The sequence below is a fragment of the Arvicola amphibius genome, chromosome 2, assembly GCF_903992535.2.
Source record: "Arvicola amphibius chromosome 2, mArvAmp1.2, whole genome shotgun sequence".
Lineage (NCBI taxonomy): Eukaryota > Metazoa > Chordata > Mammalia > Rodentia > Cricetidae > Arvicola > Arvicola amphibius.
This window is the reverse complement of record NC_052048.2, coordinates 26,704,880-26,775,720: the sequence shown is the minus strand read 5'-3', so window position 1 is coordinate 26,775,720 and position 70,841 is coordinate 26,704,880. Positions and strand designations below refer to the sequence as shown.

General features: G+C 47.0%; 2 protein-coding genes across 3 annotated transcripts; both read left to right on the top strand.

Annotated features, from left to right (window-relative positions):
- Positions 1-13,397: 13,397 nt before the first annotated feature.
- Positions 13,398-27,394, top strand: Pex26 (peroxisomal biogenesis factor 26). 2 transcript variants are annotated; one of them, XR_005284347.1, is made up of 6 exons: positions 13,398-14,165; positions 15,238-15,378; positions 17,897-18,192; positions 20,804-20,950; positions 24,694-24,930; positions 25,959-27,394. XR_005284347.1 is itself a non-coding variant. In XM_038319878.1 (5 exons), exons 1-5 carry the CDS (start codon positions 13,948-13,950, stop codon positions 24,795-24,797), a joined length of 906 nt encoding a protein of 301 aa, XP_038175806.1. In that variant the 5' UTR covers positions 13,398-13,947; the 3' UTR covers positions 24,798-27,394. The 2 variants fall into 2 exon arrangements, 1 of the variants encoding a protein (XP_038175806.1); XM_038319878.1 differs by having other exon boundaries at positions 24,694-27,394.
- Positions 27,395-38,296: 10,902 nt separating this feature from the next.
- On the top strand, positions 38,297-54,704 carry Tuba8 (tubulin alpha 8). The gene is made up of 5 exons (XM_038318547.2): positions 38,297-38,440; positions 48,477-48,699; positions 49,958-50,106; positions 51,697-52,377; positions 54,392-54,704. The coding sequence occupies exons 1-5, from the start codon at positions 38,438-38,440 to the stop codon at positions 54,683-54,685; spliced, it is 1,350 nt and encodes a 449-aa protein (XP_038174475.1). The 5' UTR covers positions 38,297-38,437; the 3' UTR covers positions 54,686-54,704.
- The last annotated feature ends 16,137 nt before the right edge of the window (positions 54,705-70,841 follow it).

Sequence of the window (70,841 nt, the reverse complement as noted above, 5' to 3'; positions counted from 1 at the left end):
AGCAGTGAACAGTTTCTGTGTGGTTATTTTGGTTCTGGGAAGCCAAGATGAACAAGCGGCTCTCCTGCAACAGACTAAGCTACAGGGTATGACACGGGGGCTGGGAGAAGGCAGGTGGGCAGAGGTGCTCAGCTCTCATGTGACACAGACATTGAACCCTCAGAAAGACCAGAAGGACCAGAAGACCAAGGACTCTGTGTTTTTCAGGTTAAGAAGATGTTCACTGGTTATTTAAAAATAGCTATCTGCAGGATGGGGTAGGGCTTGTCTGCACACCAGTTGTATCCAGTGCATGAAGTGAGGGCAGCCCATTCTAAATGCAGTGCCTGCTCAGGCAGTAGACATGGTGATATTGGAATCTGAGTACTCACTGTTAAACATCATGACTCTCTTTGGAATCTTCTGGGTCTACCGTGTTGGAGGGAATAGGGAACCTACATGGGATCCAGTTTGGTCATGAATGTGTAAATGCCAGCTCTCTACCTGCCTTTTCGTAGGGAGACATGCCATCTGTGCAGCATTCTGCTGCTCCCTGTTTGTGAATGCTCGCTTTTCAGCACGCCGAGGGCTGAGAGACCGGAAGGCAGAGAGAGCACTGTCATTTACCTTGGATGTAGTCCACTTTGGCCTGTTGGAGCGCACCGCACCGCTGTTTCCCAGAATTCAGATAAAAGGAGAAACAGTTCCAATGAAAGCACTGGGCAAAGCGCTTACTGTGCACTTCAGCTTATCCCTACCGCCAGGGCCTGGGTGGCCCTCCATAACTGTCCTTCTCTGGTTCAGGGTCATCATCTAACTCCAAAGCTCGCCATCGCCCTCTCGCTAGTCTCTCACTCCATCGTGGGCCTGATTCCACTTTGACGGCCCGTTGACTGGGCGTTAATCTGGGGATGAAGAAGAGGCTACTGAAAACCAGTGTGCTTTAAAAAATAAAGATTTACTCTTTGTATGGATATGCGCCTGCAGGAGTTTGTGCGTGCCACATGCATACAGGTGCCCAGGGAGGTCAGAGCGTGGGTGGTTGCCTGGCACTGGAGGTGTAGGTGGTTGTAAGATACCAGGTATGGGTGCTGGTACCCAACCCGGGTCCTCTGCAAGAGCAGTAAGTGTTCTTAATCATGAGCCATCTCTTCACACCTCCTTTGACAGGAGCGATGCTTTGTCCCACGCAGAGGTGTCACTCGCCTTGTGGAGACAGCATGCACAGGAACTGCCTTTCCTACGCGAAGCAAATGGTGTTCCTGGGAGCTGTGTAATGCAGACACCTTGGTTTTGCTCTGAGACTCTAAAATAAAGCAACAAATCTGCTGGGGTCAATGTTGACTCAGGCTAGATATTTAAATTTATGAAACAAATGCCCCTGACCTTTCAAATCTTATTGTTGGCCTGAGACCCAGGGTCTTTTAATATAAAGGCTTCAGAAATGTTTCATATCTTCTCTCCTTCAAGCTCAACACCGCCTACTCCACACCATGAGCACTCTTCTGGGCAGACAATGATCTGGAAATGCCTTACCCCATCTGACTCCGCCCCTTTTTTCAGATGTTCCTCCCAATTGGAATGCTTTTGTCTGGAGCAGTGGTTCTCAACCTATGGGGCCGTGACCCTTTGGGGTTGAATGATCCTTTCACAGGGGTTTCCTAAGACCATTGGAAATATCAGATATTTACATTACGATTCATAGCAGTAGCAAAATTACAGTTATGAAGTAGCAATGAAAATAACTTTGTGGTTGGGGGTCACCACACATGAGGGATTGTAATAAAGGCCTCTGTGTTAGGAAGGTTGAGTATGGGATTTCCCTCTGTATGCTGTGAATATCATTGGTTAATAAAGGAACTGCTTTGGGCCTATAGCAGAGCTATAGGGGAACAGAGCTAGGTGAGGGGGGGACTAAACTGAATGCTGAGAGAGAGGAGGATGAGTCAGAGAGAAACCATGGAGCCCCCTCCCCCACGCCGGAACTATAGCTGGTAAGCCACAGCCACGTGGTAATACACAGATTAATAGAAATGGGTTAAATTAATATTTAAGAGTTAGCCAAAAAGAAGCTAGAACTAATGGGCCAAGCAGTGATTTAATTAATACAGTTTCTGTGTTGAGCAGCCAGCCGGGAACCGACAAGCGGCCTCCTCCAGCAGTGAGAACCAGTGTTCTAAAGCACACAGTCCGTGGAGCCCAGAGCTGCAGCCCAGCTCTGAGACTCCACATCCATTCTCTGAACTCCTTCAAAAGTCTCCTTCACTCAGCCAGCACAGGTGACAGCACATCAATGAATTCAGTGGGGGCCAGCACACAGTGCATGTCTGTAGTCACAGGGATGGTGAGGTGGAGGCGGGAGGATTGCAAATTTGAGGCCAACCTAGGCTGGATACTGAGAAGCTGTCTGAAACACTCAAATCAAAAGTTGGCAATGAAGCTTGGTGATAGAGTGTTTGCCTGGCAAGGTCAGATACCACAAAACCAAAACCAAACCAAACCAAAACAACTACAGCCCTCAGAGGAAAGGTTCCTGGCATTTTGAGGCCATGTGCCATTTGATCCCAAACTCCCTTTCAGCAGCATCAGGTTCTCCGTGTTCATCTTCACCCCAGGTTCTGTAGTTCCTTCTACTACAGAGCTCTCCCAGACATCAGGATTACCAGGAGAAATCTAGAGAGATGGGAGCCTTTTCTTTTAATATATATATATATATATATATATATATATATATATATATATATGTGTGTGTGTGTGTGTGTGTGTGTGTGTGTGTGTGTGTGTGTTTCTGTTAGTATAATATATCATATATATAATACAATACTAATATATAATATATATAATACTATGTTCCAAGTGGCTTAGAATAATGAATAATGCCTGGCTCATGGTAGGTGCTTGGTTGACACACAGTGGCTGAAGGCACACATGCCCATTGCTGTGCACTGTCTTTTCCTTCCCTCCACCCCATTCATCCTTTTGTTTCAGTTTCTACTAAGCCTCCTGAAGGCAGAGCTCTGATTTGTGTTTGCCACCTGCTGGTAGGCTCCAGCGCTGCCCACCCAGGTGAGTGTGTTCATTAGTGTTTGCTGACAGCGTGAATGCAGGAGTGGTAGAAATAGGGCCTTCACGCCTTTCCCACCAGGCAGGCGCCACAGTCTCCAAGGCAGTAAATGAGTAACCCTTGCCCTCCCGGGATCTGTCTTTGCATTAGACAGGGTACCAGTCGGCCCAGTGGCTCTGGAATTCTCCTGGGCAGCAGGCAGGTCTTCCTCTGCTTTCCTCCTGCCACTGCCATCACTTTCTGAGCTGCTCACATTGGGCATCTGATGTTCTGCAAGGGCCCCTTTCCTCACTCATCCTCCCTGAGAAGACTGTGCCACTGAACGGACTGCTTGACTCAAGAGAGATCTTCCCAAAAGATTTACAGCGTCGTGACTTCAGGCTGCTGCGTTCCAAACACTGGACAGACACTGAAGAGTTAAATATTCCAAACTTACCTCATCCTCCTCCCTCTCTTAAGGGTAATTGTGCTGCTCCTCATTCAAAGCCCAGTCCTTCTCCATATTTGGGAATCTGAAATGGGCACTAGGGGCACAGCCCTGTATCCTCTCGGTGTCTGCTGGGAGCTGTAGTTCTTCTGGTCAATGAGTGGGCTGTCCTTTCTCAAGGCTGTTTACCAACAGGAACCCCGTGTCCACAGGGGAGATGGGAGGGTACCTGTAGAAGCCGGTTTGCTCTTTCAGCTCTGGTTTTGAGCACTCTTTCATAGCTCAGTCTGCTAACCTGTAAAATGGGAATAATTACCCCTTTCCTTTCCTACTTTTTAAATTGTTCTTTGGGAAGGGCAATTAACTAGCATCCATGAAGCCCTTTGAGCTCATTCCAGCAAGGAGTACCTTATAAAGGAAAATTGTTATCTCTATAGGGGAAAATATTAATTTTGATTGCCTAATGGCCTCCACAAACCAGCCCTGCCTACACACCAGGAAGACGTGGTTTAATCCCTCCTATGTCTTCTGCCCACCCTGTATTTAAATGGTTTTCTTGCATCTCATTCTATCTTCTTTCATCATCTCCAGTTTCGTGTCCTCAAGAATAAGCTCTCCTTCCTCTCTGTAAAAGAGAGAAGAACAAGTCTGCCCTGTGAGAAAAGCACAGGAAAGCCACGATGCAGAAGGACTGGCATCTGCTTCGGGAACCGCGGGCTTCTGCTTCCTTCTTCCTACTAAGGATGGCATGCTCAGCAGTTGTGGGAGAAGACACTTCCACAGTCCGAGGGGTTTCTGATGATCTGAGGAGAACTCGCCTATCTGGGGAACCTGAGAGTTTTGGTTCCTGGCTCTGTAGAGGCTGGAGGCTGCCATGGTGCGGTGGGACTGCAGTAGACAGCAGCAGAACGCTTAGAATCCTGGCTTCAAGATATCAGGTCAACCATTTAACCCCTCTGGCTGCTATTTCTGTTCCTGTAAGAGTTGAGGTCACTATATATAGTAAAATGTTCTGGAAGATGTGGCCCGAAGTATACGAGGTGGTATGGTTGGTAAGGTGCAGTGGTTAACAGAAGGGGCTTTAAAACAAGTTAGTTCTCATGTAGCCCAGGCTAGCCTCAAACTCTATGGAGCTGAGGATGACCTTGAACTCCTGGTCCTCCTGTGCCTCTACTTCCTCAGAGCTGGGGTTGCTGACCTGTATCACCATGCTTGGTTTATGCTATGCTGGATTTCAAGCCCAGGGTTCATGCATGCCAGGCAAACAATACAAACTAAGCAACATCTTCCCCACCAATAGCAGGTGCTTTATACACTGGATTGAAATCCCCATCTCCCCCTCCAATAGCAGGTGCTTTATACACTGGATTGAAATTCCCTTTGGTTTATCCACGAAATTTAGTCGACTTAAGCCTAACTTATATTATCGGAAAGCTGTAACTGAGACCAAGTGTGTAATGAACCTAGCACAGACTTTAGTGCACACTCATGCTACGCTAACACAGCCATGATCCTGACTGTCATTGCAATGTTGATTATATGCTTCACCTTTGGTCAGCTTGCTTGGTAACAGTCAAGTGAAATAAGGTAAGGGGCTGGAGAGATGACTCAGTGGTTAAGAGCACTGGCTGCTCTTCCAGAGGTCCTGAGTTCAGTTCCCAGCAACCACAACCATCTGTAATAGGATCTGATGCCTTCTTCTGGCCTGCAGGCATACGTGCAGAATGCTCATATACATAAAATATAAATTTTAAAAATTAAAAATATTTTCTTGTTAAAAATGTGAAAGTGTTTCTTAATTTGGAAAGCACTGCACAAATGAGTGGGGCCATCAGCATTCAATAGAAGAGGAGAAGAAGAGTTCTGGAATTTTCCTTTTAGCTTCATGGCCACAAGACTCAAGAGTCTCTGGCTATTACTTAGCTACAGAGAACTACAAACACATACACCACAGTGTTAGCAGCAGCATTCTGGATTCCTTGTTTTAGATCATGGGTCCTACTAGCATCCAAAGGAGTGCTAACAAAGACTCCCATGACACACTGCGGGTGGGTAGATCAGGGTGGGGACATAGGATAATTATACAGAATTTCACAGATAAACGTGTGTCCATTAAATGCGAAAGGTCACTTTGAATGGTGGGATCTCATGTTATTATTCTCTTTGCACCTGAGAGATCTTGAGTTACTTTTACTTTGGGTACATTTCAAGAAAAATGACGAAAGAATAAAGGACTGCGATTTCTGGACAGCTGAGTCTCAGGTGGGAAGGATGGAGGGAAGGGTCCCGTGTGCTCCTTCAGGTCTACTGAACACTTCTCTAGGAAAGGAAAATGGTGTCTCTGGGATCAGGGAGGAGCTGTAGAAGATTATAATGACGGAAAGTCAGAGAGAGAGATGGGGGCCCTTCTAGACATCCCTGGAGCAGGGGTGGGGTGGCGTATGCACCTTTCCCCCTCCCTCCTGTTTGCTTCATGGGCTGTGATAACACGGGTGGTTTCAGTCAAAGCCTGTGTACACATGCATTTCCTTGTTTGCTATGGTAACATGGGAGTCCTGTTTTTCTACCTCTATTCTTTGTGGTCCCTTGGATCCTGGCTGTCAGAGAAGAGGACGCTGAACTCGCCCACACGTTCACATGGCCCCCATAATCAACCTTTGTCCCGAGGGATTAGGGGAAGGGTGTGGCGAGTCTACCTGTAATATGCCACCAGTGCCTGCAATGTTGGAGCCAGAAAGCCCAGGAGCAAACACGCTCCTCAGCAGGATACAAAATGGAAGGGATGACAGCAATGTGCCTACTGTGCATGACACCGTACTCCCCAGAGAACTTTCCATAGGCAAGTCCGTGTGTGCCTGGAGACAGCTTGCCTGTGGGGATCCCATCCCCCACTGAGAACAAGAGACAGGGGCTGGGAAGGCTCTTTGTTGTACACACACACACACACACACACACACACACACACACACACACCACCCCTTCGGGAAGAGCCTAGTACAGTAGCACTTTAGCACCAAAAGCCCTTGTGGCTGTGCTCCCCCCATTCCCATGGTCAAGCTGCACAACTCCAGTTGCCTTGACATGATGGCGCCCCCTAGAGGTGTGCCGAGAGGATCCTAGGTTTCTGATTTTCCTGTGCCTTGGCTGTACAGAAATAAAACCAACAAGACTGGAGTTTAGTTGAGTAACCTGTAACTTTGAATTGAGCAGAACTGTTATTGGAGATCTGTCTGTCTGTCTGTCTGTCTGTCTGTCTGTCTGTCTGTCTGTTTATCTTTCAAATATATATGGTCTCCAGACACCTGTGGTCTTCATCCTGTTAATCTCTAGTATTCCATCTTGTATCACCTTACTGAGCTCCATAAGCAGCTGTCCCAAGCCTCAGTTTCCCTTACTGTAGTGCACAGCTCCTTCCAACCCCAAAGCGCTCCGGGTCAGAGCTACAGGCTTTATTAGGTATTTCCTAGAAAACAAGAAAAAAATTACTCCAGAAAGGACACTGAAAAATCACTCGTAGGCAAGAAGCCAGGCTGGGGTAGCAACATTTGGGAACTATTAAAAAGTCCCTTCCTTGGGAATTGGAGATAGCTCAGTGGTTAAGAGCACTGATCTCTCTACCAGAGGGCCTGGGTTCAATTCCCAGCACCCACATGGCAGCTCACAACTGTCTGTAACTCCAGTTCCAGGGGACCCAACACCCTCACCCAGACATACATGCAGGCAAAACACCAATGTATATAAAAATTAAAAAACTCCCTGCCTGTCTTGCTACAGTCAGATTGACTTGGGCGCCTGATGCTCCTGCCTCAGCCTCCTGAGGGTTGGGGTAAAGCTGGGCTGGGTGGGATCCGATGCTTTTTCATTGCTATCCAGCCAGGGTGCTCCGACATGAGGATGCAGTAGAGAGAACCATTTGGAGAGGTCCCTCCAGATCACTGCACGCCTACTGTTTGGTACCATGTTGAGGAGCATGGGGATCCAGACGTGAGTGAGATCCGATCTCTGTCTTTAGGAAGGACACAAATATGGGAATGATAGAATTGGAACACGGAAATTGAGCAAGATGTACAGGAGAGGCATGAAAAAGCCGAGCGCAGTGGGAGTTTATGGGAGGTAAGGATGAACTTGGTGGAGAGGAGAGCATTTTCCCCCTTTGGCTGCATGGTCAGGCTGAACACCTGTCCCAAAGCATCTATTCCATATTCCAAACAGCTGTCTTTCTGTCTGTCTGTCTGTCTGTCTGTCTGTCTGTCTGTCTGTCTGTCATGAGATCAGGTCACTTTTTCTGAATAGATTTTCTTGACTTATAGGTTAGCAAAGAAAGGCCTCCTGAGAAGGGTTCCCTGGTGAGTACCTCAGTATCTTCAAGGTGGATGAAGAGAATTATAAATAGCGTGTGTGTGTGTGTGTGTGTGTGTGTGTGTGTGTGTATGTGTGTGTGTGTGTGTGTGTGTGTGTGTGTGTGTGTGTGTGTGAGAGAGAGAGAGAGAGAGAGAGAGAGAGAGAGAGAGAGAGATTGATTCTCATACATAACCCTGGCTGACCCAGAGTTTACTATGTAGACCCAACTGGCCTCAAATTCAGAGATCCACCTGTCTCTGCCTCCTGAGTCCTTGGATTAATGGTGTGAGCCACAGTACCTAGCTTATTAATGTCTCTTTGTATGTTTGTTTGTTTTTGTTGGTATTGGATATAGAATAGCCAAGGAAATGCTGGGAAACCTGTTAAGTTGGAGTTTTGCCATCAAAGACCAGGATTTGGAGCTGAGGCAGTGTCTAAGCTTTAGCAGAAACAATAAGCAGGAACAACAACAATAGCAGCATTTTAAAATCAAAATATAATGGCATCTTTTCCCTCCATTCAGTAACAATGTGATTTGCCTTACATGGTTGCTGCCAAGCACAAATAATACAAGCATCTGGGTTTTAAAGAGCCAGCGTTACATCCTCGGTAAGAAGGAAACTCTGGGGCCCGAATGCCTGGCTTCGGTCCTTCTCTGCTGTGTATTCATTCTAGGACCTTAGCAAGTTACTCAGCATTCTGTATCTCACTGTCTTTATCTACAAAATAAGGATGATACAGAACCCACGTCATAATGCTGATTAAGATAAGTCAATTTAACTATCAGATATGCCATCAGTACTCTAAATAGCACCCAGTATGGAGTCAATGACATGGCCCATAGACTGAGACATCATTATATTGATGTTCTCTGCAGGAGGATCATACAACTATGGTGATCACTTTCTAAGCACAGAGTTGAATTCCCACTGCCTCTAGAAGGGGAGGGGAAAATGGGAGCATCGAGTTCTCTGAACCTGGAGTCTCAGTTTTATCAAAAAGTCATAAAAATACCTGGAAGGTCTAGAGCCAGGAGGCATGCCCTTGAAGCCTTGGCAAAGCCTTCTCTCCTCCCTGCCCTTTCTTACCTCTTCGGCTTTCTCCAGGCCAAAAGTTCATGCTTAGTGGGATCTGTTGCCTGTGGAGCCTTGGCACAGATAACCTAGCTAAGGCCCAGTGGTTGACTGGCACTGGCTTGAGAGAGCAGCGGTGGAGAGTTGACTGGCTTGGAATGATGGGCCAGGCTGACCAGAGAGGTGAACGTTTCTGACCACACGGAAGCCTCTAGCTAGAGCTGGACTCCAGGCTGTAAATGTGTCTCGGCTCATAGACAGCTCTCCCAGTGTGCAAAGAGCCCTGAGTGCAATCTCTACTACCATATAAACTGGGTGTGGGGATGTAGTAATCCTAACACTCAGGAGAAGTTCAACATCATCCTTTGCTACGCAGTGAGTTCAAGGACAGTTTGTTCCTAAAAGTGTGGTCACAAAGATTCCAGAGCCTGGAGGTGAGGAACAGTCGGTTCCATACTTGAGCCTGAATATATGACACCGGTCATTAGCCTGAAGGATGCCACAGATTTGGAGGTTCAGTTGGCTATCCCAATCTCCTGATGCTCATAGTTGCTGTATGTGGAATGTGCTAGCGTCCGCGTCCTCAGAGAAGTCTGAGGCACAGGGAAGTTGGATGGCTACATGGAGATCAGTCAGCTTTGTCACAGACAGAAGCAGGAATGTAACCACTGCCTAACTTTTCCTCTGTTCCAGCAGGGGACCATTCTGAAGATACCTGCACATGAAGAGGTGCCCCAAGTTGAGTCCTGAAGGTGTCACATAGAAGGAAGAACATCACATCCCAGGCAGGCACTGGGAGCTGGAATGTGATGGGGGAGACCCGTGTCTCATTCACTCTGCTTGTTTTTCTGCGGTGAGATAATCCCACCAATACAGACACTAACCTGGGCCAGGCCTTGCGGACTGGGAGAACTATACTTTCTTCTTCTCCTAGCTTTATTTCAAGGATGAGTCAATGAAAGGAAGACAGGTACTTTCCAAACGTCCTGTGTCAAGGGCCCTGAGTTAGGAAGAAATCTGGCTGGCCAGGTGTAGCCTGTCAGACATATCCACGCTCATATACATAGAACAGACTGCCTTCTGTTTAGGATTGATATATCTGCACTTGAGAAACTGGGTATACTCAGAAAAAGGGGACCGTGGGTCATGACAGCGGTGTGTTGAGGACTCAATTGGCGGACATAATTGCCAAAGGTTAGCTGTCAACACAGAGGCCACTAAGAGGAAGTGAAACAAATAAATGTAGAACAAGCTTATCTTTATGAACATTTATTATGTGTATTATTAAATGTACAAAATAATGGGTTTCATTGTGATGTTTTAACACGTGCATTTAGCACACATTGACACAATTTTATTTTTATGTGAGTTTTAGCACATCCCACTCCGGCTTTAAATATCTTGACCTCATTGTGGTTACTGTACCACTAAGTAGAGAAATTTCTGATAAGGAAGATTTTCTTAAAGGCTCTTCTGCCATCTGCTGGACAAACCTCAAATAGTTAGAAATTTTTTAAGGAATTAAGAAAGACTTTTCCTGGCCTCAATCACTTTGCCTACGTGTTCTTTCTTTCTTTCTTTCTTTCTTTCTTTCTTTCTTTCTTTCTTTCTTTCTTTCTTAAATTAAGATTTTTTGTGTGTTCTTTCTTTTGTTGCTCTTTCAGTTTGATTGTTTTGGTCTGTGAGTGTGTTCACACAGGCCAGGGGTTGACATTGGGTGTCTTTCTCTATTGCTCTTTCATGTATCTTTTGAGATTGGGTCTCTTGCTGAAGCTGGAGCTCATTGGTTTGGCTATCTTGGGTAGCCAGTAAGTCCCAGAGATTTTCCTGTTTCCACTAGCAATGCCCAGATTATAGGCGTGTGCCACTGTATCTGTTTGGTTTTTGTTTGTTCATTTGTTTATTATTATTATTATTATTATTATTATTATTATTATTATCATTATTATTATTATTTAATGTGGGTGTTGAGATCAGGTCCTCATACTTGCAACTGATGATCAGCTGAGTCACCAACTGAACCCTCTCCCAGTTCCTGCTCTTCTGAGTTTTCAGGACACACTTTTAAACTCAGTTTGAGGGTTTGAGAGGCCAGAGAGATGGCTGAGGTTAAGGGCACTTGCTGCTCTTATAGAAGATCCAGGCTTGAGTTTCAGCACCCACATGGTAGATTTCAAACATCTGAAATTCCATATATTGGGGATCCAAAATAGCCCCCTCTTCTGGCCTCTGCCGGCACCAGGCATGCATGTGATACACAGACATGCATGGAACAAAACTCCCATCCACATTAAAAAAAAATTTTTAGGGGCTGGAGAGATGGCTCAGAGGTTAAGAGCACTGACTGCTCTTCCAGAGGTCCTGAGTTCAATTCCCAGCAACCACATGGTGGCTCACAGCCATCTATAATGAGATCTGGTGCCCTCTTCTAGCAAGCATACAAGGAAGGAATGTTGTATACATAATAAATAAATAAATCTTTAAAAATTCATTTAAAAACAACAACTCAGTTTGAGAAACAGATGAGCTGTTATGTTTCGCAGCCCCGCAATTATGTTATTACTAATGATCTTTATCCTTTAATGCTCAATTGGAGCAGAGCTGACGGGACATTTTGACAGCCTCGGTTTTTGCAACTCACACGCCAAGCATCTCTGCTTAGTTTTAGTGTTGGCTGCAGGGGAGTAAACGCTGTCTGTTGAGGAAGAAGTCCTCCTCACAACGATACAGAGGATATGCTGATCCCAGATGTGATGTTCCAAGCACTGACCCCCAATAACAAGGGCCAGTGAAGAGCAAGGCCACATTGTCTGTGTGGTCTGTCCCTGTCTCTGGACTTGCTGTTAGAAAACAAAGGCAAAGGCATCTGCGGTGCTAGTCTCTCCACGGTGGCCCCCAACTCCCCATCTCTTTCCTTTAGTCTTTTACCATCTGACAGCACTATCGACTGCATTTTGTTTGCTTAAATGTATGCATGGATGTGTGTATGTATATATTTAGAAACAGGGATCTTGCTGTGTTACCCAGGCTGGTCTCCAATTCCTGGCTTCAAAATAATCTCTGCATCAGCCTTAGGAGTTGCTGGGCCCACAGACATGTACGCTCGTTTATTAGTAAGATTTGCCTATTTTTGTTATTTGTTTGTTTCCATTATGATATAAGCTCCCCAAGGCTCTGTCCTTGATTTCTATGGGACCCCCAGTGTCTAGAACAATGCCTGCCACCAGCTAGTATCAAAAAGTATTTGTGGAGCCAGTGAGAAGGCTCAGTGGGTAGAGGAGCTTACCACCAAGCCTGGTGACCTGAGGTTGGTCTCGAAGACACAAATGGGGGCAGGAGAGAAGTGACTCCTGCAGGGTGGCCTCTGACCTCCACATGTGTGCTGTGGCATCTATTTCTACATGCAAATGTAGAAAATTAAAATATGTACATTTTAGATCCATTTATCTTATTTTATGTGAGTGTTCTGCTTACATGTATGCGTGTGCGCCATGTGCAAGCCTGCTGCCCCAGGAAGTCAGAAGAGGGCATTGGATCCCCTGGAAATTAGAGTTACAGATGATGGTGAGCGCCTATGTATGTGGGTGCTGGGAATTGAACCCAGGTCTTCTGCAAGAATAAGTGCTCTTAACTGCTGAGCTATCTCTCCAGTCCCTACGGGAAAAACAAATTAAACAGTTCTTTGAAAGAATGACATCGTGGTCTTTTTACCTTACACGGTCATAGTACCAGGGTCTGAAGAACTTGACATTTCTGTCTCAGCTGTCTGAGGACTTTCTGCACAGACTTAAAGGCTGCTGTGTCTGTGTTAGCAATAAGAGAAAGGCATGTATGGGGTGAGCAGGTCCTGGCCTGGTCCTAGCTGTCTTACCCAGTCACTAAGGGAGCAAAAGATTCTAGGAAACCATGGGAGAGAAGAGTTCAGAAGCTAGATAACTGGATGAAAGGAAAATAAAAAGGATGAGTGTAAACGCAGAAGAGTTAGGAAACCCTGCCTGAAGCACACAATGAGGGATTTATGTGTCTGTGTAAAATTCTATAATAGCAATATATAATATAATATAATATATTATAACTTATAATATAATATAAGTTGGCATATAGCAAGTGATAGCAGTCTAATCCCTGAGTTCAAGGCCAGCGTGGTCTACAAAGCGAGTTCCAGGAAACCCAGGGCTACACAGAGAAACCCTGTTTCAAAAAACAAACAAACAAACAAACCAACCAACCAACCATATATAATAGCTGCAACTTAGCATTTCTTACTTTGGTCCCAGTACTGTATTACTGAAAAACTGCATTACATATGCATGCCTTTGTTTTTATGATATGTTTGTTTTACACAAACAATGCAGGCTCAGTTCCACCTCCGCCCTGATCTTCAACGTACCCCTTCGGAGGTTCAGAATAAAGGTGAAGGTAGCTCCACCTCCTTACTGGAATTTCTTCCGTCCGGCCTCTTCCGGTTAGTTTGGGAAGGATCACTTTTCACAGGACATAGGAGATTTCACTAGTGGTTCAGCTGAGCTGCCCAACTTTTCCAATCCAAAGCTGGTGAACTGGTGCGTTCTCTCTGGAGGATGACACCTCTGGGTGCCAAAGGTTTGAGGTTGTAGTCGGAACGCTCCCTCAAGTTTCTCAGCGCAGAGGCCAGGACTACAACTCCCAGAGTTCCGCGCTTCAGGGCGCGCGAGTGCACCGTAGTGGCTGAGGCGGAGGTGTCCACCTCTGTGCGTTCTCAGAGTAGGGCTCTGTTGGCGGCGCGCTTGCGGCTCAGGGAGCTCTGGTCCTTCCAACACTTGTCGAGGGGAGGCAGGAGCAAGTGTTTGACGTTCGGCAGCACGTCGACTTCTGTGCAGGCCTCTCCTCCAAGAGTTAGGCTGTCGGCGAGCGCAGGCTGTGCCTTGGGTCCCCGTCTTCACGGTCCTTTCCTAGGAACTGACCTGGAGAGGTGTGGAGGAGGATAGCACAAGGCCTGCCGGTCATCTACCGGGCCCGCTCTGGATTTCCAGGAGGCTCCGGAGAAGCTATCCTCCTGACGGGTGACGAGCCCAAGGCTGGCTATGAAGAACGACTCCTCGACTTCTGCAGCCCCCTTGAAAGGGCTTGGGGGCCCTTTGCGGAGCAGCGAGCCTGCGCGTGCCCTTCCGGCTGTATCACCCGCGGTGCACCTGCTGGAGGAGGCGTCCGACCTGCTGGTGGTGCATCTGGACTTCCATGCCGCACTAGAGACTTGCGAACGGGCTTGGGAGAGCCTGGCCGAGGAGCCCGCAAATGGCACGTACGTTCTGGGCTGCGTTCCTTTCTGATCCTTGTGGGGAGGAACTCGGTCTGCTTTTCTGGCATGGCCAGATTGTACCAGCCTTACACCTTGCTTTCACTAGGAGGTCCTCTCTGAGAGAGGCTGGTTGCTTATTCTGCACCCGTGCTACTGAGGAAGAAAGGGTCACTGTACGATGAAGAAGTCAAATCATGCAACAGTTTGGGGAAAACCACAGCCAGTTCGTTGCTCACTCTTTCAGTGCAGGAGGACAGCGTGACTGTCTATTAAGTGTTCTAAGGGGATCAGTAAGCAGGTAGCAGGAGGTCTCCTTTGGGAACCCGTCCCCCATTCACTCCTGGCCTTGCCGGATCGTGGAAAATGGGGGTCAAGGCAGAAGTGCGGTCTGGTCCTGTTGAAGGATTGGATGAATTACTTTTAGGAAACCCTTGCCCCGGATTGCTCTTTCTGATGCATAGGCCTCCTCTAGCAGCTGGGGGCACCATTTCTCTGTGGAGTGCAAACCTTCCTCAGAGCTAGCAGTGTGAGCATACCAGGGAGTGAGTAGGCAGAATGAATAGCCAAAGTTGATGTCAGAGAAGCAAAAACTGGGGAGATGGACTGTGGTTTTTAGGGGGTGGATGATGCACAGCCAATGCTGGCCACCTGGACACAGATGATTCTAATGGCCAGTTGATTTCCTATATGAACACCCAGCCAGACCCCTCCCTCCAAGCCCACTTGGCACTAAGCAAACTGTTGATGCCCTCTCCCCTTCAAGGCACACCTCTTGGCCTATGCTTGCCATGTGCCGTTCCCAGAGGATTGATTACCTGGCTCATTCAGTTCTGATTCCACCCGAGTGCCAAGATGTATGTTGGGCAATAGCTTAACTCGGAGAAGTTTCCAGAACCTAACTCCAGGGGGATGGGCAGCCCAAGAGACCATAGTGAGGCCTGGTCCAGTCAATAACAGAAGAGGCAAGGGTGGTAACCTCCGAGTTGGAAGCCAGAGAGCAGTCCAGTCAGAGTGGAAGAGGGAATGGAGAGAGGGGGTGCCATGCTCAGCCTGACTCTTGACTTTCTGTTGACAGTGTTCTGGAGGTGAAATGCTCCCTGTGTGTTGTGGGGATCCAGGCTCTGGCAGAAATGGATCGGTGGAGAGAAGTCCTGTCCTGGGTCCTCCAGTATTACCAGGATCCTGAAAAGCTTCCTCCCAAAGTCCTGGAGCTGTGGTAGGTTCTGGTTGCTGACACCGGGTCAGTTTAGGAACCCAAGTCCTGTCTTGAGCTAGGGTCTCATGGCTCGTTTGTCCTCCTTCTGTATTAGTTCCCTTCAAATTCAGGTCTCCCCACTTTGTTCAGACCTCAGACCACAGCAGCTAAAGATGGGGAAGGCGGCATTTGGGAGTAGAGAGAAGAAAAGAGAGCTTACACAGGACAGTAGTGAACCAGGCTAATGAGTGGACAGGGCCAGTCAAGCTTCCTGCTCCCTCCTGGGGATTTCTAATTCTTAACAAAAGTTTTTGGCATGTGTTTTCTGTGTGTAGGTATGTGTATAAGTGATGTGCGTGTGGTGTATGTGCATGTGTGTGTGTGGGTGCACATGCATGTGCTCATGGAGATGAGAGAAGGGAGGGGCTGGAGAGATGGCTCAGTGGTTAAGAGCACTGACTGCTCTTCCAGAGGACCTGGGTTCAATTCCCAGCATCCACATGGCAGCTCACAACTGTCTGAAAATGTAGTTCCAGGAGATCTGACACCTTCACACCAATGTACATAAAATAAAGTTAAATAAATCATTAAATATATATATATATATAAAGAAAACCCAAAATAAATAAATAAATGAGTATGCAAATAAATAAATAAGCACAATCAAGTGCCACCACTGAGATGAGAGAAGGATACTTGTAGTCATCTACCATTTGGTGATGGATGCTTAAAAGAAATCCCATATTAGCTGAGAATTGAATATAATAAAGGGTTATTTATTTAGTGGTAGACATATAGATTACAGTCCTCTACACAAATGGGGAACAGGAACCAAATTACACGGCCGGAAGAGAGAGCGAATGCACGCTTCACATTGGCATATATAGTCTAAGAGGCCATGCCCAAGTGGGTGGGTAATGTCAAGGCCACTGCTGTAGGAATTCCTACAACAGTCATTCTCTGCTGGATTCCTCTGAGGCAGGGTCTCTCCCCGAACCTGAAGCTCACATTCTTTCTTGGCTAGGCTCTTAGCCAGCAAGCCCCAGTAGGTCCTCTTGTCTCTTCCCTCTCCATGCTAGGATTATAGATGTGGGTGGAGCCACATCCTGCTTATTATGTGTGTGCTAGGCCCCCAACTCTGATCCTCAGTATGGCACAGCTAATACTCTTTTTAAAAAACATTTTACAGCTGGGTGGTGGTGGCGCACACCTTTAATCCCAGCACTCGGGAGGCAGAGGCAGGCGGATCTCTGTGAGTTCGAGGCCAGTCTGGTCTACAAGAGCTAGTTCCAGGACAGGCTTGATAGCTACAGCAAAACCCTGTCTTGAAAAACCAAAATAAAATTACTTTTTGTTTTATTTTATTACATGTATGGGTGTTGTGCCTGAATATATTGCATGCATCGCACTGCATGTATTGTACAGCTGCACTACATGAGTGTCCGATGCCCGCAGATGCCAGAAGAGGGTGCTGCATCCCCTGGAACTGCAGTTACAGACAGTTAAGAGCCTCCGTGTAGATCCTGAAACTTGAACCTGGGTCCTCTGGAGGAACAGCCAGTGCTCTTAACTTCTGAGCATCTCTCAAACCCTCAATCTTTCATTTTTTTCCTCAAGACAGAGTTTCTCTGTGTTGATGCGGGTAAAGAAATTCCACACTAGCTCTGAATAGGGTATATTAAAGTTTTCCTTATTAAAAGGGAACTCACAGATCACAGTGAGGAAATTGGAATGGGTCCAACATCCAGGTGTGGCGTGGGGGATAATGGGGTAGAAAGTGGAGTGAGTGGGTGGGAACGCGGCTTTTTGGTACCCCAAAGCCATGCCTCAACTTGGTCCAGCCTCTCAAAAGCCATTGGCTGAAGGAGGTTCCCCAGCACTGTGTAATAAATAGCCTATGCTGTCCTAGAACTCACTTGTGGGCCAGGATGACCTTGAACTCACAGAGATCTGCTGGCCTCTGCCCCACAAATGCTGGGATTAAAGGCACAAGCCACTGTATTTTTTTTTTTTTTTGAGACAGGGTTTCTCTGTAGCTTTGGAGCCTGTCCTGGAACTAGCTCTGTAGACCAGGATGGTCTTGAACTCACAGAGATCTATCCACCTGCCTCTGCCTCCTGAGTGCTGGGATTAAAGGTGTGCGCCACCACCGCCTGGCTGCAATCTCTAATTCTTAAAAATTTATTATTATTTTTAAAAAATTGTGTGTGTGTGTGTGTGTGTGTGTGTGTGTGTGTGTGTGTGCATGCATGTGAGTGCCAGTACTCTTGGAGGCCAGGAGATGGTATCAGATATTCCAGAACTAGAGTTAGAGGTGGTTGTGAGCTCTCCAGTATGGGCACCATGAATCAAACTCCAGTCCTCTGCAAGAGCGGTGCATACTTAATCACTATCCCTCCTGTCTTCCAATTTTTAATTCTTAACAGTGTTCTTGTCCCAAAGGGAAGGGCTGGAGGACCTGGGTGGGTAGGGTTGCAGAAGTATGTGGTTCTGGGTGAGTCTCCTGTAGAACACTGATTCTTCTCCTCTGGGGATGCAGCATCCTTCTGTACAGCAAAATGCAAGAGCCTGGAGCTGTGTTGGCTGCGGTTGATGCCTGGCTCCAAGACCCAGACAACCAGGGCCTTCCTGAGTACGGATCCCTGGCAGAACTCCACGTACTCCGGGTGCTTCTACCCTTGGGTCGTTTGTCAGAGGCCGAGGGACTGGCACTGGGCTCTGCAGGTTTCGGCGAGGAGCAGCGGGAAGAAGTGCTCCAGGCCATTCGCACAGCCAGGCTACAGTCCACACAGGAGCCCTTGAGTTCTCAGGAGCAACCGAAGCCGAGCCAGGAAGGTAGGACATCAGGGCTCCCTGGCCCCTGCAGAGGGGTTCCGTGGCACCCCTAAGCTTAGGAACTTAAGAGTTTAAGTCACAGGACGGAAATCCGCTGCATTGCATTACAAACCAGGCTACAGTCTCTGCATCTGGGGACGTCGTGCTGGGTCCCCTGACCCTGATTTGTCTCCCAAGTACAGGACTAAAGACTGGTTGTGGTAGTGTTCACCTTTAATCCCAGCACATGGGAGGTAGAGACAGGCAGATCTCTGTGAGTTCAAGGCCAGCCTGGTCTATGGAGTGAGTTCTAGGACAGCCAGGGCTATACAGAAAAACCCTGTCTTGGAAAAACAAAACAAATCAAAAACAGAAAAGAAAGAAAGAAAAGTCGCTTTCCTTTGGTGTCTGATTAGTCATTTCCTTGGCAACCTCTCACTAGGTTTTATTCCTTCCGTCGTGCTGGCCTGGGAGCTGTTACTCCTTCAGATGCTAGCATGAATACACACAGCTTAACTTGGTAACTTATGACTTAAAAATGACCTCCTTCAGCTTCGGGTCTTTGTGCGCAGCCTCCTGTCTGCCATCACTTAACTAGAGCTTTCGGGTGTTTTGTTTTTTCAGCTAAGGTATGCCTTGTTCATTAGCATGTGGTTGTGCTACCTGGTGGCTTCTGGTAGCATCCTTCCAAGGCAGTGGAGAGGAGCCGGGAGTCAGGTTGTTCTGTTACAGGAACTTAGAGGCACTTGGCCCCAAACCATCTTTGCTCCTTAGTCTTTCCAGTTGCCTTTCCTTCCTTCTGTGTGTGAACACGTCCAAGGTTAGAACATTGCCTGTCTCCTGGACCAGTGCCTTCTGTCTTTAATTTTTAAAGACTTATTTTTATTATTTTTTCAAATAATAATTTATTATGTTCATGTGAGCGTCTGTGTGTGGATATGTGAATGTGAATGCAGTTGCCCATGGAGGCTGGAGACATCAGAGCCCCCTAGAGCTGGAGTTACAGGCAGTTGTGAGCTCCACAGTGTGGGTGCCAGGAACTGAGCATACAATATGTGTGTGTGTGAACTTTATTATAGGAAAGGTTTATCCCTTTTATTTGGTATGATATCACTTTATTGTGCGGTGGAATAAATAAACTAAATATTTTAGATGTGACAAAGAATGATTGTAAATTAAACAAAACAAAACAAAAACCAAAACACCGAAATTAACCAAACAAAAAAACTATATATATATATATATATACACAGTTCAGTGAACTTGTATACAATTTGAATAGCCATTCAGAACAGAAGCTGTGGAGTTTCATATTCAATCTTATACTTCCACATTGAATATATTTTTATGTACTTTGCCACCATCAGAAACAAAATATCCATTTCAGAGTAGAACTAGAAAAACAGTTAGCTTTATATCTTCTTTCAACATCTTCTGTTTTTTACAGCTTAGAGATTGTTAAAATTTCTCCTTTTTAATGAAAGCCTGTCATTTAATCAGGAAATTATAATCCTTTCTCCAAAGTACTTTTCCCCGTGGACCTGCTGGGATCGTAGCCCTTTTCTGATAGCAGATTGCTGGCTTCAGGAGTGGCCTGTGGCTGCCAGGCCTCCCACCTTTGCCCTAGGTAGGTTTCTGTTGCTGTGGTCCAACACTATGGACTGAGCAGTCTGAGGAGGAAAGGGTTCATTTCATCTCGCCCTTCCCTGCCTGTCTTCACAGTCTGTCATTAAAGGAAGCCAGGGCAGGAGCTGAGGACAGGAACCTGGAGGCAGGAGCTGACATGGAAGTCATAGAGGGACCGCTGCTTACTGGCTGGCTCCTCATGACGTCTTCAGCCTTCTTATAGGACCCAAGACCGCTAGCCCAGGGACGGACCTCTGTGGCTCTGTGGCTCTGTGGCTCTGTGGCTCTGTGGCTCTGTGGCTCTGTGGCTCTGTGGAAGAGGCTCAGCCACACCAAGGCCAGTCTGGTGGGGGCATTGTCTCAGTAGAGGTTCTCTCTTCCCGAGTGAGTCCTTGTCTGTGTCAAGGTGACATGAAAATTGACAGCACAGCCGCCACCCCCGTGGCCAGTCCGGGGCCCTCTGTGGAACTGCACCACTTGTCTCTGGCTACCAGTAGTCATGATTTTATCCACAATCCCCATCTGGATTCTCTACTGCGTATGTTCGAGCCTTCTCTTCTCTGTGTTGACATGTCACTGGTACGGCTCTGAGTTATTATTTATGTGTCAATTCGTAACACGAAGAATGCTGTGAAATAGGGGGGCCCGGTGTCTTCAGACACACCTAGACAGCTGAGTAGGTTGGTCCTGTGTGCATGGATTGTGTCTTCAGACAGCCTGTCCTGAAACCATCTCTGCACAGCTGAGGGTGTAGCTCAGCGGTAGAATACTTGCCAAGCACCCGCAAGGTCATGGATCCGTCCCCAGCACTGCAAAACCGAAACGGAACCTCTAAACAAACAATGCCATTTTTAGAGCTCTCAGCGTTTTCTTTTGAACTGTTTCTTGAGCTGTGCAAGGAAATCATTCTCGTTCTGTTCTGATTGACTCTTCAGATCTAGCTCAAGGCTCAGCCGGGGAAGCTGATTCGCCCGGCTTACCCTGCAATGCTCTGTCTCCTGCTCAGGTTCCTTCTCCCGTAAGCTGATGTCACTGCTGAGGTTGCTTCACCGGCTCTGGGGCTCTGTGGCGAGCCACCTCCTCTCTCAACCCTTCAAAAAGAGCCTCCTGGCCGCCTTGATCCTCTGTCTCTTGGTTCTGCGGTTTGACCCAGGTGAGTCAAGGGCGCCTACAGCAGGGCCTGTGAGAGCAGGAGCTGCTGGGAGGGAGCCACCCCCTGTGACGTTGTTCTCTGAGCCTCTTCTGTAATAAATGAGAGTCAACCTCACCTGAAGGAGAGACCAGGCCTAGAACCGAGGAGAACAGCTGGAGAACATTTTCCACCCTGCTGATGCAGTTACCTAGGCCTCTACTCCATCCGGGGACAACCGCTAGTCAGAACGCAAGCTAAGGGAGCCCTCTTCATTGTAGCACCTGAAAGAGTCTGCTGATCCAAGTGTCTCCTGGCTAGTGTGACCTTGAAATTGTAGATGAAATTCTGATGCACTCTAGACGAGGTGGGAAAATAGCTGGAAACAGCTTCTTCTGGTTACAGAACGTTCCCTGCTGATGTGTGCAGTGCCTCAGGTGGTTCGTCTCTTCGGCTTTACTGTGACATAGATGTGAGCTTTCCAAGTGAGATTTGGGAACACACCTGGGGGTTTCCTGAGGAGTACTCACCCAGTGTGCAGACACTGGGCCACAGTTAGGGGACCACTTTTCGAGAAACACCCTCCTCCACCTTTAAAAGACAAACAACAAAAAAGACAAGGTCTTGCTGCCTAGTACAAAATGTCCTCAACTTCTTTGTTTCAGCCTCCCAAGCCCTGGGACTGTGGGTGTGCATCCCAAGCTGGGTTTTCTGCCTTCTCCTTGCTCTCCTTGATTACAACCTAATCTTTGCTTTTCTCAAGAATTTAGATGTAGGGTAGGATTATATAGCTTTCAGAATCAAGGGGAAATGAAAATCCTCTGTTTTGATCCATTCATTTTCTTTTTTAAAAGATTTATTTATTTATTTATTATGTATACAGTATTCTGCCTCCATGTATGCCCACATGCCCAGAAAAGGGTGCCATATCTCATTACAGATGGTTGTGAGCCACCATGTGGTTGCTGGAAATTGAACTCAGGACCTCTGGAAGAGCAGCCAGTACTCTTAACCACTGAGCCATCTCTCCAGCCTGATCCGTTCATTTTCTTTCATTTTTGGTTGAGAAATCTAATAACCAGAGAGGCACAGTTACTAGTCTAGAGTCACACTGTCTGCCTGTTTTTAAAGCTGCCGTCTTTTGACTTTAGGTCCCTGTCTTCATTACTTCCCCCTTTACCTTAGTCAGTTAGAGTTTGTTTGACCCCTTTGCTGGACTCTGAGCAGGAATGTCCCCTCTGGACAGTTATACATGAAACTCACCTGCAGCTATGAAAAAGATGGGCGAGCAGCCACACCTGACGTGGGAAGCACATTCTCATGCTGGAAAAATACGTGTAAAACGGACAAGTATAGTCTGTGATTTCCATCTGTCCCTGACTGCCTACTTTGTAGATGTGATAAGAATTTAGAAATGCCTTAAGACTTCCCTAAACTCTTCTTTGTCATAAACGCTGATCTTCTAAATGGTGGTGCAGAAGCCATTTGAACTTGGGTGTGTCCCAAGCTGCTCAGCTTCCTCAGATTGTCCTGGCCCTCAGGAGAGGAGGACCTGGGTGTAGGATACAAATAGAATTGGGAAGAAATAGGTCAGTTGCTTTAAAGAAAAAAAGCATGTATGGAGGGTTACAGGTAGTTCTTCCCCCTTTTGGTTTTTCGAGACAGGGTTTCTCTGTGTAGCTTTGGAACCTGTCCTGGAACTCGCTCTGTAGACGAGGCTGGCCTCGAACTCACAGAGATCCACTTGCCTCTACCTCCCAAGTGCTGGGATTAAAGGCATATGCTACCGCTGCCTGGTTTAGGGGTAGTTTTTGGTGGTAGATGGCAGATATAGCACTGGGCTTCATCCCCAGCCTTAGAGGAGTAAATACTCCCCTCCTCGCCCATCATGTGTGCATTTGTGTATGCATATGTGCACACAAGCATGGACATTCGAGGTTGACATTGGTGCTTTCTTCTCTTACACTCCACATTATTATTATTGCTATGATGATGATGATGACGGCTTGGGTTAAGTCTAGGGCCTCATACTATCATACTATCACTGAGCTACAGCCCTAGCCCTTCTGCTTTAGGTTTTGAGAGTGTGTCTTCGCTGAACCTGGAGCCTGCTTTGGGATTACAGGCTTGTGCTGCCACCGTGCCTGACTTTCACATGGGTGTTCAGGATTCAAACCCAGGTCTTCATAATTGTTCTACAAGTGCTTTACCCACCGAGCCCTCTCCTTAGCCCTAAACACTGCTGTTCCCCATTTTGAGGGGCAGGTCTGTGTGTTCTCATTGTGTTGCCCAGCCTGGTCTCAACCTCTAGTCCCAGCTGAGGCTCCTGCCTCAGCCATCTAAGGACCTGGGGTGGTTTTTTCTGTTTAAGAAAGAAGTATGTATTCCTTATTTGGAGGTCAGTGATGGGCTGAGATACCATGCTTGCCTGGTATGTCCTGAGGCCTGGTCTCTGTCCCCAGCACCAGTGAGACCTGGTGTGGTGGCATTTAGGAGACAAAGGAAGAAAGATCAGAGGGCCAGTTATCCTTGCCTGTACAAGTCCCAGGCCATCTTGGGCTGCATAAGACCTGTCTCAAATAAAACAACCTTCCCAAATCAAACCAAAACAAAGGTAGAAATAGTTATTGTTTGCTTTTTAAATCTGTGATCCAAACAAGGAAAATAAACAAGTGGTGGATTGTAGTGATGAGACGAGCAGGCCTGCTTTTCATCCCGCCCGGCTCCCGCACGGCTAGCTTCACACCCGAAATAATTACGCACAAATTGTATTCATTTAAACACTGCCTGGCCCATTAGTTTCAGCCTCCTATTAGCTAATTCTCTCACATCTTGATTAACCCATATTTAGTAATCTGTGTAGCACCATGAGGGGTGGCTTACGGGGAAGATTCTAGCCTGCATCCATCTCAGAGAGGAGAGTCATGGCGACTGCTTGAGGCATCTGCCTCACTCCCAGCATCCTGTTCTGTTTACTCCACCTACCTAATTTTCTGCCTATCAAAGGGCCAAGGCAGTTTCTTTATTAACCAATGAAAGTAACACATAGACACTCCTCCATCAGTGGATTTTTAAAATTTATTTTCAGTGTGGTCAGTTTGTGGTGTAATAGGCAATACTGTCATAAGGCTCCAAACTGAAAAGGCATATAAAGGTACAAAATGCAGTGAAAGTCTCCCCAAATGATCCTCCCCAGTGGCAGCCATTGCTATCAGGGTGTTTATTTTTTCATGAAGTAGGGTTGGGACTTAATAAGCATTTTTTAACACTTTAAAAAATATGTATGAGTCTGCATGTATGTATGTGCTCTTAGAGGCAAAGGAAGTGCTGGGTCCCCGGACCTGTGTTACAGATGGTTGGGAGCCTCCAGGTGGGTGCTGGGAATGGAGCCCAGGCCTTCGTGAGAACAGCAAGTGCTCTTAACCATTGAGCTATCTCTCCAACCCCAATAAAAATATTTTAATATAGGCTTAAGCATGGGAGTGAAGAGAGGCACTCAGAAGGAAGTGAGACACACTTGGAAGCACGGGTGGGAGCTTCTCTGAGAGCCACCAGCATCTGTGCATATATCAGAAAGACGCAATAAATCTGTATTATTTTCTTAGAATATTCAAGCTTATTGTAATTCTAGTGGAGAAAACCTATCTCAGAGAAAGAGAAAGTCCTTGTTGGGGAGGCTTCGAATAGCAGGAAGCCCAGGTGTGTCTCTTAGCCACCATGGAGGGCTGAGGGTTGAGCACTCACGACAGCCTTTCCCTTCCCCACAGCAAGTCCTTCTTCACTGCCCTTCATCTACCAGCTGGCCCAGCTCTTCCGCCGGATCCAGAAGGCCACACTCTCTCGGCTCTACCCACTTGCCCTCCGTGACTGAGTGGTCCTACCTGGCTGCCTTGTCTCTTACTGTCCACATCTACAGAAGCAGAAGAGTCAAGTCCAGTGACCGAGCCCCACTGTGGGCACTGTGGGAGTGGGCCCACCTCTTTCTAGAAAGAGTGAGGAGGCAGGTGAGCTGTGACTTGCTGCCTCTGAGCCCTCCCTTTGGCATCCCACCGTGGCTGGCCTCAAAGGGAGTGTGGAAATAGTGACGCCTGAGGCCCAGCTACAGAGCAGAGGTCTCGCTGCCCAGAACAGTTCTCTTACTTCTTCCTGCAACAGCTCCTCAGAGAGGAGGGGTCCCGGAGCACGGAACATTCTGTCTTATAGACAGAGGCAGAGGACGACTTTCCAGGTTAGGGTGCTAAGGGAGTTCGGAGTTCACAGGCATCTGGTGGAGAAGCCTTCTGCTTCTGAAAAACTTAGTTCTGAGAATTGCTCCCCAGGGCAGTGAAACCAGAGACTATCTTCTCCCATGCTCCTCCCACAGATGCCATCCCCACCTCCCACCCCCGCCTCCCCCACTGGTCCTGCAGTCGGGTGAGAGGCTTCTGCTTGAGGCTTTTTGCCTCTCAGGCAGAATGTGGCTTTTGACCCATCTGCGTGACCGCTGGGAGCAAAGTGAGCCTGCCCGACCTTATCTCCGGGGAATGTGATCTTTCTCGGTGCCTCATCGTCTTAGCTCAGTTTTCCAGTGTGCCAGGGCCCAAGCCTAGCTCTCTCGGACCCACTGTCTTCCCACTGTACCCCATCACCTTCGGCCTGTCCAGCTTACTAGTCTCATCACTGTTTCCCCTTAGGACACACAGCACAGGTCCCCTCTCTGTGCCCTGTTGTCCTAGCTGTGGTCAGTAGTTTGTGTCATGCCCAAGTTTCTTTGCTCGTGTAGCATGAAAAGTAGGCCAGTCTCAGAGCTGAGCGCTGAAAATGGAACTGGGTAATCAGGTGAGCTGGAAGAGCTATGGGGGCCGGGCCAGGGGGGCTGGTGGGGGCCGAAGGGACAAACCTCGGGGAGGAGGCATTTCTTTGATGACCACGGAGGTCTCGTGTGTTTCTGTGTAGGTACATGCAGCCACCCACACCGGATCTCTGTCGAGTGGATGACGAGAATGCAGGGAGGGTTGCTAGCTCATTGCTGGTTGATTTTTTTTTTTTGTAGGAGCATGAGTCAACAGCTTTTCCTTAGAAGAAGAAACTTCACAGTTACTTATAATTCATCTGCATCCTGAAGTCTTGGGAATCATGATAGCCCTTCCCTATCATTTTGTGGATGACTCTTAAGTAGACCCTAGATCGGTAGGGAGAGAAAAGGATTCAGAAGAGTTGACAATGATTCCTCTCTTACTGCTTTTGAGATGTGAATTTCACTATTATTGCCCAACTTGGCCCAGAACCCCAGGGCTTGAGCGGTGGACTCCACCCACCATCTTCTTGAATATCTGTGACTCATGCACCTTATGAGAATGATTTTGAAATGAGAATCTGGACATTCGCTGCCCTAGAAAAACCTCCTTAATGGCTTCCATGGCCCACAGGATACAAATCCACATTCTTCCTAATGGAAACTTAGGCTCCATGTTAGCGGATTTGGCGTCAGCTCCTTTGCTGTGTTACTCTGATTCCCAGGTATGCTGCATCCTAGCTGCCAGGCCCTTCTCAGGCCTCGCCACTGTGGTTTTGCTGGTACTGCTGGAGGGTCTTGTAGCAGCTCTGCCGCAGGAGACCCTTGGCTTTTCAGGCCTCTTCAGTTCCCAGCCCGGCTCATGCCCACCCCCTGCCGTGGTGACTTTGACTGTGGTGGGGCTGTTCACCTCTACCAGTGCTGTGAGCTCTTGGAAGCTGCAGAGCAAGGCTCGCATTCCTGCCCCGCTGCATGGGTGACTGCTAGGCAGAGGTCAGCCGTCTCATCTCACAGGGACTCACACATGACTCAATAGGCATGTCAGAAGCTTTTGGCACTTCTTCTGCCCCGAGGAAGAGTTCTTGTGAGTGGTGGCTGAGCTGAGACCCAGCTGGGCTTGCACAGGTGCTCAGGGGAGTGAATGAGCGGGCATCCGAAGAGGGCATGTGCACATGGCACGTGTGCTGTCCTATGCTATGAAACCCTGAGCACATAGGCTTGATTGTGCCCCGCTTGTCCGTCTGCTCTCTCCTGGTGTTCCTCACTGTTCTGCTGGGGGCCTGTGGGACTCTGGCTGTTGTCCTGATTGCTACAGGGCTGTCTGTATCCAGCCCTAACCAGCTGCCTGTCAGGTGAGGAACTTGCAACCCAAACCACTGCTGTTACTTTGGCCTTTCCAAGGGTGTAGGCTGGTCCTCGGCTCTGGGCTTAACGAGGTCAAAGTGAAGGGCGAGCTTTTTTGGTAGAACAGTACAGTAGCCATCAGCCAAAAGTGGCTTTTGAGCATGAAATGTGGCTCATCTATGTAGACACATCCTGTAATTGTAAAACATACACACTAGATTTCAAAGACCAACTACTAAAACAAAAATAAAAGCTAAAATAAAAAATGGAAATATAAAGATTTTTATATTGACTGAATGTTGAAATAATATTTTGGATATATTGGGTTAAATAAAATCTGTTGAAACTAATTTTGGCTGTTTCTATGTTTTGTAGTAGGGCTTCGAGAATGTTTAAAATTATGCTGCTTGCATTTGAATACTGCCATTCAAGATGCCACACATACTGGCCAGTTTCAGAAGGGGATTGATGTCTGAGAAGAACAGGGCATGCTGGGATTGGGAGATGTGTCTCAATTGCAGATGCTATCTTGCAACCACCTTCTTTTTCAGTTAACGAAACCGAGACGCAGAAAGGTGAAACCGTTTGTCCTAAGTCACAGGCTGAATAAGACCCAGGCCTCCTGAGCCTCCTAGACTTCTTACCCTGCTCCTCCCACCCAGGCTCCTCTGTCACTCCGGCTGGAGTTCATTGTTAATAGGCAGCTGTATCAGAGAGGGAAGACTAGGTAGACTCAGTCAGCTCCCAGGTGTGCAAAGTGTGATGTAGAACAGACATTGTGACCGAAGGAGTGCTTGGGACAGCCGGAACAGGCGTCCTGAGCTTAGACAGGAGGCTGGGCTGGCACAGGTGGCTGGGATCAGGCGGAGGTAGGCAGGAGAGCTAACCCCCGCAGGGGGGTATGATGCTCTGAGAATACAAGATGCCTGTAATGTCGCCTGCTCTTTGCATGTATATGTACTTACATGTACATTTTCATGTGCATATGCACATATGTATATGAAGACATAAATATATTAGAGTTTGCATATACAAAGCAATGCATAAGATATAAAGGGTCATTATGGGAAAGAAAGCCTGTCCCTTCAACGCATCCATTTCTGTGCCTCGTTTTCTGCCCCAGGGCAACTGCTGTTGGTATCATCAGGTATGTTCACCCACCCTTCAAGTTTTCCTTCCTCTTACACAATAACTGCACACTACTGCCTTTACACACCCTTACCACTTAAAAAAAACACTAACAACTTCATTAATCAAGGGAACTTTGCTCCCTGTGAGCACAGGGAGATCTGTCTCATTTTCCATAGTTGTATATAACAAGACCACTTTTTCATTTAAAAACAAAAACGGGCTGGGAAGACGGCTTAGTGCTTAAGATCGCTCAGTATTGCAGAGGGCCTTGGTTTACTTCCCGGCATCCACATGGTGGCTCAGCCATCAGCAACTTCAGTAACGGGGATCTGACATCCTCCTGTGACCTCCTCGGGTACCAGGCATGGAAGGGTACATATACATACTTACATCTAAGAGTTAAAAACAAAGCAAGTGGCTGGAGAGATGGCTCAACCGTTAAGAGCGCTGACTGCTCTTCTAGAGGACCTGGGTTCAATTCCCAGCACCCGCATGGCGGCTCACACCTGTTTGTAACTCCAGTTCCAGGGATTCTGACACCCTCACACAGACATACATGCAAGCAAAACATCAATACATGTGAGATAAAATAAATAATTATTAAAAAAAACAAAAAAAAAACAGAACAACCAACTTTTGAGATAGCCATTTCTGGATTGTCCTTGAACTGCCGGCTCAAGTGACAGTCCTGCTTCAGCCCTTCCTGAGTGCTGGCACCCGGCCCCCTTTTCTTATCACGTGGCTGGGATCTGCTTCCCTCTGCTTGGTTTAAGATCCGCAGAAGATGGCCAGAGCTCTTCACTGTCGCTTCCCACAGAGCGGCCACCAGAGTAGCCCCCGTGGTCACGGCCCCAGCAGCAGCGTCTGTGTCGGGGTGACTTCCGGGTTTTCCCTAAGCTTGTAGTCTGCCTCCAAAGCTGTCAGAAGAAATGTCTGAAAGAGAAGGTTTGGTGTGAACTGCCTGGGAGGAACTGTCAGGGATTTTGGCCTGACTCTCTCTGCGTGGAAAAGCTACAGGATTAGTGAACTTGGACCTCTGCCCCTGTTTGGGGGTGTGGCGAGTTTCCCTCTGCCTTAGTTGGGCAAGACGCTATGTCCCGGCCCTGGCTGACCTCACTCTCCTAATTGGAAGTTCAGTGAGAAATGCTTAAATGTAGGCCCCCAATGCTCTCCCTCTGCATTTTATTTCCTTCCCTTAGTATGTTGAACTAGAAGTTAGATGCTATGGGCGCGATGCCCTACTCTGGATTAAGTAGATCAGAAGTAGATCCAGCCTTTTGACAAAAACGCATGCTCCTGTCTTTGACAGGGATGGGGATGGATGCCTTTCAGGGTCTCACACATGCTCAGCATCACCTCCGTCACCCAGCTGTGCCCAGCCCTGCTTTCCCTGACTTACAAGCATTGCTTCAACCTGTCCACTTACTTAAGGCCACGATTTTCACATTTTCAGGGTCCCAAACTGATTGGGTACAGTGAGAATGAGAGAGTGAAACGTGCTTATCACTTATTACAGCGTTGCTGTGACCATTCTCATTATTATCAAGTGATTAATTTCATGCTGTGTCCAACTTATAAACTTAAAATTTTCTTTAATCATTGTGTGTGTGTGTATGCACGCATGCCACAGCGCCTGGGTGGAGGTCAGAGGGCAACCCGTGGAGTTGGTTCTTTCCCTTCACTATGTGGGTCCAAGGAATGAAAAGTAGTCAGGCTTGACTGGAATCTTGAGCCGTCTTGCTAGCCCCCTGACTTATTTATTTATTTAAATTTTTCTTTTGAGACAGAGTTTTTCTGTGTTTCAGCCCTGGCTGCCCTGGAACTCACTCTGTAGACCAGGCTGGCCTCAAACTCACAGAGATCCACCTGCCTCTGCTTCCCAAGTGCTGGGATTAAAGGTGTGCGCCACCACTGCTTGGCATAGCCCCTGATTAAATATCTTTAATACCCCAGTTTTTTATCTTTATCATATATATGATATACATATATATATTAGAATTTACTATTATCCCCAGTCTCAGGCATCCACTAGGGGGAGTCCCTCATCTTCTTAGGTAAGGTAGGGGTACTGTGTGTGTGTGTGTGTGTGTGTGCTTGCGTGTGTATAGCATGATGAGCCACCTAACCAAGCTTGCCTCAAACTGAACTCCCTGTGTAACAGAGGATGACTTTGAAGTTCTCAGTTCCTGTCCTGCTCCCAGCTGCTGGGATTACAGGCCTGTGTCTCCACGACTGTCAGCTTTTTAAAGTGGTTTCTTTTGCTTTCAGTATAAACCACCTAACCTTGGCAGCTTTGAGAACCTGTGGAGGAAATAGCAGTTTGCACTTGAGAGAGACTGATCCTCTGCTCCAAGAGAAGGGAAATGAACTTGGGACAGGGCCTTATGGTGGCATGGCCACATGTGCCCACTCTCAGCACCGGGGCTGGATCTGAATACACCGGCTAGGGGTTTTGTGGCCCACTTCTAGTTTGTTTGTTTGGTTTGGTTTTGGGTTTTCGAGACAGGGTTTCCCAGTAGAGTAGCTGCGGAGCCCATCTGAAACTTGCTCTTGTAGACCAGGCTGGCCTCAAACTCACTCACAGAGATCCTCCTGCCTCTGTGTGTGCTGGGACTAAAGTCATGTGCCGTCATGGCCCAGCCCCACTTCTAGTTTTAATGCTTCTGACCCAAGCTTATGTCTTTCTCCTGTTTCCCAATAGTCTCTTCAAACTCTTTGGCACCCCTTGTCCCTTTTGTCCTACCTAAGGGCGTGTTCACTCAGATGGAGACTGACAAGCATAAGATGATATTGGAAGACTTGGTTGGAAACCTAAACAATTTTTCTTAACAAATTTCAGTTTGAAAAAAAAAGCCACTTTACCAATAACACCATTATTTATATGGAGCTGTTTCTTGGGCAGAAACTAGCTTGTATGGCTACGCTATGACCAACAGTTCTCGCCCTCATAGGTGTTAGGTTCTGGAGTAAAGAAGTCATACTCCCCACCCCACCCCCATCCTGGGGATAGGATCCAGGATACGGAGCATGCTCGCAGTGCTCTCTGCCTGAGCCTCTCCTTCAGCTCTCTACGTTTGCATCAAATGCTTTTTCTCCCAGGGTGGCAGTACACCATACCTTGCTCAGCTCCATGCCATCCGCCCCTCCTCTGTGGGCCTGTGGGGTGTGACTTATGTGTAGGGAGGTGGGATGCTACAGGGGTGAGGTGGGGAGTGATACAGGGGTGAGGTGAGCTGAGTACTACAGGGGTGAGTTGAAGTGGGTGCTACAGGGGTGAGTGCTACAGGGGTGAGTTGGGATGGGAGCTACAGGGGTGAGGTGGGGTGGGTGCTACAGGGGTGAGTGCTACAGGGGTGAGGTGGGCTGAGTGCTACAGGGGTGAGGTGGGCTGAGTGCTATAGGGGTGAGTGCTACAGGGGTGAGTTGGGGTGAGAGCTACAGGGGTGAGGTGGGGTGGGTACTACAGGGCTGAGGTGTAGTGGGTGCTACAGGGGTGAGGTGGCCTGAGTGCTATAGGGTTGAGGTGGGGTGGGTGCTACAGGGGTGAGGTGGGGTGGGTGCTACAGGGCTGAGGTGGAGTGGGTGCTACAGGGGTGAGTGCTACAGGGCTGAGGTGGGCTGAGTGCTACAGGGGTGAGGTGGGTCGTTTTTCTCAACCTTTGCTCTCTCTTAGAGACTCGTTTTATCTCTGATTTCAACCACCGCTACCTTTCACTGGAACTTTCCTAGGTCCGTTCCTGACCTCTCAGGGTTTGCTTGACTCCGTTCCCAGCTACAGAGAGAACCTAGACCCATGCAGCACCCGCCATGTTCCCCATCCCAACTGTTAGCCTTTGCTCTTGCTACTCACTGGCTTATTCCTAGCCCACTCATGTCCAACGTCCTCTGTTCTTCATTTTTCATTGTTTATCCAACCTGCTAGCCACTCACTCCTCAGGCGTGTTCCTCTTTCTGGGAGGTCAATGCTGTTGCCACTACCGAAATATTTTTTCTGTTTTCAGACTTGTTCTTGCACTTAATAATAAAGCATCGCTCTCGTTCAGTCGAGAGGCACGCTTTGAGGAGGCTGACAGGGTCCCTCCTGCTCCTGCTGCCGAGATGGACCTGAGCACTTTCTGTATGCTATCAGATTGTATCCTGCACTGCACCAGTGAGACGGGGATGGAGAGGACAAAGCACATATCGTAGAGCCGGCAGCTTGTTCAGCTCTGCTTGGCTGTTCAACGGTACTGGGATTCGAACCTAGTCTAACTGGCACCAGAGGTCAAATTCTTACCTTCCATTGTTGCCCCCAGAGTGAGGTTTTATTCATAAAGATGAGTTGAATGAAGTTGGAGTTTGGTCATGAGAGTCAGAGGAAGGAAGGAGTAGGAGCAGCAGAATTTGGGGAGCCATGAAGGCCGACACTGGCCTAAGGAGTGAGGGCGGGAGGAGGAAGGACCAGCTTCAGGGCCTGTTTGGTGGTGCCTTTGCTCAGCTCACTGCACTGTTCTGGAAACGACAAAGACAGACTGGTGGCTCCACCAAGGTGACTCAGGTGGACCGACCGCCTCTTCCAAAAGGAGCCACTCTGCGTGTTTGCTCCTCTCCGAAGGTCGTCTGAGACCCGGCTTCCTCTTCCTAGCTGCTACAAAGCTGGGAGCTGGCGAAATCGCCATATCCATTCCCAGTCTCTCTATGGTGTCGGATGGTAGCTACCTTTCAGCAAACACTCAGACCTCTAGAAAATTCTGAGGCACTTAGCCCCTCTCCTCTCAGTGGTGGTGGTCTGTCCCATTCATAGGTTTTATGATCTGCTAGGGGAGTGGGAAGGGCTTGTCTTCATAGGTGCCAAAAGCAATGGTCAAAAGACATGCCCATGTGTGTGCGCGCTCGTGCGCCTTAGAATGCTGAGTCTGGAGCATGCTAAGCACAAACTGCTGTCAAGCTGCAGGGATAAGTGATCCTTTTATGGCCTCTTTTTCTGTTTTTAAGGCATGCACTCCATGAAGTACTTTTGTTGTATAAGGAGTGGGCATTGTGGGATGGAATTTAGGGGTGTGCTTCCTGAGACCATAATTTGTGAACTGATATCTTGGCTTCCCTTTCTTTGACAAATCATCTTTCTTGTACCTCAGTTTCTTTAAAATAAGCAGGTGGTTCCCTGGGTTGACATTACTTTTGATGTCCTGAGGGGTCTAAGCCTTAGGCGCTGGCCTCTAGGGTGCCTGAAGCAATTGGTGAAGGAGACTGTAAGGTTTTCTTTATCTCTTCCTCGGCATCTGTTTGCTGTCCTGTCTTTCAGCTCCAGGCACTCACTGCCTCTTGTTCCCCCGCCTCTGAGTTCCCTGTGTGTGACACCTCTGTCTACTGGTGTCTTTACAAAGCTCTCCCACTCCCAGGCAGGTGAGTTGAACAGGAGTTGAGGCTAAAGCTAAAGAGACAATGCCCTGAGAGTTACCATTTGTGAAGTCAACCAGCCAGCAGGTGTGGGCGTGGGGAAGAAGCAGGGCCAATTGGTGACGTCTTCTCCAATTTGTTGACTTTGGAAGAATTACCTAGGAGAAGAGCTGGTGGGACTGGGTGCTCTTCCAGCTGTCCTGAGACTTGCTTTTTCCCAGTGGTAACCTGATGACAGATGCTGTAACCATGGAGACTTGAAAAGGGAGGCCACTGTGTCTGTGACACTATGGCCAAAATGCTCATGCTCCCTTTTCCAAATCCCCTTCAGACTCTGAGATAACAACACTGGAATAGTCACACTCAAACAAGGTGGTAGGGATACACAGCACTCACTACCAATGTCAAGTATTTGAATCCGGGTTATCTCATGGTAAGACACCGCTTGCTGTCTGTCACAGGCTTGGGCACCTGGACATGGACACTTCTTTCTAGTTCTTTCCACAAGGTAAACTCCATCTTTGGCACTCCTCATCTGGCAGCACTGTCCTGGGTATCTGAACCCTCAAGGTCTAAGCCGATAGAGCGTGGACAAGCCTCTTCATGTAAGGTTTGGCTTCCCAGTTTGGGTTCACAGCCAACGATCCCTGGAGCTTAGGCCTCTGGCGTCAGACTCCTGGATGTGAAGCTCTGTCTTTTACCAGTTGCTTGACGAGGGCTAAGAATCAACTTCTGTAGGTTTCAGAGTCTTTATCTATACAATGTAAATGATAAAAGTTTATTTTCTGTAGTCTATTAGAGAAGTAAATGAAATAATGTACAGAAAGCCCTTAACACAGTGTTTACTCAATGTCAGGAAATACTGCACAAATAAATATGAATGTCAACAGTAGGCCTGGATCCTCACTCCTCAGGAGGCTGAGACTGATGGATCGAAATTCTACACAGTAAGTTCAAGGTTAACCCAGGTAACATAGTGAGACTGTCTCAAGAAATAAAAGCTAAAAAGGAAGCTGGGTGGTGGTGACCCATGCCTTTAATCTTGGGGAAGTAGAGGCAGGTGGATCTCTGAGTCGGAGGCCAGCCTGGTCTAGGGAGTGCATTAGTTCCAAGACAGACGGAGCTACACAGAGAGACCTGTCTGAAACAAACAAACAAACAAATGGCTAAAAACAAATAAACAAAAATCTGAGGATATGTCAGTTATGGGATTTGTCTAGCACACATATTCATTCCTACGAAGACCAGCTTTTCCTGTATCATCTGCAGACATTATCTCCTCTTCAAATGAGTATAGCTCAACTTTGAGGTCATCGTAATTATTCTAGCAACCGTGAACTCACTGCACGAAAATGCATCCCCGAAGTAGACTCACACCTGCTAAGCAGAATGCGGAGGAGGTAGAGGTAATTCCTTTAGAAGGCTTTTCAAACGCAGTGTGGGTGGTTGCTTTCTCATCAACAGCCTGGATTTGACATAGTTTCTCTCCCGGCAGAAAGGGGATCGTATTAGGTTCCGCTAAGGATTGGAAATGTCTTTTTATTTACTGATCTACCTAGATATAGATTAAAGAGATTTATTTCATTTGTATGTGCAGTGCTGGGGAATCAAACCCAGAACCTTGCACCTGCTAGGATGATGCTCTACCATTGAGCCACACGTTCAGCTCTAACAAGATTGGTCAGGAAGGTTGTTCATGCTGTTACGGTGACTGAGAGTGTTAAGATGTGCAGTATGCAGGCTGCAGACCTGGGAGAGCCACTGGTGTCTGTTCTATCTCAAATGCAACGGAGCACAGAAGCTCCCCCGGAATGTAGCCTCGCACTCTGTTCCATTCTCCATTTGGGTGAGTCCATCCACGTGGAGGAAGGCATCTGATTAACTTGATGTTGATTTCATTCAGAAATGCTCACAGATACATCCAGATGTTTGACGCTCTGTGGCCGGGTTAACGCTACACCACACACACACAGACACACAGACACACAGACACACACACACACACACACACACACACACACACACACACACACACAGTCAGATACACGCACATATACACACAGGATGATACAAACGTCCTTTTGTCTTTCAGATCCACTCAGGAAGGGACACATGGGGTAGGCAGGGATGGACTGGGAGAGTATCAGTAAGCATTCTGGGACTGAGCTATTATTGCTCAAATAATTTTAAGAATGAGGAATTAAAAATGAAAAATAAGCACACACCTCTTTCTTTTTAAAAGTTTCGTATTTATGAGGTCCAATGTGATGAGATGTGTGTGTGTGTGTGTGTGTGTGTGTGTGTTTACAATTGTGTGCAGGTGTGTGGCCTGCTTGTGTTTGGGTACCACATGCATAAGTTCCAGTAGCGGCTCGAAGAGAGCACTGAATCCTCTTGGACTGGAGTTACTGACAATTGTGAGCTGCCGTGTGGGTGCTGAGAATGGGACCCTGGTCCTCTGCAAAAGCAACAAGTGGTCTTGAGAGCCGAACCATCTCTTCAGCCCTAGGGTCTTCTCTTTAATTCTAAAGGTCCTACCTCCAAATACATTCCCCTGGGGATTAGGGCTTCAGAAACTGGGGGCAGATGCCAACAGTTCCATGAATGACAGTCAACATTCTTTTTATTACTCAGTCATGGCCCTGTCAAATCCCATAGAGACGAGATGTCCAAGGGTATCAGCATTATAGAATACAATTGGATGCCATCACAGCTACGAGTATCATCAACTTGATCCCGAAACAGTAAGAGCCGCTCATAACATACTTAATGGCTTATGAAAAAAGACTTGAAAATTTAACTTATTCAGGTACATTCTCTGAGTCCTGGTAGGGCAGGCATGAAGCTGAATACAACACAGGTGTTGCAATTTAATGGGAGTGTCAAAACACATGTACACATAACCTGCAATTCAAAGCATATAAAATATTAAGTAATAAGTAAGTGGAAGAAATAATAGAGTACGCCATAGGAATTTGGAAGAGAAATAAATTGTGGAATTAATAATAACCTTTATTGAGCATTTGCCATGAGTTTGACACAATTTAATTATAGGTCTCCATTTTTATTAATTTAATTTTTTGGTTTTTCAAGACAGGGTTTCTCTCTGTGTAAACCTGGCTGTCCTGGAACTTGCTCTGTAGACCAGGTTAGCCTTGAACTTACAGAGATATGACCTGTCTCTGCTTCCTGAATACTGGAATTAAAGGCGTGCACTACCCTCCCCTTGCTGAGTCTTCATTTTTAAACTATTACATTATAAGACTGCGAACTGCCTGGGTCCTTCCTCTCTGTGGGCACAGCTGCAGGGAAGCCGCTGGCCCAGCATGTCTCTCTCCATAGTGTGTTACAGCCATGGAAGTGGCTTATCCGGAGCAGTTAGAGCGGGCAGTCCCAGTTTGGAGGCTGGGTATCAGTGGGAAGTGTGTTCAATGCTTTCTCACATGCAATAGGCAAATACAGGAATGGTGGCCTACAGAATAGGCCACCACACAGGGTTCTCTCTGCCTGTTCCTTAGAGCAGAGGGGAGGGGTGTCTTATCTGTGTTTGGAAACAGAGACACATCATCTGGCCACAGCAGTCCAAATACATCTTGAAGAACTGATTTCTTCCCGGGGCTTGTGTGGTGGGCAGTTGCCGGAGAAAAGAGGGAGAGAAGAAAGACTTTAGGTTACATCTTTAAGCATGAAGTGGCCCTTGATAGGGAAGTCTGTGTTGAGTTCAAGGCACAGGAACTCCCCAGCCCCCGTGGCCTGTGTGGTGTAGTGAGGAGCTGCGGGGCTGCTTCCCGCCGCCCGGCTCTCAGCTGCCTGGCTAGCTTATAACCCGAAATATTTTTAAATGAACTACATAATCACAATACCTTAATCAAGATCAGAAATACATATACTTATAACAAAATTGACCTTTAAATCACTAAAGCAAAATCCATATCAATGCAAATTATTCATATCTATATCAGTGTTGAGCCAGTTAGTGATGTGGGCAACTATGGAGTAGAGGCTCCTAATAGGGCCAGCTCCTTAACATCCCCCCTCCTCAGATGGAAGAGAGGAAATCTCTTGCTCTTCAATGTCGCCTGTGGCCACAAAGAGGAGGTCCTCGTACAGGGAAGAGGCAATGAGAACCCTGATGTTCTGCAGTACTTGAGGTGACACCCCACGTTTGGGGATTAAGTAGGAAGGGTCTTGTAGGAGTGGGTCAGGAGTAGAGACTTGAGAATGGTGGAGCGGGAGCTACTCTGACCGTATTTAAAACAGCACCGAATTCCTGAACCCTCTTACGGAGTGCTTGCTGTAGACCAGGGGCCCAGTGTATACTTAATTCTCCAGTAACCGGGCAGGCGGTGGTAGAAGCAGAAACTTGGGCTCTGACCCGGGGAGGTCAGATCCTGCCTGCTCTCCTGAGCTGAGGTGACTCTAATAGACCAGTTAGCTGCCTTCCCAGGACGCCAGCCAGTGCTGGCAGCAGGAAGTCTGTGAACATTTGGAGATAAATGAGCATTTTGTTTTGAAGTATTTTTCCACTGCTTTCCAATGCAGATCTCGTGGTGGATGCGGGGTATGTGTGCACACGTGTGTCGCGCTCACAGGACTGCTTTTCCGACTCACTAGGCGCAGGAGCTCAGCCGCCACCGCTCCGGGCGTGGGAAGCAGCGGGGCTGGATCAGCGAGCCACCGGTAGGAGGAGAAGTGCCATTGTGACCTACCCAGATCCCTCCCCTCCGCGGGCACTGTGATGCTGCAGGGCAACTGCTGGCCCAGCATGTCTGTCTCAGGCCCCCTCCCTCGCAGTGTGTCACAACCGCGGAGGCGGCCGTATCTGGAGCAGTTGGGGTGGGCAGGCCCAGCTGGGAGGCGAGCGGGCGAGGAGAGCTGCCACGATGGTGAGACTTCCCGGGCCCCGGCTTGCCAGGGACGCGCGCAGGTGCCCGGGCACAGAGCTCCGGGGCTACAGAGTAGCTGCCGGATGGCTTTGGATCCATAGGGCTCCAAGTCTCTTGTGTGTGTGTGGGTGTTGTGGGTCAGTTTAGGATCAAGGGTCATATACCCAGGGGTGGGAAACATCTAGTTGTCAGGTACCTTTAATTTTGCGAAGAAAGTAGAGAGCGGGGCCGTTCGTCCTTTAAAGGGACCTAAGGGAGATTTGCGCTCGCGAATGAGAGGGGGGCGGACCTGGAGAGCCGGGTGGAGAGGCGAGTGGGAATCTGGGGGACTGCCACTCGTAGACCAGAAAAGAAATGGGATGCTGAGGAATTCTGGGCAGGTGGTCTGGACCTGGGTGTCTGGGGTGTAGATAGTGTCAAGTCTCCAAACCCAATCAAAAGTGACAGACTCCAGGTTGGGGTCATTCTCCACTCTTATCATCAGGCCACCGTCTTGGGTTTGGGGCACTCTCGATTCGAGCTGGGTCCTTTGGACCCAACCAGCTTCTCAGGCGCCTGGCACTGGTGCCGGCTTCTCACCCTTCCCAGCGGTCAAAGTCAGAAAAGAAGTTTTCCTCTCTGGAGACCAGGGGACTTCAGCCATTTAATTTTATTTCCTTTCCTGGCTTTGAGGCAGGGACTCCTCACTGGTGGCTGTCTTCACTAGCGGCTGCTACCTTTTATATCTAGAGAGACCCCCTCCTGGGCTTCATCAGCTTCAGCAACTGCGCCAAAAGCCCCTGGGACGCCCAGCTACCCGGCCCTAATGTTGGCCTCAATCACCTTCCCCCGACGCGTGGAAGCTCTAGTGTTTCTGCAGTGAAGTGGGACAGAACGGTTAGGGTGGCAGGGGTGGGGGTGGGCGGGGAGGAGTGGGGGGAGGCAGGATAAGAGTATCTCGCAGACCAAGGTCAGGTTCTCCGAGGAGCGCACTTGCTCCGGTGTCAGTGACAGGCAGCGGCGCCAGAACCTCCCTTCTTTCCTCCTCACCCCCTCTCCCCTCCCCTCCCCGCCCCCCTCCTTCCCCCTTCTCCTGTTCCGCGACGCCTCCCGCCACCCCTCCTCCTCTCTGGCTGTTCATTTGGGAGAGTATCCAAGACTTGCTGGCGCTGGCTCTTCTGCTAGTCCTACCTCCAAGCCTGCCCATCATTCCTCACTCCCCAGCATGCTCCTGGGAGCACACCTGGGAGCGTGAAGAATTTGGGAACACAGGAGGAGAGAGTGGCCAGAGGAAACCATTCTGCTCAGGTCACTGGTGTGGGATCTTAGCAATGCAGAGTTGAAGTTCAGATTTTGGCACTTGGCTCCGCAGCTAGCTGTGTGCCTTCAGGAAGGTCATCAAACTTCTCTGAACTGGTTTTTCTCATCTACAAAATGAAGAGGGTTTAGTACAAATATTCAGAGCTCTTGCATACATTTTATTATTTTTAAGCTTTTAGTTATAAAGTAATTTAAATGTGCATGTTATATGTACATATATGAAGAGTAAATGAGCTTATTCTGTGTATCACCCAGCTTTGCATATTTGCTATGATTGGTCATTAATTTTTTTACTCAAGACAGGGTTTCTCTGTGTAGCCCCGGCTGTCTTGGAACTTGTTCAGTAGACCAGGCTGGCCTCAAATTCAGGGAACCATTTACCTCTGCCTCCTGAGTGCTAGGATTAACGGCAAGCACTATCACATCCAGAAAAGATCAAAATATTTATTAGTGTGTTTTCATGTGCATGTGTGAGTGTGCTACACACACACACACACAGTGTGTGTCTCTGTGTATTAATGTTTTCCTTTCACCATGGAATTTGGTGATCAAACTCCAGTCATCAGGCTTGCTTAGCGAGTGCTTTTACCTGCTGACCCATCTCTGCGGCCTCAGTTATCAGACTTGCTTTGTTTATTTATTTGGTCACATGCTGTAGAACTGAATTTTGTTGTTGTTGTTGTTGTTATTTTTTGAGACAAGGTTTCTCTGTAGCTTTGGAGTCTGTCCAGGAACTAGCTCTTGTAGCCCAGGCTGGCCTCGAACTCAGAGATCTGCCCACCTCTGCCTCCCGAGTCCTGGGATTAAAGGTGTGCGCCACCACTGTCTGGCTGGTAGGACTGATATTTAACATTTACAGTTCCCAGTGCATAGCTATTGCTTTAAGATTTTCCAAGTGCGTTCACATCTATACTTTAATTTTGATCTGAATGTCTGCAGACTCTGAATAGAGCCTAAAGGATGTTTGGAGAAGAGGGCAAAGACAGCAATCAGCCCTTGAACAGAATATACCTGGGCAACAACAAGACAAGAGAAAAGCAGTGAAGTTTAAGAGGTTTTGAAACCTGCATGGCCAACTGTCTTGAAAAGAGCCCATCATTTTATTGTGAAACCCTGAGCTTCGCGTACAGAGAACATTCCTTATATGCTCAGCCCTGTCTTGATGGGCAACATTTCCCATTCCAGAACCTCACAGTGGATTCTTTCCTGTTTACCGCCTCCCCCGCCCCCTCTTTATTTTTCATTTTGAGAGGGATTGCCATTATGATGCCCAGGCTTTCCTTCAACTTGTGCTGTTCCTGTTCCCTCGGCCTCCTGAGCAGCACGGAGACCCGGATCCTTTTCTTCTCCTCCTTTCTTGCTATGTTGTGGAGGGAGCGGTGGTGGCGGTAGGGTGGTGGGAGTGATGGAATCCTGAGGCCAAGCCTTGTATGCTTGGCAACTGCGCTACCTTGGAGCCACATCCCCAGATCTTGACTCATTCCTGGGAGACTAGAATGATCAGTTTGTAAGCCTTGATCTCAAGAATCCCACTCTTTTTTTTTTTTTTTAAAAGATTTATTTATTTATTATGTATACAGTGTTCTGCCTCCATGTATGCCCACACGCCAGAGGAGGGCGCCAGATCTCATTACAGGTGGTTGTGAGCCACCATGTTGTTGCTGGGAATTGAACTCACGACCTTTGGAAGAGCAGCCGGTGCTCTTAACCACTGAGTCATCTCTCCAGCCCTAAGAATCCCACTCTTTCAAGAATGTCCTCACTTCCTCTAGTGGGTCAGGTTTCAGGCAGCTGGCCTCCGTGTCCCCATTTTCTGTGGGCCTTCTTGGGAGGTAAGCAGAATTAGCTTTGCCATTTCTAATTTTTTTGGTTGGGTAAGAAATATGTAACTGGTTCCCACACATATTTTCAGTGTGGTCATTCTTCAGGTGCTGGGCAGGTGAGCGTTCTTCCTGAGACTTGCTGGCTTTCTTCCCTGGTGCACAGTGCTTCATCCACCAGTGTCTTCTACTGGTCCCACACCAGATACTCGAGTGACGCAGTTGATCAAACCCACTCTCTAAAGCCTTCCTTCTTAGCCATCAGCTCAGCAGGTCGATGGTATTCCCCAGCATCCCATCTGCTGTCTGGGATGCTGACATCCCAGCAAGCCGCCCCTGGGAATGTGACAATGACATTTGGTTTTGGAAAGTAGTATGGAGGTTCCTGGCCAGGTACCCTACGCTGAACCCATGTCCATGGGAGCAGCAGAGTTTTTATAACCAGAGAGAGTTTTTATAAAGGTCACAGGGAGATGGGCACACCTATATGACCTTCGAAATACCTTCATGCCATTTCTTTAGCTTTGAGGGACTCTGCCTGCATTATATGGAAATTGACATCAAATGGTGACAAAGATCCTATATACTTGTGAAAAATTGGCAGTTGGGGGGAGAGCAGTGTGGGGAGAGCAGTGTGTCTGGGTGGAGGGAGTCACTGCCATGTCTGGTATCTCTGTCATCTCTCAGCTGTACCACTGGCTGTGCTGTGCAAAGCAGATGAGCATTGTGACCCAGAGCACTGTGGGGTACAGCCACCTCCCCTTCCTCCACTGTAGGAGGTTTTCCTCCTAGGTACTTGGGTATCTGCTTAGGAGTCATAGTCCTTGGTTAAAGTGACGGGGCGAAGCTGCTGGGTGAGTCTTGCTAGAACTTTTTTAGGTTCTGCTGAGGGAGGGGTGGGGACTTGAATGCTGTCGCCAAGTATTTGCTGTGTGTCCTTGCTGAGGCGGCTCCCAGGTGACCCTGATGACCTTGGTGACTCCCAGGCTCCTAGGATAAAAAGGTTAACTTTGAGGAGAAAATGGCTGGTGACTAGGTCAATGATTGGGAAGAGTGGGAGGATGTGGTATTGTTTGAGGAAGGAAGGGGACCAACTGTTCACTTTTTCTCAGACTACTTGGGGAGCTGACAGTATTGTGGCCTTTGTGGTACGCATTTCCTGTCTCCTGGAAGATCATGAAAAAGCGCAGTAGGCAGTGTGTGCGTCACACTGAACCCTGAGTCCTGTCTCAATGCCAGCTGGGAGCCCATGGGCTTTGCCATCCCAGAGTCTCTTGTGCCAGAATCTTCTTACTGAGCACCCCACCACTTTCTTCTCATCCACACTATTGCTGCCCACACCATCCGAGCCCCTCTCCTTAGCTGCCGTCTCTCTGGCGGATGCTCATTGAGGTCAGCTCTGTTCTGGCTCTTGCTCATTTGCTGTCTTTTCTCTCTTGTCAGTGATCCCAAATCCACTGTAATTGAAGGGTCTGAGCAGAGATAACGCACGCTTTGATGAGTCACGTTTGTTCCTGCTTTAATTATCCCTTTGGAACACTATGGATCTACTTTTCACTTGCCAGCTTTGTGACCTAGGTCTTAAAATACGTGTGATTTTTTTTTTATTCTAGCCTAACAACTAGAAAGAATCTGGTGATAATAGGCTCCCTGAGAGTAACTGCATGGTGACTGTACACAGGTGGCCCAGGGACAATGGCCCTGTCTGAGTCCTTCACATGGCTCCTGATGCTGGTCTGAGTCACTAGCTTTCCTAAAGAAATACTTTACTGTTAGTGGTTTTTTTTTGTTTTTGTTTTTTTTTTTTTTGTGAAACCTTGAACTGACTTTTTCCCCCAGTCCAGGGTCTTAAACACACATGAAATCGCTCTACCATACTGAGCTGTGTCTCTGGCCTCAAAATGATGTTGAAAGATTCAAACCATTCTTCCACTGAGGAGAGCATGTAGCGTTTGTTTCTGAGAGCAACGCAAGAGGAACCACCAATGCTGAAGCAGAAGGAATATATTCGATAGGATCAGCACAAGGAAGGGTTTCTCAAAGTAGGCCCTGAAAGGCTGCAGAGTTCTAGAATATGATTTTCCGTGATGTATGCTCTCCGTGGAGGATGGGCTCTGCCCTTCATGGGCTCATGCTCCATAGAATCTGGCAGTTGTGGGACATGTCCTGGATTCTCCTGTCTCCTGTGTTCACTATTCCTAACATGTCCCCAGGCCTGTCTAAACGCATCAGGCGCCTGTCCATTTTCCTTCTTCAGCAGATGAAGTCAGCAGTGGGGGGTCCCTTGGCTGAACTCCCCTGAGCCGAGTCTATGTGTTCTTCGGCTCTCCCGCTCTTGGTGTTAACGGGTCCTGTAAAGCCACGGAGGGCTCTAATGCTGCTCATCTCTGCTATGTCCAAGCACTGTGCTTGGTGCTGGAGATTCAGTCCCTTGCCCATGGAGTTTAGTCTCTGTATCAGGAAAAGACAGACTCTTGAAGAAGCAACCATCATGAGTGTTGTGCGATAAACACAAAGACAATCATGAGCAAACACAGCAGGGACCCTGCGATGCTCTGTGGTTATCCTGACTTCCTGCCAGTAGGCAGTGACATTTAACTAGAATCCTGAAAAGTGGCATCAGCACACTGCCATTTAGAACCTTCTTGCATACGACAGCCCTCATCATGCTGGGATGAACTTTTGTAGTGGCAGTTGATGTATCAGGCCTATTGAGGGGTTTCGCTTTTCTTGAGAGGGTTGTATACATCTCTTTATCTCCCTTAACTCCTCCCCCCCCCAGTTGTTGAGTTCAGGGGCTCTGGCAGCATACAGCGCCTTCCTTCCCTTACAAGGTACCCAAGAGAACAGAGCTCCACAGGCCCAGATTCAAAATAGAATCAAGAGGGGGAGGGGACAGGAACTCTGACTACCAAGGGGAACCTGAGATAGGAGTTTGGAGCAACATACGACTGAAATGTCCTTGCTAACTCAGCTTACCTTTGCCTGCCCCCATCTTTGGCCACACAGTTTATCCCGAGGAACAGTCTCCAGATAGCAAGAAAGGAGAGACCAGTTTCTGATTGGCTCACAGCATTTGTGTGAGAGCATTTTTTGTTGGGCATTTTGCATGGCTAGCTTGGTATTGATGTCCACTACCAGGCTGGCACTGAGGTAGATGCAGCCACACCCCAAGGCCCTGGAAATTCAGAGTGAGGGTGAGCCGGGGGTGGCAGGGTGCAAAGAACCAGCTCGGGCTGGGTTCTAGGTCAGGCATCATCAGTCTGACCTTTGCCTCCCTGTGCCTCAGTTTGGCCTGCCAGCAACGGAGAAGCAATCATTAGGTGACCCATGGGACCGGCCCACCTACGTGCCGCGTGTTTGGCTCTTACGTTCATCCTCAGCGTGCCAGATTGATGACTTTTACTGGGTGTGAGGATTGACTTCCCAAGGGTGACCCACTCACTTTCCGTGCTCATCTGTGTGGAACTTCAGGCGGAAAGAGGGGTGACTGTGTGACGGTGTAGAGAAGGCTGCTGCCCCCGTGCCAGCTTCTGCCAGGGCAACAGACCCTGCGGTTGAGGACTTGTAAAGTGTAGGGTTTGTTTTGGCTCAGTTTTGGAGGTTTCAGTGCATGCTTGGTTGTCCGTGTTGGTGCTGCGTCTGAGGTGAAATGGCACAAGGTAGAAACAAGTGACAAACTACACACCTGATGGCTCAGGAGAAAAAGAGACAGAGGGAGAAACTGGGGTGACACAGTCCCATGAGGGTGTGCCCCTGATAACTGAGACACATACTGCTGGGCACCACCTCTTAGCTTCCTCCCCTTTTGGAAGGCATTCCAGATGCAAACTATAGTACCCCTACCACGAGCAAAGTGTCCTGTGGAATTCTGAGGATGTTCGTAGACCACAGAGTTCCCAGAAACTTTATTGAAGCTGTAAATTTTACTTGCATCTGAATGCTACCCTCTGCACCCCAAATCTCTTACGTCCCCCTGAACTTCCTGTGTCATGAGCAGATGGTAGCTGAATCTACCTCAGTACCAGCCTGGTCATGGGTATCCAGGCCGAGCTAGCTATGCACAATTCCAAACAGGAAACAGAGACCAAGCCCAGGACCTGGCTTGTGGTAGGCAAGTTCTCCTTATGTAGCTTTGAAAGTTTTGCTTGTTCTCTTAGGGTGCGCCCTTAGTGTCAGCTGAGCAGGTGGCTCTGTGAGATGAGAAGAACCAGGCTAACATGGATGGAGTCTTTATTCTCACTCCTACTTTTCATCCATTTCTTTTACTTTGTTATTAACATCTTGATTTTTACTATAAAAAATATAAACTTCCAGAAGAGTAGATGAGTATAAAGCTGCCCATATATTTATTGCTTAGGTGTAAAAGTTATTATTTAAGGCCATATCTACTTATCTCCTGGTTTATTAATGTGTTTTAGAAGCTGGGAGTGTAGCTCACTTGCCTAACATTTGAAGGCTCTGGGTTTGATCTCGAATTCTGTTAAAAATCAAAAACTAGTACTTTAAATATGATTTTAAATTTTATTGCTAGGTGCTTTAGACGTAATTCTAGACACTGAAAGCATTTTTCATACCATTTTATCATACTTAATAATTAAAATTAACGAGCTTCTCTATTTTGATTTGTTAAAGTTGTAATTCAGATTCTGCATGGTCCATGTAGCCGTTCTGCTTCTAATGTGGTTTTGGTACCTCACAGTTTCTGCCGCCGCTCTTCTTTCTTGTTAATTGGTAGAGAATGCATGGCTTGGTGGTGGATCGCTTGCCTGGTTTTCCAGAGAGAGACGAGGGAGAGAGAGGGAGAGAGAGAGAGAGAGAGAGAGAGAGAGAAAGAGAGAGAGAGAGAGAGAGAGAGAGAGAGAGAGAGAGAGAGAGAGAGAGAGAGGGAGGCAGGCTCTCAGTAGTAGTAGTAGGAGGAAGAGGAGAGAGATTGTCAGGAGGAGGTGGAGAGAGAGTGACTATATCAGGAGAGATATTTATTCATTCAAGTAAGATTGAGGAGGGCATCAAAGAGACCAAAAACCCTGGGTCATGTGTTGGTGGTTGCAGGTCACTCTGCGTTTCTTCCCATGTTTTCTTTTTGTTTTTGTTTCTTTTTCTTCCTGCAATAACCCTTCATTTTCCCTGGGAAGGCCTAGAGTGTTCTGGAAGGAAGTCAGCAGACTGGAAACCATACACCACCCTTCATAAGTGGGGGTGGTTGGCATACAGTGGTGACACAAAGGGACAAACCCAGAAAGCTGAAGTTTGGGGCTACGGATGAGACTGGAATTTAAAGGAGGTGATCCAGGATCAGGTTCCCCGTGGGCCTGCGCTGTGTTCCCACAATGTCAGGTCCTTCCTGAGAAGCCACGGCTTCTTGCTGAATGTGGGCCCTAGCTTTGGGTCAATAATAACATGCTTAGTGTGGAACCGTTGCTCCGTGTAGGGTGTGCTTTCCTTAGTGCTAAAATGGAAGTAGAAGACATTCCCACAACAAAGGAAGCCTGCCTGTGTGCTCTGACTCCCTGCCTGTGCTCCCAGCAGGTGGAGGAGGAGCTAGAGCATGCCATATGATTATAATGGTGAAGCCAATGACAAATGCTTCTTTTCAGATGAGGAGAGTTTAAGTGACTCAGCCAAGGTCACAAGAAACGAATTGAGATGGCTAGCTGTGAGCCTGGGTGTGGGCAAGCCGGAAGTGAAGCCTTTCACTGGGTGTTGGGAAGTACTGCTGGGCTGTAGTCTGCAGCTCTGTGCTCCATATTGGTGGCTTCGAATGCCTGCACACTTTCCTCCCAGTGGCTAGGGCAAGCAGAGTGATGGGGAGAGTGGGGACTCAGTTGCAAAACCAAACCAGGGAGCAACTGGTCCTGAAGTCTCTGGCCCTTGGAGATGGTCAGGGCGTCTGCTCCATTCCTGTGCCACGAGAGGCTTTTGGGTTCTGAACTTTGATGCACACACTCCTTGTTTCCTTAACCAGCTCTGCTCTCCGGAGCTTCTGCTCCTGGCTTGGGCTACCCAGAGCTGGAGAGTGCCACATCAGGTCATGGATAAGAATAGAAACCTACAGACCAAGCACATGCTTCCCTGCTGGGCTCTGCCAGGTATCACAGGACAGAGTTATCCCATGTGGGCCACTGCTTCCCCACAGATGGGCAAGAGGTGGAGGATGAGTCCATTTTCCCAGGAAATCTGCTTGGAGGGGTTCTACACACACACACACACACACACACACAGATACACACACAGATACACACAGACACACACACAGATACACACACACACACACACACACACACACACAACCCTTATTCTTAGGTGATAATGCTAGAATCAGACAACTGAGGTTTTAAATCAGAGCAACTAAGTTAGAGGAGCACTCAAAAGCTGAGGTTTACTTAATACTTGGGCTGACCTAAACAGCAAGGTAGATAGTGAGTGGTGTCTCCAAAAATATTCATTTCTCAACGTTCAGGAAGAGCCTAACTTGGACTTGACGGTAAACAACTCATTTATTGTTTGTACATTTATAGCCATCATACTGTGTCTATGGTGGCTCCCCTGTGACAGTCCCGGGCTCTGTATGCACACCCTGTGTGTGATATCTCAGAAGGTCAGCTCTGTATGCACACCCTGTGTGTGATATCTCAGAAGGTCAGTGCTTAGGAATCAATGTGAACACTGGTGCCATGTATTGTAAGGTTAAGGTTAGTCTGTTGCTATCTTTGACTTGTTTGGAACTATGTTCTGTGCCAGATGTAGTGGTGCCAGGCACCTGGAACCCCAGACACATCCCGGTTGTGGGGTGGTGCGGCTGTAGGCTCGAGCATCCTGATGGTCGAATGTGCGGAAGAGACAGCCTTCAGATGTGGGGCCTCGGGCCATGGCCAGGGACTCGGGTTCTCTGACTTTGATGTGCCCTGTTTGCACAGCGGGAATGCATATCAGTCCACGTGGGTCAAGCTGGAGTTCAGATTGGCAATGCCTGCTGGGAGCTCTTCTGCTTGGAACATGGCATCCAGGCAGATGGGACCTTTGGCACTCAGGCCAGCAAGGTCAATGATGACGACTCCTTCACCACCTTCTTCAGTGAGACTGGCAATGGCAAGCATGTGCCCCGGGCTGTCATGGTCGACCTGGAACCTACGGTAGTAGGTGAGTACTGGCCGAGGGCTCTGCTGCAACGGCAAAGGGCAGGGATTGGGCTTATGAGAGAGAAATGAGTTGAAAGGTGTAAGTGAGCCAACTAGAGCTCCATGTGACTTCCCTCGGGTCCTCGGGGGCTTTGTAATAAGGGTCAAAAGGATCCTGCTAATCTGTGCAGAACAAACTGCTTCTTAAACCTGCTGAGACAAGAACTGGCCACGATTGTTACTGATGGTACAGAGATTAAAAAACACAAAAAGCTCTAGAAATTGTTAGAAACCTCTCACCCAGGTGGTGGTGGTGCATGCCTTTAATTCCAGCACTTGTGTTGCAGGGAGGGCTGCTTGTTTGTTCTGGCAGCCCTGCTAGCTTATACCAGAAATAACCACACCAAAACTGTATTAAAACACTGCTTGGCCATTAGCTCTAACTTCTTATTGGCTAACTCTTACATCTCAGTTTAACCCATCTCTATGAATCTGTGTATTGCCACGTGGTGGTGGCTTACTGGGAAGATTCTAACCAGCGTCTGTCTCAGGTGGAGGATCCATGGCTTCTCTCTCCTGATTCTGCCCTTCTTCCTCCCAGCATTCAGTTCTGTTTTCTCCGCCTACCTAAGTTCCACCCTATCAACTAGGCCAAGGCAGTTTCTTTATTCATTAATCAATGAAAGCAACACACAAACAGAAAAAACTCCTACACCATACTTGGGTGGCAGAGACAGGCGGATCTCAGTGAGTTCAAGGCCAGGCTGGTCTAGAGAGTGAGTTCCAGGACAGTCAGGGCTACACAAAATAACCGTCTCAAAAAGCCTCTCCAATGGTCCATTTCCTAAAGTGTAGGTTTCTGACCATCGCTGTAGTCTGGCCTCAGGGTAATGTCTAACCTTGCAGCACTTCACAGTCGAGGGGGGAGGGTGGCCACATTCGCAGGAAGAGCTGCTGCGTTTGCAGAACCCTGTACCTTCTGAGTTAGAACCATACAGATTGGAGTCTGGCTTTCTCAGGACAGGGTTTCCGAGGATCTAGATCCAGGTGGAGGGAAGGAGAGAAGGGGAGGAAAAGGCTTTGGTGTTTGACAAATGGGGTCTGCTCCTCTCTAGCTCGACTCTGGGGCCTGGGCTTGGTTAGTGTGCCCTTGTCCCTGTGGAACTCTCAGTCATTGTTCTAGGGTAGACCGGGCCACTCCAGCCGAGTCTCATACTCAGATGAGTGGAATAGCACATGCCTCCTGGAAACGGGGATCTTAGGGACCTGTCTCTTGACAGATGAGGTGCGGGCAGGAACCTACCGCCAGCTCTTCCATCCCGAGCAGCTGATCACGGGGAAGGAGGATGCGGCTAACAATTATGCCCGTGGGCACTATACGGTGGGCAAGGAGAGTATTGACCTGGTGCTGGACCGCATCCGTAAACTGGTAAGCACAACTGGGCAGGGCAGAGCCCATCTGGTCAGACTTGGACTCAAGGGTGTTAGAGGCGTGCATCAACCGGCTGTAGGTATAGCTACTAGAAGTCTTGGGGGAGGTTCATTGGTTTGTTGGTTGGTTGGTGCTGGGGTTCAGCCAGGGCCTCATCATGTCAGGCACACGCTGTTCTGCTGGCTGTACCACTAGGCCTCTGGTCATGTTTCAGAAGGAACATTCACAGGGATGTACACCTCCCCCTGCCTGGGTATACAGGCCAACCCTGTAGACAGAGTTAGAGTTAGAAATATAGGTTAGTAAAGCATTGGCTTGGAAGAACTGAGAGAGAGATTTGTTTACACATTAGAGTAGTTATGTGTACAAAATAAACTCTAATTACACACCTACATTTGCTTTCTAATAAACAAGAGAGGTATTTTCTTTGTATTAAATGCAGGAGTTTTGGGCTGGGGTGGTTGGTGTCTTAAGTTGGCTCACACTAGTAAAGAGTGCTAGAGTCTGCGGAGTTAAGATTTGAATCAGGCTGGCGTGACTACTAAGCTGCGTTGTGGGTTACATCACTTTGTCTTTATAAGCTCTCATTTCCATGGGATGGAAAAAAATGACAGACTTGTGGTGCCCAGAAGTTCAGAAACACTGGATCAAATGATCATAGCTCACATCCTCTGTGAGTCTGTAAATTCTCTTAGTTCTGCCAGGAGTCAACATGGAGTGCTTACTATAGTTCTGCCAGGAGTCAACATGGAGTGCTTACTTTAGTTCTGCCAGGAGTCAACATGGAGTGCTTACTGTAGTTCTGCCAGGAATCAATATGGAGTGCTTACTACAGTTCTGCCATCTCATTAACCATCACTAAATCTTACAAGATGAGGCTGTAGCCGTGGGAGAGGAGGCCTTTGGAAAAGTTAATGACTGGCTGAAGTGTTTACAAGTTGGGGATTCAGGGACGTATTGCTCATTTTGGTGTGGCCATTCCACAGTGCACACAAAAGCCACAGCAGCATAGTGGGCCCTATAAGTACACACAGTTATGATTTTTTTTTTTAAATCTCAAAATTTCAAAATCTTAAAAGAAAAAAAAAATCCATAGCTCCTTTTACATTTCTCAGACCGGCAGGCACTCTGAGCCCTTTCCACATTTGAGTGTGCCCGTCAGCCATGCCCATAGAAGCGTATGTCAAGAACAAGGGTAGTTGGCAAGATTTGAGCTCTCAGAAGGCAAGACCCACCACAAAGGCAACTCTGAGACTTTCTACTCCTGATTCGGCCAGCTCCAAGTCAGAGCCTTATGCACGCATGTGTAGTTTGTCAGTCTAGAGGTTAACCACTCCTCCCAAGACCCAAACAACATCTTTTGTGTCTTATTCCTTATAGGCTATTATGATTATTATTCCTTATAGGCTATTATGATTATTATTCCTTATAGGCTATTATGATTATTATTCCTTATAGGCTATTATGGTTTTACTGACATGAAAATATTGAGGATGGCATATGCAGACAAAGGGGGTTTGTCTGGATTTGTCTCCACGTGGGGTCTCAGGACTCTTCTGATTTCTCCTTGTTTCTGGCTCTCCCCAGACGGATGCCTGCTCTGGCTTGCAGGGCTTTCTCATCTTCCACAGCTTCGGAGGTGGCACAGGCTCTGGCTTCACTTCTCTTTTGATGGAACGCCTTTCCCTTGACTATGGCAAGAAATCCAAGCTAGAATTTGCCATCTACCCGGCACCACAGGTCTCTACTGCAGTGGTAGAGCCCTATAACTCCATCCTGACGACCCACACCACCCTGGAGCACTCAGACTGTGCTTTCATGGTGGACAATGAAGCCATCTATGACATCTGCCGCCGGAACCTGGACATCGAGCGCCCCACCTATACCAACCTCAACCGCCTCATCAGCCAAATTGTGTCCTCAATCACTGCCTCTCTCCGCTTCGATGGAGCCCTCAATGTGGACCTCACAGAGTTCCAAACCAACCTAGTACCCTATCCCAGAATCCACTTCCCGCTGGTCACTTATGCACCCATCATTTCCGCGGAGAAAGCCTACCATGAGCAGCTGTCTGTGGCAGAGATAACTAGTTCCTGCTTTGAGCCCAACAGCCAGATGGTGAAGTGTGACCCGCGCCATGGCAAATACATGGCCTGCTGTATGCTCTACCGTGGGGATGTGGTACCCAAGGACGTGAATGTTGCCATTGCTGCCATCAAGACCAAGAGAACCATCCAGTTTGTTGACTGGTGTCCCACAGGTTTCAAGGTGAGAACTGATGACTTGGGGTGGGGGACAACTGGGGAGGCAGAGGGGTTACTCGAGAGAATGAACCTTGGGAACTTCTGGTCTTTATAATAATACTGGGAGATGACTTGGCCCGATGCAACATTAACCTCAGTCAACTTTGACTGAGACGTTCAGCCCTTGAAGGCCGGTCTGCTTAAGCCATTTTAGCAAGCGCATGTCTCTTCTGCTATTTCAGGTTAAGCACCTTTGACTTTTTCCTTTTTTAAACTGAGGGACCCGAATCACAATGCCTTGAGGACTTGCAATTCATTTCAATTTGCCGAAAAGAAAGCTCAATGGGTGTTTTACCCTTCTAGGTACATTTTGATTTTAGAGTTAACTAAATGGTTCAGATTGCTAGAGAGGCACAGTTCTTTCTTCTAACAGAAGATGCGCTTCCCCAATATATGTTAAGAGTTAACTATTCACCCTGTAAGCCTTACTCAGCTTAGAGTAACACCTGACTCCTGTTTGTCATGAAGTCTCACTTTCTCCCCTCCTGTTAGTGTTGTTCCTGCAGGCCAAGGGCACACAGTCTTCCTGCTCACCGCTCCACTCCTTGTGACACGCGCCATCTTTCCTTCCTGGGCACAGCCTATGTTTGTGTGTCATTCTGGCCAAAGTAGTCAAGATTATCCAAAAACTGGGGTTCTGTGTTTTAGTTGAAACAAGAACATAAGCTAATAAGGGAGTTAATGGGAAGAAGGAAAAATGAAAGAATCATGGAGATAGTGGGGTGACAAACACAGAGGGGATGCCACTCCCTCTATTTTAAGCTTGTTCTGAGGTCCTGTATGGAACTATGAGTAAGATGGTGGTAGCATTGGTAGCTGCTTTTCAGAAAACTACATGCTGGCAGAATGGATATTGCTAAGCCTCACCTGCTGTCATTCTCCCCGGGGTATTAGTCCCCAGTTTGACTAGGGTCTACAATGTCATTATTGAAAAGGGGAGAGAGGCCTATGCTGGCCAGAGCCACAGCAGCAAGAGGCAAGATGTGGTAAAATATATATCTATTTCACATCTGTGCCACCTGCTTGTTTAGTGGCCATGTGCCTTGCAGCTAGCACTATCTGAAGATGTGTGTTCCTAAGCAACGAATCTAAGAGGTTGGTAATGTAAGCACAACAGCCTTAGATCTGGGCACTGACATGGTACTTTGCCATCTTGATTCCTTCCTAGTTTCCTATATTCTCGGTCTGCCTTGGTTTGAGGCCTTTGTGGGGTGATTTCTAGGGTAGAAGCCCCACTGGGAAACTCCCCCTTCCCAGTGCACTAGCAGATCTCGGGAGGTTGGCTTGCCTGTGTGTGACTTTTGACTTCTGTGCTTGCTGTTTCTGCCTTTCTTCTAAGAGAACTGTTTACTAGAGATCTGGCCTTGTGAGCAGTAACACTGTCCCCAAGGACCTTTTCAATTTATTTCTCTGGATTCTCCCTGGAACCTCTTAAAAAGCCCTTCACTTCGACAGAGAAGCTTCCCTAAATTTATTGCAAAAAAAAAATTAAAAAAGGAAGCATCAGATAAACATCTAGAAAACAATAAACTTTATGATAATAATGTCAATTTTAGAAATTGATTTGCCTTTAACAGGGAAGGTATTTCCCGCCCCTTGCTCCTGAGATAAACACTTGAGACCCCTCTTTCATGCAATGATTTCACTTAACTACATTCATCAACTTATTTCCTCCTTTTAACAGTCTGACCGCTTCTTTTCCAGCCCCTGTGATCCTCCTGCCTCAGACTCCACAGTATTGAAGTTACCATGTGCCACCATGCCTTTCCCTTTCGTTTTTATTTCCTCTCCAGCACACACCCTTTTGCTCTGCCCATGTTCCCAACTTCCTTGTTCCTTCTCCTGCTCCATCATGCTGTTCCACCCCACACCCATGTCTAGATCTTGCCAACAAAGCTTATTACCAACAGATTGCCCAACACTGTCCTTGACCAACTTGTGTGTCATTCTGCTACCCGTCTTCTTTCTTTGTTCCCCAGGTGGGCATCAACTACCAGCCCCCCACTGTTGTGCCAGGAGGAGACCTGGCTAAAGTCCAGCGAGCCGTGTGCATGCTGAGCAACACCACAGCAATCGCAGAGGCCTGGGCCCGCCTGGACCATAAGTTTGATCTCATGTACGCCAAGCGGGCCTTCGTACATTGGTATGTTGGAGAGGGAATGGAGGAAGGAGAGTTTTCCGAGGCCAGGGAGGACCTGGCTGCGCTGGAGAAGGATTATGAAGAAGTGGGGACTGATTCATTTGAAGAAGAAAATGAGGGGGAGGAATTTTAAATATACACCTGCCCCATGACTGTGTCTCGTTGTTTGTGTTGCTCCACTCTAACCATGGTGGGTTCATCTCCTAGCACTGTTGACAGACAGACAGACAGACAGACAGACAGACAGAGCAGCAACAGTTGTGCCTGCTCACTCCCCTTTTCTCTTCTTAGTCTGCTGTGCTCACAGTTGGCATGGGAAAAGGAAACCACAGAAAGAGAAAGTGAGAGACTGGCCTGCCAGCACCAGCCCAGTTCCTGTCCTAAATAGATTAGGGCTCTTGACTCCAGCACATGGGTACCAAGCACACAGGGAACCCCCTCCCTCCCCTGGAATGATAATAGCTTCATTCCTAAAGAATGAAGTTAAGGTGAACATGTCACACACACACACAGGGTGGGTGGGGTAAAGAGGTACATCAGGAATCTTCATTCTAGGTGGGCTAGGCTGCTCACCCCTAAGACAGGGCCTGCTGGTGGAGGAATGGGGAAACACCAGGAAACTCCCATGGAGAGATGGCTCAGTGGTTAAGAGCACTGACTGCTCTTCCAGAGGTCCTGGGTTCAATTCCCAGCAACCACATGGTAGCTCACAGCCATCTATAATGAGACCTGGAGCCCCCTTCTGGCATCTGGGCACACATGCAAGGGATGCTGTACACATAATCAAAAAATAAAAAATAAATCTTAAAAGAAAAGAAAAAGAAAAAAGAAAGAGTAGTGATCTTCAGTCCCCTGCATGTGCTGGGAACTGGAACCGAATCCAGGATCCAGGAGGCCCGCAGGAAAACAAAAAGCAGGTGGGCCACAGGCCCGCAAGAAGGGGGACATGCCTTACAAACAAGGTGATTGGCTGGGCTTCCCCTTCACTCCCACTCTCGGAAGATGTCGTGGAGAGAGCAAACAGGAACTTATGAAATGAATCTGTGGTACAGCTCTGAGTTCATGTGGATTGGTCATGATCCCCCTGGGGGGGGGGGAAGTTTCCCAAGACCCTCATTAGGTGTTGTTAGCCCACTGAGAGTCCTGGTCCTGTATGTATGTTTGTATGTATGTGTGTGTGTGTGTTTTAATACTTACATTATGAAATATAATGTATATATCAGCACAGTGAAAGATTAACAGTCACCATCAATGAAATACAACAACAACAACAAAACTCCATAATAAAAATAATTCAAAGACTTGGGGTGTAGTTCTGTGGTGAGCAGGTCCTTAGCCTGTGTGAAACCCTGGGTGCATTTTCTCCCACTGTACTCAGACAGACAGACAGACACAGAGCAGAAGATGTGCCTGCTTGTTCCCCTTTTCTTATCTGAGGATGCTGTACTTTCTCTTCTATGGGAAAAGGAAACCACAGGAACAGAAAGTGAAATCGTGGTACCTACAGTCTGTCCTCGGCCCTAGGCTCTATCCCCAGAGCTAGAGAATATAAATGTGACAGCTTCCTGAAGACATGTTTAAATAATGAGGTCACTTTAGATGGCGTTTCGAGATTTCAGACAGCAGTGACAGTATCTGGAGTTGTCATTGTGTCATTGTGGGGCCCAGAGAGAGAGAGAGCAAGTGTGCGTCTGACGGCAAGAGAGGCGCTCGCTAGGAGGGTGGGAAGATGGGCAGTGCTGGTCTGTCCATCCTCAGCATCATGGATGCTTACACGTCTCTCAAGTGAAACACAAGCACTTGAAGGCTTGAAGAAGGCTTCACTGTCCTGAGCTCCAGTCCCAACAATCTCATGATGAAGTTTTGGGTCATTCTGGAGGGGACACCGAGGTATGCAGAGGCAACTGCTTGAGACAGCAAGATTCCAACACCTGGCCTCTCTCCACTGTTTCTGACTCTCGTGCTTCTGGGTTCCTCATGAAATAGCACACAGCAGAAACAAGTCTGCCTTTTGCCAAGGAGAGGATGGGGGCGCAGTGCCTCCCTGCAGCCAGCACTCAGGATTTCAGGCGATCGGAAGGCTGTTGCTGTTCAGTTACCTGTAAGACTTCCAGGGTCAAGCCCCTTGTGCTATGGGTCCTTGTGTATCAAATGCATAGCTCTTCAAGTGTATTCCCCGAAACTTTCTAGTCTATTGCTTGGGGGCCCTAAGAGAAGCAGAATGTCCCTGTCCAAGAAAAGGAAGGCTAGGCAAGGTGTGTTACAACCTGCTTTCTGGCCCTTCTGTGCGGGAGATCATGGTGCTAGAAAAGCTTAGGAAGTGGAGGAGTGTTGTTTCAGAACTGGAGACTAGTGTCCCCATGTGAGGGTGGCTAGGGAAACAAGTACCTGCCATTCCCAGGGCAGGTAGCTCCTAGCCTGTCACATCAGCTTGAGGTTTCTTAGGAAGGTGAAGTACGGAGCTGGAGAGATGGCTCAGTGGTTAAAAACACTTCCTGCTCTTCCAGAGAACCTGCTTTTGGTTCCCAGTACCCACATCCAACAGCTCACAGTCTGTAACTTCATTCCCAGAATATATGACATGCTCTTTTGGCACCTGTACGCATGATATGAGCACACACACAACACACATATGTATTTGGAATTTATTAGAATGGCTTACAGGCTGTTACCCAGCGAATCCAACAATGACTGTCTACCAGTAGAAGGTCCAAGAATGCAGTAGCTGTTTGGTCACAAGGCTAGATGTCTCAGCTGGTCTTCAGTATACACCAGAATCCTGAAGAAGTAGGCTTAATGCCAGGGAAGAAATGGTCTTGCCAGAGAGAGCGAGAGCAAACAGACAAAGAGAACAAGCTTTCTTCTTCCATGTCTTTTACATAGGCTGCCAACAGAAGGTATGACCCAGATTAAAGGTAGATCTTCCTACATCAAAAGACCCAGATTAAAAGTGGGTCTTTCCATATAGCAAAGAAAACCAGCCTACAATTCACAGTCCCAGAGAACCTAGACAACAAAAAGAACCCTAAGAGCAACATATATGGATCTAATCTACATGGGAAGTAGAAAAAGACATGATCTCATGAGTAAATTGGGAGCATGGGGACCATGGGAGAAAGTAGAAGGGGAGTGGGGAGTAAGGGAGGAGAGCGGAGAAAAATATATTGCTCAATAAAAACAATAAAAACAATTTAAAAATTACTCTATCACTTCAGACAAGTTAAAAAATGTGGGTCTACCCACTTCAAATGATTTAATTAAGAAAAAAAACCTCACAACTGTACCCAGCCTTGTGGGTTTTAGTTAATTACAGACCTAGTCAAGTTGACAAAAAGAATGGGCGTTAGGTTCTCACAGTCTGGCTTGCCTCTCATGCAATCTAACAGGATTGCCATCTCTCTCCTGTCCTGTCCTCTCCCCTCTTCCCTCCTTTCTCCCTCTCTCCCTCCTTCCCGCTTCTCTCTGTGTTGCGAGACCTAACTTTCCACACTAAGAAACAACATACAACAAACTTCCCAAGCACAGTAGCGCAAGTCCAGGATGGTAGGCACCTAGACCTTCTACATTCAGGGATTTGGCTCACACTGAAAGTATTGACTAGAACAATTGAATAAGGAAAAACCAGAGAATAATCTCTATAGATAGTATAACAGAACAACCAATAGAGTACTATGTAATCAATGGGAATCAAGAAGGGCTGTGGAATTTGTGTATATTATTGTTTATGGATTCCTGTTTGATGCTTTGTGTCTATATGTCTTTAGTATTAAATTCATTCTCCATATTGGAAATTTATGTCTTCTCTGTTTCTTTGTTAGTCATGCCTGTTGGAGATTTGTTTTTTTTTTAAGAATAGACTTCCTGTTTTATAATTTTTCACTGTTGTGTGTTTTTCCAATTTCATTTACCTATGCTCATACTTTTAATATTTACTCATTCATTGCTATAAATCTCTAGCTAGCTTAGACCTCACTGTATAGACCAGGCTGGCCTTGAAGTTGTGGTGATCCTCCTGCCTCTGCCTCTTGCATGCTGGGTTTAATGGCATGCACCACCATGCCTGGCTTAATTTCTGTTGGTGGAATATTAAATGATTAAGACTTAGTTTTTCCCCTAATATGAACACTTAGTGCTGTACAGTTATTCACAGCAATAACTGTGCTCTGTAAGCTCTGGTGTGCTGGATCTCATGAGTTTCATCTTAGGAAACATTACGTGCACTTGCACAGAACATGTGTTGTTAAATAAGGTGTTCTGTAAGAATCAGACTGGGGTTGGAGAGGTAGATGGCTCAGAGGTGAAGAGCAGTCACTGCTCCAGAGGTCCTGAGTTCAATTCCCAGCAACCACATGGTGGCTCACAACCATCTGTAATGAGATCTGGTGCCGTCTTCTGGTGTGCATGTAGAAGACTGTATACATAATGAATAGATCTTTAAAAAATCAGTTAGATTCCATTGGCACTGAGTTGTTCTGTTGTTCTTGCTGATTTTCTGTCTAGCTGTTGATCACTTGATTTCTCCTAGTGGAAAATTTTTGCCTCACGTATTTGGAATCTAAACGTCTGTTCTGTTGGTAAGGGTAAGGTCCTTTTCTTTTTCTTTCTTTCTTTCTTCCTTTCTTTCTTTCTTGCTTTCTTGCTTTCTTGCTTTCTTGCTTTCTTGCTTTCTTGCTTTCTTGCTTGCTTGCTTGCTTGCTTGCTTGCTTGCTTTCCTTTTCAATTTTCGCCGCTCTGAAACCTATTCTTTATGGTATTACATGTAGCCCGTGATCCTCGTTTGTGTTTGATGTTTGCATGGTAAATCATTTCCCCCACCTGTGGGGAGAGATGAACTCCTTAGCGGATGTGTGCTGTTGATGGTGAGCATGGCCCTGTCAAGGATGCCAAAACCTCAGACCCATGGGAACAGTGAGGCCTTCCCCAGGTTTGAGTACAGATGTTGGCAGTGTGTGCACAGAGTACGACCACAGCTTCCTGTACAGACCAGGGCTTCCTCTCCCAGGTTGGGGTACCTGCAACCGGAGACTGCTCCCCTACAGAAATCCTCTCCCAGGAATAGCTCACCTGCCCCCTCCGTCCTGCTGTGTAGAAGACCATCTGAGTTTCCGGCTGCTGCATCTCCATTGGAGTGCACTGCTCTCTGGACCCCAGTTTTTCTGCACACGTGTCTGTTATTTCTTCATTTCCCGTTACCTCAACTAGGTCAAATCCAAAACTGTGCAGGTCTTGGCACCCACCTAAATTACTGTCTTGTTCCTGTGACCAAAATACCCAGCAGAAACAGTTTGACGAAAGAAAGACCTGCTTCGGTGCCTGGTTCCAGAAGATTTTGGCTCATGGCAGTAGTAGAGTGTGACGGTAGTGTGTCACGTCACAGTGGACCAGGGAACAGAACAAGCTGCAGCCAGAGGTCACATTTTAAATGCCCACAGCTTCTACTAGCTAGCCTCCTCTTCCTAAAGGTTCCGCAGCACTCAGAACGTGAGCTTGTGGAAGCTATTTCAGAGTTAAACCATAACACAACCTATACCGTGTGTATATGTATTGTTTTTAACTCTTACGAACAGGTGTATAGTAATTATAAAACCACTAGGTTTCACTGTGGCCGTTTTAGACAGGCATGTAGCGACCTTAATCTTTGCTCTTATTTCCCCCAGTTTTCTTTCCATTTCCCAGCAGACTTTTGTGTCATCTTTATCATTTTCTCTAGATTGCACTCATGAGAGAATCCGTGCGATATTTATCTTTGTGAGGATGTCTTATTTTGTTCAACATGATGCTTTCCAGTGCTGTCCATTTTCCTGTAAATGGTACATTTGTTCTTCATTATGGCTGATACGGCACTGTGTACATGCTTTACAGCTTCCTTGTTCCTTCATATGTCAGTGGGCACCCAGGCTTGTTCTACATCTTGGCTGTAGTGAACAATGCTGAAATAAACAAGGGTCCGGAAGTCTCTCTCGGGTCTATTTCATTATTACTTATTTCATTAGATTTGCTCTTTGACAGTTTCATGTATGCATGCATGGCTGCTCTCACCCCCACCCCTCTCCCATCTTCCTACTACCTACAAAACCCGCTCTCTCTCACATTCATGCTTGGTTTGTGACCCACTGATTTTTTAAATTGATTTTATTGAGCTCCACATTTTTCTCTGCTCCTCTTCCTTTCCTCTCCCCTCCCCCTCCTCTCTCTCCCATGGTCCCCATGCTCCAAATTTATTCAGGAGGTCTTGTCTTTTTTTATTTCCCACGTAGATTAGATCCATGTATGTCTTTCTTAGGGTCCTCATTGTTGTCTAGGTTCTCTGGGTTTGTGATTTATAGGCTGGTTTTCTTTGCTTTATGTTTAAAAGCCACTTATGAATGAGTACATGTGATAATTGTCTTTCTGGGTCTGGGTTACCTCATTCAATATGATGTTTTTGAGATCTCCCCATTTGCCTGCAAATTTCAAGATGCCATTATTTTTTTTCTGCTGTGTAGTACTCCACTGTGTAAATGTACCACATTTTCCTTATCCATTCTTCAGTCGAGGGGCATTTAGGTTGTTTCCAGGTTCTGGCTATGACCAACAATGCTGCTATGAACACAGTTGAGCACATGTCCTTGTGGTATGATTGAGAATCCTTTGGGTGTATACCCAAAAGTTGTATTGCTAGTGACCCACACTGATCTTAACCACGGTTGTCTGTGTGCCCATGGTTTGGAGCTATCCACTGGAACCTGGGGGGGCTCAATAGTGGGAAGCCAACTACAGTTCATGACGCTCCCCCTCCCAGAATTTGTTAATAGCTATTGGTTTAGCTGTAAGACGTGGGCCAGATGAGCCTTCCTGTCATTTCATGATTGACTGTTGACAGGTCCAATCCAGTCGGACAGTGCCGGGAGCCGTGGCTGCTGTGAGTTCAGGCTCGTAAGTGTTGTGTGCAGTTGAGAGGTGTGCGTTTCACTTCCTGTTCTTTCTTCTGCAGTGTTTCTCAGGCTTCAGTGGGGTTGTAAACATCTTGTTTAGGGCTGAGCCCACCCTTTCCACTTGCACTCTGTGCCCTGGGCAGCCAGGAGTCTCTGGATGCACTGACGTTCACTGCAGAGAGAAGCTTCTCTCGTTAAGACTGAGAGTGGCTTTCGTCTGTGATATAAACTGAGATTTAGAAGGCGGTTGCTGCTGGGTCATCTTAGTTAAACAACAGTCGTACGCACCCTACTTGACCTATGATCTCCCAGGTGGGGTTGTTAGCCAGGCTACTGTACCAGCTCCTGTTTGTGGAGGGCACCTCAGATCCAGTCAGAGGGAGGCTGGTAATCTCCACAACAGCTGTGCCTGCTTTCTCTACATAGAGAAAGGAGATGTTTGGTGCAATAGGGGCTCATCTTCTGGTTTTGGTGGATAACGAAAAGGACTGATGGTAGCTGGGTGGTGGTGGCGCACGCCTTTAATCCCAACACTTGGGAGTCAGAGGCAGGCGGATCTCTGTGAGTTCGAGGCCAGCCTGGTCTACAGAGTGAGTTCCAGGAGGGCCAGGGCTACACAGAGAGACCCTGACTCAAAACCAAACCAAAACAAACAAAAACAGAGCCAAATTAATAATAAAAAACAGAAAAAGATTTATTCAAGGTGGGCAGTTGAGAAGAGGGACAAAGAGAGTCAGAATTTCCCCCAAGAATCCCAAGTCCATCTTTTACGTCTTAACATGGGGGATATATTTTTAGTAGAAGTCAAGAGGACCACACATTTAAGTAGCCCTGGTCAAATGTGGTTCCATCACTGACCTGCGGCTCAGTTCCTGTCCCTCCTGTGGGTGATTGGGCATGTTGTTGGACTGCGCAAATCCCCCTCCACTTCTCTGGCTGACACCAGGCTCCAGCCTTTTCCTTCTCTAGTCTAGGAGTCCTGGGGCAGGGGAAATTCCAGTTCCCTGGGGTCCTTTATTTCAAGATGTTGGCTAGCCAGAAAAAAAGGCTCCACTGGATGTCCTCATTCCTTTAGGCATGTCCATTTCAGTGTTTGGTAGGAATGCAGAAGTCTGGCTCTTGATGCTGACCCGCAGAGAAAAAATACAAAAGACTTCTATTATCTGTTCATTAGAGGATTGGACCTAGGGACTACAAACTCTGCCAGACTTGGGATGGGTGGGAATTATCAGTCTCCAAAACTCAATTCTCTTTGCTTTCAAAATGGTGGATTTTAAGGACTCCATTTTCTTCTTCCTGGACTTATGTATAAAGCTGTCTGAAAGACTTAAGACCTAAGGTCCCCTTCCTCAGAAGCAAGGAGCAGTTCATCCATTGTAGCCATTGGCTCGCAGTTTTCTATAAACTGGATGGAGATCACAGGCACAGAGGGGAGAGAATGATATCTCCCCCAGTACTTTGCCCTAACTGTAAATTGGTATGTATGCATTGTGTGTGCTCATGTTTATGCAGGGGTATGTTGTATGCATTTGCGAATCTTGTATCTTTATCTTGGGTATATGTGTTCTCTCTCTCTTCCATTCCTCCTATTTCTTCTCTCTTTCTTTTCCTCCCTCCCTCCCTCTCTCCTTTCCTTCCTTTGTCTTTCTCATGTTTTGAGACAGGATCTCAGGTAGCCCAGGCGGCCTTGAACTTGCTTTGGTTTTTGAAGGGACACTAGCCAGCTCGAGCATGGTGGGCGTGGCTCTGGCAGACCTTGGCCTTCTTCCCCATTCCCTCTGCCTTGCTAAACCGTTAGATTACATTCCTAAAGCCAGCCACCAAGAACTATTTATTCCCTTATATGGCAACTTCCTCCTCCAGCTACCAAAGTATTAAAGTCCAGTAATCAAAATCTCCCTTTGACTTACCTAATGAACATGCCCAAATAAAATTAAACACCTCATTCTAACGCCGGGTTCCCCTTGTACCTTTATAAACTGCCATTTTTCTGTGTGCCACGTCTGTCTCCTCTCTATTCAGAGGCAGTCCTTTGTCCCCAGGAACAAATACCTCTTCCCCCTCTCCCTTGCCCCTTTCTCCCCTCTCATTTGCTCCCTTCCTCTTACCCCTCTTCCTCTGTCTCCTGCCTTTGTCCCTTGTCCTTGCCCTCTGTCCCTGTTGGGGAAAGTAAATCTCCTTTGGTCTTGGGGTTCCTGAGATGAAATTATTCCTTTCAGTTTTGAGACAGGGTCTCATGTAGTTCAGGCTGGCCTTGAACTTGCTTTGCAGCTGAGGCTGATCTTGAAATCCTGATCATTTTATGCCTTCATGCCTAATCTCTCCAGGGTTAGGATTAAGAAGTGCACTACCATGTATAGATCTATGTTAATCTCAAAGATAGGAGGAGAGAAATCACTGACCTAAATCATCATGGCCAAATTAATTAAAGCAAACTTTTTTTTTTTAAATTTGTGTACACAGGCTGCTTCCCGCTAAGGTGGGGATCTAGAGGTCAGTATTATAGTTGGGGGCTACACTCCAGCCCCTGGCACCCATCTTTGGAATACTGGCCAGGAATCAAGAAATATTCCTAACGGTCAGCATGGATGTGAGGAAGAAAAGGGTTTTATAAAGCTCAGGGGAGAGGGTTTACAAATGGGGGATTTGATGGACACAGTGGGCGGGGTTAGAGCAGCAGAACAGAGGCGTAATGAGTTAGGCATAACAACCTCCTGAAACAAAGACATGATCACCAGGCGGGCATAACAGCAGGGGGCAGTCCTAGGGGGTCTTCTAGCCTAGGAAACAAAGGTGGAGTGGGAGATGGCTAATAACTTTTTGAAACAAGGACTTGGTTGCCATTCCTGGAAGAGGCAGTACAGAACCATTTGTATTAAGGTCACAGACGGGACATAGCTTAATCCTAGAGAAACAGATTTAATCATGAAACAAAAATGAGCCTAGCCGGGCGGCGGTGGCGCACGCCTTTAATCCCAGCACTCGGGAGGCAGAGGCAGGCGGATCTCTGTGAGTTCGAGACCAGCCTGGTCTACAAGAGCTAGTTCCAGGACAGGCTCCAAAGCTACAGAGAAACCCTGTCTCGAAAAACCAAAAAAAAAAAAAAAAAAAAAAAAAAAATGAGCCTAGTTTGTCTTTACTATAAGATGACCTTTAGGCCTAACATGGAGGCAGACTGGTTCTGCACGTACTGTTCTTTTCTTAACAATCTTTCTGAATACTCATGCTTACTTGGATCATGTACTGAAGCATGATTCATAAAAACTCAGAGAGAGATATTGGGGTTCAACCTGAAGATCTGAAAAGCAAAACAGTCAGACATTGGCTCTTACCTTGACCTCAGTCTGAAATAGCAATCCTGCCTCCCAGAATCTCAGAATGAGTTTGTGTGTTGAGAGCTGTTTCCTCCCTTTTTATAATCCTTTCTACAGCTGGGATTAAAAGGCATGCACCACTTGATTTCTATGGCAACTAGGGTGTTACCATAATCTGGTTTGTAAGGCTAATGTTTTACTTCAGGCAATCTTTATTTATTAAAATACAATTGAAATGCCACTACAATTCTCCTTTTGGTCTAAAAAAATAAAAAAGGCTATAACTAATATAAGAAAACTATATACAATAAGTACAATGACTATATATAATATATACAGGCAATAAACACATCAACAATGCATTTGACAAATTTATAGAAAATATTTCATATCTATCCTGTCTTGGTGAGATCAAAATCTTATACTTAATTTACTTTCTATCATAACTTGCTTTCTGTGTCTGGTAAGCTATAACTACAGCTATCTAATCTTAAACTCCCCCAGAGACCCAAGAAGGAAATAATACTGAATAAGCAGGAAGTGCAAGCAAGTGACTTCCAAAACCTGTGGGTAATGACAGAAACAGCTGGCTGCCTGAACAGTCATCCAAAGGTCCTCTGCAACGTTAGAGCATCTGTCTTTGGCATACAGGCCTAATGTATTTGACAGACTTTTCTATGAAGCAGGATATTTTGTGTCCTGCTTGTCTAATTAGGACAGCATAATGTCAGCAGTCAAGGCAGGGGCATTTTCTTGTCCAGTGGCTTATTTTTGGAGTTTCTTTGATGCCCATTATTTTCTCTAAAGTAGATTGGTGCTGCCAGGAGCAGACATGTTTCATTGTCATGAAAAAGAACCTAGGTTTTTAAAACACCTTAAATGTCATATTCTATAGATCTCTGAAGTGTTTGAAGATGACCTGTCTATCTAAAATATATCGTTGTTTGACCTTGAAAACATACCTACGGTGACTACAAGTTCAATTATACTAGGTGATTAACTACTAACCTATATTTATTTATTATCCTAAACAGTTGATAATAATAATTTTCAAGGGCTAGAAATTTACATTGCATTGTTAAATGAGCTGTATAGGTACAGTACCTTGAACAAGAGTAGAAATGTATGTACAATATGTTTTAAAAAATTAATCTCAGGGCTGGAGTGATGGCTCGAAAGTAAAGAGCACTGGTTGCTCTTCCAGAGGTTCTGCGTTCAATTCCCAGCAACCACATGGTGGCTCACGACCATCTGTAATGAGATCTGGTGTTCTCTTCTGGCCTGCAGGCATATCTGCAGGCAGCCCACTGTATATATATAATAAATAAAAATCTAAAAAAATAATCTTAAATTTGTATCAATATACAAAGATTTTATACAATATATGAAAGTTCAAGTCAATGTAAAACATTTAAAACTAACAGGTACTTTTAAAAAGGAGATTCAATAATCTACGTTTCTATCTTATCCTATTTATATCGCCTTTTTCTTTTCCTTTCTTTTTCCCCTTTCTTCCTTCCTTCCTTCCTTCCTTCCTTTTTTCCTTGCTTTCTCTTTTTTTGGATTTTCAAGACAGAGTTTCTGTAGACCAGGCTGACCTTGAACTCTTAGAGATCCACCTGCTTCTGCCTCCAGAGTGCTAGGATGAAGGGCACATGCCACCACCGCCTGGCCTTTTTTTTTTTTTTCAAAACAAGAACCTTGAATCTAATTTTCTTTGTTTAGCTTTTTTTCCTGACCATTATCCATAACAACTTGTAACCAACACATTAAACAGAAACAAACATCCATAATCCATTTTTTGGGGGGAATGTGGGTGTAGTTTTTTAGGCTACTTATTGCTGATTGGGGGCACTGATAATCTTATGGGGACCCAAAGAAAATTTAAGATTATGGCCAAGTCCTTACTGGAGTATTCTGTGAGGCTGGATCATTTCAGTTAGCAGTCTTGAAGCTGTTCTGGATGTAGAACACAGGAAACTGTGACAACTGTACTCTGAAATGTTGGATCATCTGTTCCCACTGGAGATTCATCTGCTTAATAAACTTAATAAACTCACCCGTGGAGTGGGAAGCAGTTGGGTAGGAAGGGGGCAGAAAAAAAAAGCAAAACAAAACTGTAGAACTTTAGGATAATTCTGAAGCCATTTCTGACAACTCTCAGTCTCAGCAGTAATGCTCCCCCCTCCCCTGGGAACCAAGGACCTAACAATTGCCCACACACGTACTGAAATGTTGGGAGCGTTCCATCATCTCCCTGAGTCCTTGTGAATGTCCTCCAAATAGAACTCAGTTATTGAATAGGGGCAAGATAACCCTTAGGTATTGACTCAGTGACTGATGTTTTGACTTAGGCCCTGGGAAAGGGGCAAAGTGACTCTCAGATGTTTTCCCTTACCTCATCTGATCTGGCAACCACTCTCCAGCCAATTATTGGCAATAGCCCTTTTGAATAAGCCAATCATAATAGTTAAGGAACAACCCCCCACATCCCTTCCTTCTGTGGGTTTTCCCTTTAAAAATAGCCTGTACCAGACATTCAAGGTCTTCTAGCCTCCAGACTGCTGGAAGACCCTGTCATGACAGAATTAATAAAATCCTCATGCTTTTACATCAGCTGTGATGTGAGAGACGGTCTCTGGAGGGTGACTCCTCCTCAGTGATGGGACTCTATGGTCCAACAAAAACAAAAACAAACAAACAAAAACAGCTTGGGAGTGGGTGGCTGCAGTGGCGGGGTACACCTTTAATCCCAGCACTCAGGAGGCAGAGACAGGCGGATTTCTGAGTTTGGAGCCAGCCTGGTGTACAGAGGGAGTTCCAGGAGAGCCAGGGCTACACAGAGAAACCCTTTCTCGAGAAACATAAACACCACCCTCCCTCACCCAAAACCTCCAACTCAATCCAAAACATTATTGACCTTGCTGTCCTGTGGCTTGTTCAACTCTTTTCTGTGGCACAGAAGTACCTGGCTTTACCTGACACAAGTCCCTAAGAGAGGACCACCTCAGGCTACTCAGAGAGAGAGGCACTTGGTGCATTTTGCTGACCTGTAAGTCGGCTGGACTGCAAGCTCACAGCACCTTGAAAATGCACTCTTGTAATGTGCTTCTCACGTCTTAGACTTTCCTGAGGTCGAGCGTGGCTTCACAGTTACAAGCCAGGCTCCCTGGTTCTCAGGCAGGGGGCAGGGAGGAGGTAAGGAGCAGGATGTGTCTCTGCCAGTCCCCACTTTGATGCATACCCACGTTTCCATGTGAGAAGTCCTAGCACTCGGAAGTCTGTTCTCTAGAGAGTCAGAGATGTCTGTCTGTAAAAGGGAAGGGCTGCTCCAGGTGCGGTGGCCTGAGCAGCAGCCGCGGGGTTCTACCATTGCTTTTTCATACATACCCTAGTCCTGGGCCAGAAACAGAACACGGCTTGTCTGGGGAGATACCATTTTACTAGCCACTCCCTGTCATAAAAACACTTAAGATCCTGCTGAGATGAAGTAGCCCTAGGATGGCACCCAAGGAGATAATATCTTTAATCAGCACATTTCTGGTTCCAAAACACATTTAACAGGCCAGCTCTTTGCTTGATAAGGCTCTTATCTTCTCTCTATGGAAACTGAGACTTTCTAGTTGATTCCTCACCCCCTCCTTCTCCCACAGGAACCAATGGCCTTTTGTGAAGTCTGCAATTTCAGACACAAGGAATGTGGACACCACCCTCTGAAGACAATGTGCTTGCACCTTCCCTGAATCTCTAAAGGGGTACTCTAGGGACATTGAAAAATCCCGGGTTTTTCCTAGATCTTTGTTTTCTTTTTCCTTCTAGATATACAACTGAACACAGGGGCCTCAATATAAAACTTAAAAAAAAACAAAGCAAAACAACAAAAATAGCCATGTTGGACCAAACACCCTGAGTTAATGTGATTGTATTATGTTCTTTTAGTTCTGTGTTAGTCTGTGGTCTGTGTTCATAACAAGTGTTGGTTTCTCATGACTGTTTATGTGCCATTTTGGCTGTTGGTTTAGCTGTTAACCCGCGCCTATGAGTTGGCATTCTTGTTTTGTGTGTGAGGCTACAATATGAAGCTTATTTTCTTCTTTCTTCTTTTCTTTCACCCTAATTACTTGATTCCCCGCCCTTCTGTGCCTCTACGAAAACTGGGTATTCGATGGGTGTGGTGGTGCGTGTCTTTAATCCCAGCACCAGTAGGCAGATCTCTGAGTTAAAGGTCATCCTAGTCTACAGAGTGAGTTCCAGGACAGCTACAGAGCTACACAGCCAGAGAAACGCTGTGTTAAAAACAGAAATAAATAGAGAGAGAGAGAGAAGGGTGGGGAGGGAGGGAGGGAGGCAAGGAAGGAAGGAAGAAGGGAAAACTAGCTAATTAAAGTTGATCCAGTCCTAACTAATTATCTTGGCTAATTTCAAGGATTAATTATCACACTGGTTTGGGACTAAGGATTTAGGAGGCAGAGGCAAGAGTATCAGAAGGCAAAGGTCATCCTCGGTTACCTAGGGACTTTTGAGGCAACCCTGGGCTCTAGGAGACCGCATGTCAAACAGCAGCAACCCCAGTCATAGAAGCAGACAGCCATAGCAACAGCGGAAAAGATGTAGAGGAAAAACTAAGGTGGCCCAGAAAAGCAGAGAAGCTCCTCATAGTGGAATCCAGTCTGCATTTCTCTCTGCTGAGTCAGAAATGCAGCCAATACCACTAAGCCTGATTCAGAGATGAGGCATGGTTTCTTCAAAAACTCTCAGACATGGCTGCTCACCACAGACAAAGAACTGTGCTTTCTCGGGGCCTTGACCATGGCTGCACCACCATTCCTTTCTTATGTTTTTAGTTGTGAGCCTAGCCTTTAATGGCTGGGCCATCTCTCCAGCCCACCGTTCCTTTCTTGTCTCTAACAATGTCTCCCTTACAGAAATCCCATTTATAAAGGAAACTGAAGAACAGTGAAACAGCTAATGGTTAAGCTCGATTTTCATCTTGCTTTGTCTTTAAATGTTGTGAGCTACATCCTTTGAGGACAGTAACCTAAAAAGATGCTATGATTCTGTCATCATGCACCAGTCATTGCAGAGACAGCCGAGAGGGACGCCTCTCTCTTGAGAAGCCTGTGCTCAACATGTCTCATAGGTATATTTTCTCTAGGTCTACCTTTCCCTCCATCCCTCCTTCCCTCCTTCCCCCTCCCTTCCTCTTTCCTTCCTTCCCTCCCTCCCTCCCTCCCTCCCTTCCTCCCTCCCTTCCTCCTTCTCTTCCTTCCTCTTCTCTCTCCTTCTCTTCCTCCATCCTTCTTTGTCTCTTTCCATGTTTAAATCTGGAAATATACACCATTGCTATTAACTCCCAAATAAGCTAGCTAACGTGTCACTTTGTCTTGTCCTAAAAGTCCTCAAGGACCTGGCTTTATCTGAATGGAGGGTCCCTAACGTCCCTATCTCCTAGGCTACTGGCAACAGTGCTGGGTTTCATCTGCCAACTACTGTGGAGACTATCAGACGGTTAAACTAAGAAACAGTGACATCAGCAAATGCTGGAAGGGTACTGGTGACCAGATCGCAAACCCATGGCTATTGGGAAGGTAAAACAATGTTATCAAGTGTGGAAAAGAATTCGACACTCCTAAGAAAACTTAAGCATGTAACTACCAACCACCTAGCAATTGTACTCTAGGTGTCTATCCCAGAAAAAAATAGATCCATGTAGAAAAATGATATAATTTTAAATAGTTTTATTTGTGATCAATAAAAAATGAAAACAACTCAAGAGACGGCTAGACAAATACATTCATTCTATGGAATACTACTCAGTAATTAAAGAAAACAAACTATTGCTATTACTCTACAATCATGAGTGACCATGGCATGGGAAACACAGAGTCAGGTTCCTCCAGGTCCCGTGTTCCATCATGAAATCTGTTTCCTAGTAGCAGGACAGAGTCATCAATCAAGGCAATTTTAAAATACAGTGGTAGGTACATCAGGGAGGTGGCAAAAGCAAGATGGGGGAATCTCTCCTATAGGTCTCGACACTGTTTGATGACAATCTTAGCTT

Coding starts and splice junctions, on each gene's coding strand:
- Pex26 (XM_038319878.1), top strand. CDS start 13,948: ATGAAGAACGACTCCTCGACTTCTGCAGCCCCCTTGAAAGGGCTTGGG. Junction 14,166..15,237: donor GAGGAGCCCGCAAATGGCAC/GTACGTTCTGGG, acceptor TTCTGTTGACAG/TGTTCTGGAGGTGAAATGCT. Junction 18,193..20,803: donor ACCGAAGCCGAGCCAGGAAG/GTAGGACATCAG, acceptor TCTCCTGCTCAG/GTTCCTTCTCCCGTAAGCTG.
- Tuba8 (XM_038318547.2), top strand. Junction 50,107..51,696: donor TGGACCGCATCCGTAAACTG/GTAAGCACAACT, acceptor GGCTCTCCCCAG/ACGGATGCCTGCTCTGGCTT. Junction 52,378..54,391: donor GGTGTCCCACAGGTTTCAAG/GTGAGAACTGAT, acceptor TTTGTTCCCCAG/GTGGGCATCAACTACCAGCC.